We start from the raw sequence: 72,089 nt of genomic DNA, 5'->3' as shown, positions 1-72,089 counted from the left end.
GAACTTGCGCTTGCACGTGGTATTTAGTTATATAATAACTTGGTTCCTTCATTTAAAAATGATCCAAAATGTTTAAATCTGAATAATTTTGGCATGAGGAAGCAGAACAAATCTTGCTTCTGTGAACATAATAAAATTCCGTTTCAGAGATTGCAACCATGTAGAAAGGGATCGTCGATGTTATGGATTTTATTGATAGGGTTGAATATCGAACGTCAATATCATCTTGTCACTGGGTACATACTACAAAACCAGCGGAAGAAAGAAGAGGAGTTCATTTACTAGAAGAATGTTAATAAACGAGTTCTGCCTATCAACAAGAATCACGTTGTCACGGGCAACGCTACTAACGGCCTTTGTCATTTCGTTCTGTGAAAGTGCGGCAAATCTGATTTCTCCATGATTCGTTCGGTTGCTAAATATCTCAGAGATTCTTAGATTTCCTGAATGGCCGCAAAAATCTGAAAACTACATTTTTCTATATTTTGCTTCTTTGTGATGCAAAAGATTGGACATTTCAACGTGGCAATACTTCAATGTATATCTTCTAATCCACGAAACAACGGCATAGATCAAACACATTGAAATTTGGAATGAGCCCACCCTAAACCATAATATAAACCTTTTGGAAAATGTGGAGGATTCTCCATAATTTTAATTTATTACAAATAAAATAATAGGTAATTTTTTTTAGTTTTTTAAGAATTTAACCTGTAATAATTGAATGTGCTAGGATTTACCTAAATTCAGAAATAATTCAGAACATCGTATTATGAATGGAATGCTATGGACTGGAATTAATTTAACTAAAAGGGGAAACAATCAAGTATGAGTTTCTTAGCGGACTGTAAAAACTGGACTGGATTTATCTAAAATGAACGGGGATGTCTTGTGTGCTTTAACATTTAGCACACCTATATTGTATTTTTGCTGAATTTGGTAGCTGAAAATAAAACTTTAAATATAATTATATCACACATAATTTCAATGTATACATAAAATACATAAAAATAATGATTTAAAGTAGACAGATTATTTATATTTTAAAATAATTATCGAGTTAAAACATTTGGCATACACTATAGAATGTGTCGTATTAGTGAGAGGTTAATAAAAATCGTACAAAAAAATTCAAATGTCTAGACAAGCACTAGCATTTCGCCAAGAACCCTCATAATGTGCTTTCTTTTAGTTTTTTCCCCTCAAAATGCATACAAAGTTTCCTTTTGGCCTTAAAATGAAAAGAGAGCGTGCAGAAGAAAAATGGAAAGAAAAGAAAGAAAATGTAACGAGTAAATTTGTTGTAAGCAGGATTTATTGTCATTACCGGAAAGATAAAAATGTAATCCACATTTTTGCTGTTTCGTCTCCCAAATATGAGCAAAACTTTTGAAAAGCAAGGAAATTTAAACTTTTCAATAACAAGAGCAACAACAAAACAAATCTCGTGTCAAAAAAAAAAAAAGGAAGCATGTTAACGAATACGATACTTTCTTCATTGTGAGCTAAATTGTTTCCGTTCAACAAGCTCGAACGAGAAGTTCTAAAACCAATGCTAACAAAAAAAAAAAAAAAAAAAAAAAAAAAGAGGGGGGAGGAATAATCGGAAGTTATAAAGTGGAATTTGTTTCCTCTAAGCCTCGAACTGGAAATAAATTTAATACCTTTCTTCAAAATAATTTCAACTTTTTGTATGGGAAGAAACGTTGGAATCTAATAATATGAAAGCTTCGGAAACATGTTCTACTACATTTTTATACCTTTTTTTTTTTCTCCTTCAAAAATTCAGTTCCTTTAAATAAACTAGCTAGAAATTTCAGAAAAAACTAATATGTTTAAAAACGGAGGAGACTGAAAATAAGATATCTAATGTAAATATTGGAATTCTTCTGAAATTTACTATGAAAAATTTTTAATTGATATTTAAAGGCATCAATTGGTTCAAGATAAGCAATATAGAGAACAATGAAAGCAATGTGAAATCATCAGTGAATTGGAGCATGCCTGAAATGAAGGCTTGGCTGAAAATGTAATTTTTAGTTTAATTCAGATATATTAACTTCCATTTCTAAAAGAACATGAGTACGATTTTGAAATACATCTAATCATTTACTTTTGTCAGACGACACCCGAGGTAAAATTTCCACTCAACAGAAACAGAAATGGTGGTGTTTGCTGCTTTAGGAGTTTTGAAATATTGCTTCCGATTTTTTATTTATTTGCACGGGAGATTCAGAATTGTTATCGAATTTGATATTAAGGTGAAAATAAACAAAGTCATCAGTAAATTATTTTTCTTTTCTTTTTTTTCTCCTTATCTCTCTCTACCTCTTTTTTTTTTTTTTTTTGCTTTTCTTTTGGAAGCTGAAAAACTCCTGGCATTCCCAAGGAAAAAAAATCCAATATATCTATGGTTTAAGATAACATCAAATTATTAAACTTTCATGCCTTCTTTCTGTACCTCTTGACTGATGAGGGGCAAAATGCGCAGTGATCCTATACCAGGAAACGGCAAGAAATTCCTTTCAATTAAAACTCAATAAAAGGTTATAGTTATCAGATATGAAATAAATATTTATGGCTACATTCCGTGAATGTCTTAAGTGAGGAATCAAAAGTATATTTAAATTTAGCATTATATAAAAAATGTAACAAGAATGCCAAGACACTCATTCATTAAAGAGATTTGTAATATTTTTAAAGAAAAAATATTGTTCGGAAGAAATATATGGCCCTATGTTTAATTTTAATCAAAATTTAAATGCAACCCAATTTTTATATCTGACAGATTCTCAAAATATGACCAATTAAGGACTGCATAAAATGGCTTATAAAAACCACAGAATTTTTTTTATATAAAAAAATATAGAACTTCAAAGAATAGCACATTATTTGATTAGAAATCGTGAAAGGCAAGGTAAATAAATGAAATGATATAAAGTACCTATAACATTTTCATGCTAGAGGACAGAAAACATGAAAGGTTAAACATCTCTTCTATACATAGAAGTACAGTTTTCAACAGGCAAAAACTAATAACCCAGTTAATGTTTGGATTTATATAGTATACAAATTATTAATGAATTTTCACTTTCATTTATACAGATTTCGATAAAATATTCCGGATATTTACAAATAGATACCTACCACATATCATTTTAACACCCTAAGAAAGAAATTATAAACTTATTAGAGCTTCTGAGTTTGATAAACACATTGTTGGAAAATACCCGCTTGTGAGAAATAAAATTTAAACGCGCTTTGAGCTAGAAGGATGAAATTTGACGACATCTACACCAAATTGTAGATTGCTATCAAATTTTGAGTAAACTAATTTTAGAGGAAGTGGATCTGTCCGGCTGTTCGAATGTAAATTAACTCGATAACAACAAAAAGAAGAACGCTAGATGGATAAAATTTGGTACTCAAGTTTATAATGTACACACCTCTCGAGTTTTAAGTCAAATTCAACAACGGGTTGTAGGCGATGATTTCAGTTTATACAATTTGGTATGTGACTGCAATCGTAGTTCTGCGTCAAATTTTAACTTCCATCGGTTCGGAAAAAGCACTTCTAAAACACAAATTCACCTTTATTAGAAAGCAAGCTAGAAGGTTTTAGTGAAACCACTCCCGGTGGCTTTATTTTGGTATCCATAACGAAAATCACTGTTCTAGATACTCAAGCGGTATTTGTGCCACTACAATCCAAACACACTTATAATTACATAATTTATATTCGGAGTACTTGGCTTTGAAAATAACTTCAAATTGACTTTTGTACCTGCTCGGTGGGCTTTGACGTCGCAATGAAATAAACAGCATTTTAATTAAACGATCTTCGTCGGAGACAGTCACAAGTTACGATCCGCATTCGATTCCGTTCAACAGAAGAGGCCGCCCTCTCAGACTTCTGCTCTTTCTTCAATTTCTGAAATCCAGAGGGATAACTGCTCTTTTATCGGCATTCTAATGTAACGAAATTCAATTTCAACCTTACTCAAACGACATTCGATTTATACAAAAATGGAAGCCTCCGCCCAAACTTCTTTTCAAATCAAGACCCACCCACCCTCCCTCTCCGCGTGGAGCGCAGAGTCACGAAAACGGATTCCAATGATCTAGGAAGAGAACACACAATCGATTGTTTGATCAAATAATAGAATCATCAATTTCGACGGGGGTATTGATTCTGGGCTGGGAGAAGTCCACCCCGGCAGTCGGGAACATTTTAAACTTAAATGGGTCTTATTCGGGAACTTTTTTGCTATTATTCATCTTCTTTTTATTGGTTTTCTCGGAGGCAGCTCAAAGTCTGCGATGTTCCATTTCGCAGAATAATTAGTGCTGGTTCGGAGACATGGTTTGTTGTCTTAGAGGCGGTCGATCCGTTGATGGTGTCTGCAAATTTTCTTGAAGAAGAGGCCATTTATCTTTGGACTTTTAAGAATTATAAAGTGTACTTTGCTCACAAGAAAATCCTGACATATTCGCCATTAGTGCGGTCAGAATTTTTCAGCTTTAATAGTAGACTAGATAAACGTTACTTAGTAAACAGATGCACCCATTTGCTGAAAAGTTCGTTAGAATCTTTCAGAAAATCGAAATGTAAACTTAGTCTCTTTCATCGGAATAATGTGCAACACACATCCAAAATTATTTACTTCAGAATGGCGAATGATAAGCTATGCCCATCCACTGATTGGCGTGTCTGAAAGATACAAATCGCGCAATAAGTTCAACTATAAGTATAGAGAGGTGTATTTATTAAAATGAAATACATGTGCGTTTGTTGCTGAAACTACAACGTTCGCTTGAAATGTAATGGGAAAAAAAGCCTGCATGCTTCATACTTGGCATCTAACAGTTGGCTAATTAACAGCAGCTTTTTTTAATGAACAGATAACTTCCAAATGGCCTATTGATTTAAGCAAGGACACCTTTGAAATTCGGAATGCATACTGTAACCGTATATAAAAATACCGGTCATCAAATGATTTCGTGGTCTTTTCGTTTACCCCCTTCTATTTCTTTACATTAACCAAGGATGGGAAAATAGGATGACATGTTATGATCATCGAGTGAATGTAAATTCAACAGAACGAAAGACCATTCTCCAATATTAGTTATTTCTGAAAGCAATGTTAATGGCCGACATAAAAATTGACCAGAATCGTTAAATTTGCAACCGCTTTTCCAGATATTTTATGTCTCCAAAATGAACATCGGTTTGTTCTGGGTATGAAAAAATATATTTATTGCAATTCATCATATCTCTAAATTCTTTCAAAACATGTATTTTTACCTAATTTTTCAAAAGCCTTAGTGGTAGTTTTTCAGAAGCATTTTTTATAAGATTTCAAGTAACAAGTCGAATTTTCTTTATATGAGTTTGAGGTGGAATCTGCTAATATCTTTCTACCGAAAGAAATTATAGGTTTTCTTTGGAATTTAATTAAATCTAGTGTTTTAATAACTCGGGATCGGTAAGTGAAAATATTTTCATAAGACAGCTATTCCTTTGTTTTGAGTTAAAACAATCAAATGTTGAACACCACATTTCTTTTTCTGATAAAAGAGCTTGCAGTTTAAATACGTAAATAAATAAGATAGCAGGACCCAAAACTCTCTCGCATGCTTTATAATAAAAGTCTTTCCATCCTCAGCAAAAAATCTACACCTTTGGTGAAGCAAAGAACGACTTACATGGTATTAGCGTGCAACAGTTACGAAATATTAACCGTTGGCGGGAATTTATCATTTTTATTGAATCAATCGTGTGTTTCTTGGCGATTCATTATCCACATATGTAGTATGCGTAATCTCTGACATGCGTAGTAATAGTATTCAAAAATGGATGTAGTATTTTCTGCTTTAGACGCGTTTTTCCAACCAAATGGAAACCAAAATTTGACACAGAAGTACAATTGTAGCCACCAAATCACATTAGCGAATTTATATGCTTCTGAATTACAGACTGACTTTTAAGCACTTGTTGGATTTGAACCAATATTTGACACGTGTCTGCACTAAAGATCTGTGTACTAGATGTTATTTTTGGTTTTGTAGTTACTGCGTTAACTTATATTCGAACAGTTGGACAGACTTCCTCTGAACAGAATATGCTCAAAATTTGATAAAAATTAGATGTAAAGATCATATATCAAATTTGATCTGCGTAGCCTCAAAGTTTCTTTGCACAAGGGTTATGTCACAAGTGTTATTTAGTTTTCAATAAAAATCAATAAAACCGATTTTGAACAGAAAGAAATCGATCTGTATATTTGCAGATTGGCTAAATATGCCGTTTTGAAATTTAAAAAAAATATCTTTATAATAATACTAATTTACATGCAAAGTACTTTTTCTAAATGTTGACAATTTTTTTTAAATTACTTTTTTTGCATCATTTTTCAACATTAAATTTTCTTATTGCAATGACATTTAAACCATTTTCATCGTTTCATCAGATATTTAATGGTGTAAATTTCGCTGCTAATATCTGTGAGATTACGTTCTGAAAGATTAATAGAATAACATGACTCTAATGTTCATCGCAATTGGATGATTCAAATTACTTTTTTAAGGAAATCATGAACATCAAAGTTCTGCTTAACATATTTAATTTAAAGCAAACACACTTAATATTCCTTGCGAACAAATAGTCGTCAAAAGCGGTTAATTATCAATAAATAATTTCCATCTTTTGTAGAATCGATCCATTTCAGTAGCTTTTCCACAAATAATATACTTCTGTAAAAAATCTTTTTTTTTTTTTTCTTTTCAAATTGTTGTGTTGCTGTGGCATTTTAACATTGGTGAAAAAAATTCTTTCGACGTGTGACGAAAATTTATACACTGTTTAAGAAATAAAAAGTTTAAGGCCGAGATCTTAAATGACGTGGCGAACAAAGGATTGAAAAATAATACATTTGACTTTTAGAATTTTGATAAGGAAGCGACGCGAGTTCCCAGGGGACTGACTTGCATTAACTTTTCTATATTAGTCAATTTTAAAGCCCCGGGACAAGAAGACACTTTTTGTGTGTATAAATATATCTCGTGTTATCTCTACACCAATAAATCAAGATTCAGAAATACAGCCAAAGAAAAGACGTGCCCTTAGGTCTTTCGAAACCCGATATAAAAGACTGCGAAGCCCAATTTCAAATCAAAATGAAAAATGTTGTATATTTCACTACCAAGTGAATAGTTAATGTTGCTTCTGTATTTGAACTCGAGATAAAAGAAAATTTTATTAAATAAGAAATTTCGCGTTTTGTTGATTTTTCTTATGCTGATCGAGGTTTTAAGTTTATGTGGGAAGATTTAATTTGAGGTCCCCAAAACCAGTTTACTCTGGTTTGGCTGCAGGGCTGCAGTTAATGTTTGCCCCTTTATATCCTGTTTACGATAGGGGGTGAAGCCACAACCTTTTTTTTAAATGGAGCCGATTAGCTAAGGGCAACAAGGAGAAGGGGAATAAAGTAATAATAGCAATGTTCCACTGATTCTTTTTCTGATACAATTGTTATTTTCAGTTTGCATTAGATCGTCGCAATGGCTTCTGGGCAACATATTTTTAACAATGGGATACAAAGTTAAAGTGAAAAAAAGAAAAGAAAAAATAAAAACGTTGATAGAATTTTGAATGAACTTTGTTAACAGAAAAAATAGAACCAAATCTTATTTTTAACAGATTTGTGGATTTTTTAAAAAAAAAGTACATTAATGAATATCGAAAGTTGCATATCAAATAATCTGGATGAGATTTGTTTTCCCTTACGTGTACAACTCGCTAGAATTTCAATACTAGTTTCTTAAAATACGGTTTTTACTAGTTCACTAGTTTCTTAAAAGCTTTCTTTAAAAAAATCGGTTATTATAAACAAAGTTTTTGAACGACTTGTTAGAATATAGCAACATACATATATATTTTAGTGAAATCTTATTTATTTTATTTTCTTTATATTAAAAAAAACTGTATTCATAAATTATATTCTCGCTTTCTCTAATCGTTTGCTTCCACTTCCTCATACATATTTCTAATTTATGTTGGTCCGCTTTAGAAAGCCAATACTCGCAAAAAAGTAAGAATTTTGAAAATCAAAACTGATTTCGGCTGTCCCGAAAAAATTGCGAGGCATTTTAAGTTACAGCTTTAATAGCTATTGTTATTAATTGAAGTAAAATTTCTTGATAGATATAAAATAGCCAAGAAAAGTTTTGCATTTAGAAGCATACAACTTCTATTACTTCTATTACCTTATGTTTAAAACGTTTTCATCTACGATATTTGTTTGTTAGATGTCACTTAATGTTTTGTTGCTTAACCTCCGGAAGTTGAAACTTCAAGCACTTCAAAGCTCGTTGAGCAAAATTTCTTTTAAAAAATGACAGTGTTCTACTGTGTCGAAACTTTTCTGAAATGAACCGAATGAAACTTCGATGAAATTATTGTTTCTTTTCCTTCTGTTACTCATTTAAATGTCGAATTTAGAGAGAAACTATAGCTTTCTAAAATCTGTTATTTTTAAATCTTTTGACATCAGAAACGCTTAATACAAACGAACGCTGTCATTCAAATGGCGAAACACCTGGCAAAGGAGGGTGGTCTTAAAGAGTCGCATTTGTTCCAAAACATTTTACACATTTTGTGACTTCCGGAAAGTTAGATGTGGTCATTTTTTTATGATTCCATGATTCGGTAGTAACTTAATATAGGCACGGTAACTCAAAAATTCTACAAGTTTCAATATTCAGCACAGGGTTTGAATCAGAATATATCAGATACATCAAATTTTGAGCAAAATCTTTGAAAGAGTTGAATATCTGTCAGATTATTTATTTGTGGATTTTAAATGTCGCAGTAGAAAAAAAAATGCTTTCTCAGACTAATTAAACAAATGGAATCAAAATCACTGAGAGGGCGTATGATGTTCAATTCCGAAACTACATTTATTTGAAAATAGTTACTATATTTCATAGTAATGTAACAAAAATGTAAATTAAATTTTGTGTGAACATTTTGAACATTTTTGCCTAATTTTTATTGAACATTGATTCATTTTACTTTTTAAAAAATGCAGATGTAGAATCTATTTTTTTCAGTTCACTTCTTTCCATCTGAAAGACTCAATCCTGTAGTGAATGGGAGAAAACAATGAATCTAAGACTCCGTAATATTAATAGTAATAAATTATATATCAAAGACAAAATAGTAACAGGTGAATAAAATAAAACCAAATGATAGTTTAATATTTTTAGAAGTTTGTTTATTAAATAGTTTTCATTCATTCTACTTCACTAAAATATATTTATTTTACTGTTTTTTAAAAAATCATTTATTAAATCGTTGCGATTCTTGAGTGCGAGTGGATAGATGACGAAGTGCATCTATTCATTTACAATCTGATTGAACTAGTGAATCCGAAATCTTCACAATTGCATAATTATTTTTATTTGAAAAGCCATAATTTAGTATATAATTAAAACTATAGTATGACATACAATAAAGGGAATTCTACACAAATATTGTTTGACTGTCCTTTCGTCATGCACTCACAAAAATGATGCTTAGAAATGCCACTGATTTCCTTACGCTAACAGCCATAATAGAGGTTATCACAAATTATTTCTAATAGTAAATGTATCAATAGAATAATAAAAAATAGAAGTCGCTATGCTTACAAATCCCCAATAATACCTTGCATGAGAATTCCGAAAACGACACATCGCTTACATTTTGAAAATATCCAACGATGCAAGTGTTATTCATATTTGAAAACAAATGATAATCTCATCTTTAAAAGCATTACACTTGGAAAATATATATTTATTTGCCTTTCAATGCATTCTTTTCAAAAATGAGCGATTCGAAAGAAGTAATTTAAAAGGCTGCAGAATTTCTTCGGGATTAGTCTGATGGAGCTTTTATTCGGAAGTAGAAAAATGTATTTTTAAGGATAAAACGCTCGAAGCATTTTGGTCTATTTGCATATGAATTAGTGAAACGTGTTTGCCTGTCAGAACTTCGATGAAATATTAATTTATTTTAAAGAGAACACAATCCCATGTTTTAAATAAAAGAATATGCATGTTTTTACGTCTCATCTGAATAATACATAATTTTAATTGTTATTCGGATGTGTAATTCTGAGAAAAATGCATTATAATTCAATTTCTATTGTAAAAAAATAATATTTTTACAATTCAATCGGTAGATAAGAATACAAAGGAAAGGTAAAAAAGTAAGAGAATAAATGTAATAATAATTTTTAAAAACACATTTAATATGGTAATATTGTTTTCATTGTTTTCTACTTTTTAGTTCTCTTTATGTATAATGCATACTCAAAAATACCAATGGAATCTCCCGATTCACTCTTTCTGGAAGTATATTTTCTTTGGAGTGTATTATGAAAAATAGAAATTTAATTTTAATTTCTTCTAAATATTAATTTTGAAATCTATATTTCCTCGACCATTTTAGAGAGAAATACTACAGAAATGGAACAAAATTAATTTAATTAATGTATCAGTTGGTAATTTTATGTTTGAAAATGGTCAATGTATTCTCATCGAGAATACACATGTATAAAAAGTAACTGTTCATCAGGAAACCGAATGAAAATTCGATTGCAAATGTCAAGCACTTGAAGATAAATAAAAGTGAGGATTCCTGTCATATTTTATATTGTTTTTGGTTTTTTCAAATATGGTTTTAGATCTTTTTATTAAAACTCATATTTAAAAAAAAATGCTGAGTGTTAGACTGAATTGTGAAGAAAAGAACATGGATTTTTTCACAGAGAAGTGTAAATTTTCGACTGCTTAGTAAAAGGCTTTTATTTAAGAATGTTTCAACGGTTCTTTTACGAACAGAGTCTAAAAATCTTCCTTTTATGTCCATGATGTTTACTACATCTAAGTCGAGCGTTCTCCGAGGTTTGATGTTTATATTCGGTGAGAGGATATAAACAAAAGAATCGTAGTTTACGTCTGGCCATGTCTCAATATTAAAGTTTCCTTCCCAAAGCTGGACAATAGTCTTAACTACATCTAAAGTATCAGCACATTTTTGGCTTAAGTAGATTAATGTTTTTAGAAGTTATAGGAGGGTTCTTCTACTGCACATTTTAATTCAGGGTTGTGTTCGGACGACGAAAGCATCTCTTCCAGAGTTCTATCTTCCAAACTGTGATCCATCAACTGTGATATAAATAACCTATGTTATATTACTCATTTAGAATCAAGCTTTATATTGTTTTACGATTTAAATTATATATATATATATATATATATATATATATATATATATATATATATATATATTTAATTTAAATCGTAATTAATTTGCTGATTTCTCTTATTTCCTGATCCGAATACCAGTTTTTTTTATTTAATTATTAATGAAACGTGGTCTAAAAATTCCTTTTTCTTTTTTTACCACGCCACGAACAAAGGGATAAAAATTCCAGTGCCTACGCAAAGGTTTAAAAGTTACAATCATTTTCTTTCCTAAGTCAAGTGTCAAAGAAATTCTTATCGAAAATTTCCTATTAAAACCGCTAAAGGGAAAATTTCTGTCATTTTGCTCTTATATCGCGATGTAAACAGACGTTTTTTTTATCATCTCTTCTCCCTTGTACAAACTATGCCACGCATTTGATAAATTAGGTTTATATATATATATATATATAAGTAACCAAAAATATAAGTATTATGTAATGAAAACATATTAGTGAAACAATCTAAAATTAAAATTATTTCGGAAACGAAACTAAATTATTTCGGAATCGAAACTACAAAATTATTTCGTTATCAATCTAAAAATTAAAAAAGAATAGAAAAAGCATCATTATATTTAGAGAGCGCAAATGCAGCTACTACTAAAACACAGATGAATATAGACAATTAGTAATAAAACCAAGTTAATAGAAAAAAAAGTATCAAAATTAAACCAAATAAAATAAGAATCCGGCTTGAAGACTTTCTCAAGGGTCATCCTCAGGCAGGGATTCAAAATAAGGGATTATTTCTGTGAGGAATCCACACTAATTTGTCCACCAGTATTGACTCCTCGTGACTCGAAAATCCCCAGAAATTAGGCCTAAGAGATACACCATTTTTACAGAAAAGAAACAAAACAATAAAATAAAAGAATACGACCACTAATAAGCAAAAATACAATAATATAAAATAACCATATAATAACTCTCATAACCAATTATAAAAACAAAAAGAAAAGAACATACAAGCAGCAGGCAAAAATTTTTTTAAAAATAAGCTGTCCCATTTTTGTTTCCCGCGCCATAAACAGTTTTTGCTAACGCCATTCAAGGTAAAAATATTTGGAGGGTCTAAGCGTCATCTATTGAGTTAGTTAATATGCAACGGAAAGTCTATTTTTTTTAGGCAAAGTGTTAATCCTAAATCATCTCTTTTTTTTATTAAAAAATTAATATTGCAGTAGTTTCTGGGAAATTCATTATTAGTTAAATTTTTAATGAGATTATTTGGTGCTTCAATGTAGGAAATTTTGTTATTACAAACTATTTTAATCCTGTTAAATTGTGAGAAAATTAAATTTTTGAAAATTTTAGAGTTTAGATTAGAATGATAATTACAAAGTTTAGTTATTTTAAAGTTGAATTCCTCCCTTTTATCGTAGATATCAACTATTGTTTTATCTTTAGCTATTTCGATTTTTAAATCCAGAAAGATCTCTGGATTTCTCTCCAGTCTCTTCTGGATTCTCCAGTCTCAAGTTGATTTTTATTTGTTTCTGTCAGAATTAAATTTTTTGGATAGTAATTAGTCACAATATTGGTATTATCTACGTTTATCAAAAGTAAGTCATCAATATACCTCCATCCGTTTATTAAATTATATTTAATTATTTTTTTTCTCATAGTAATGTAGGAAAATATTAGCTAAAACACTTGAGAAAGCTGTTCTCATTGGAATGTTCTTTACTTGTTTATAAAAATTAATTCCATTAAAAACGTAATTTTCGGAAATATTAAAATTACAGAATTCTTGCCAGTTATTTTTAGGAATGATATTTTCATTTAAATATTCGTCATATATAAAAGTACAAACATTTATTAATTTTTCAAGAGGTAGATTGGCGTATAAATTTTCGAAATCAAAAGTATTAAGTTTATTAATGTTGTTATCTTTAAGAAAATTCAATACTTCTTTGTTGCTATTAATTATAAAGTTATCTTTATCTTTGATTTTGTCCAGGATAATTTTTAAGTATTTAAAGAAATGTTTTCCCGTATAGTAATTATAACTGTCAGTGCTACAAGTCACAAAACTGAATTTTAATGGATTTTTTTTTATAAAATTTAACTGTTGGGAAAGCTTTTAACTTTTTTTTCCTATTAACTTGGTTTTTATTACTAATTTTATATATATATATATATATATATATATATATATATATATATATATATATATATATATATATATATATATATATATAACTTGAATTTTGGAGGATGGTTACTTTTATTTAATATACTAATTTAAAAATTATTTAAAACTCTATAAATTGCACTAAAATCCGTTTTACTGCTTTGGATAAAGGGATAAACTGCAGAAAAACCCACGAAGCATTATAACACAGCTTTATAAATATCTGTAAAAATATTTTTGAAGCACATTAAAAAGACTTTTGTTTGTAGTAAACAGATATATCAAACAACTGAATGAAAGTATGGCATATTCAGTCTGTTAATCTAAAGAAGGATTAAATCTGAAGTAAATAAAATTCGAAACAATTATTATTCATCTTTCAAATCAGATGAATCAACACACTGTCAAAAACAAAATGGAACTGTCTTGAATGGTTCTAAGATTTACGATACGCTTAATAGATAGGGTAAAACGATTTCATTAATTCCCTAAGAGGGAAAAAATATTCCCCCATTTACCTCCTCGTTCACGGCTGCAAGAACAGAAACAAACGGCAGCAGCAAGAACAGTAATCATTGGACTGCCGGCAATATCCCGAACATAAGTTTCTGTCAACCCGAAACGAGGGTGATGTGATGAAATGCAGACAATTCCACTCCCTCCTCGAGCTGTCGTTGCCACCGAAAGAAAAGCAACACTCGTGTTTCATCAAGGGGCTGGAAATAAATAGAAGGAAAGGAGGACAAAAATTGCTGAGATAGAAGGGCCTGGACCAAAAAAGAAAAACGACCCGGAAGATTTATTGTTCGATTGTGGGCCTGAAACTAGCTCTATGGTTAATTCCTCTTTGATTGACGACGGCTATTTGCTGTTTTATTGCATAGACATATCAGCCGATGGGGGGATTGATCGTCGCAGAAAGAATGCTGACCTTTACTTGAGAGAGGAGGACTGTGGATAAATCGAAATGGAAAGGAATGCAGTTGAAATGCGAGAGGGGGAGAAATTCGGATCAAATGAGTTACACTAGCGTAAACAAACCAAATGTTGCTTAAAACTCTCAGTACATGTTTTAAGTTTTTCTATAAATTGGGATTCTTTTTTTTATTTTTTCTATTGTTGAGGATAATATATATATTATCGTTTTGTTATGTCAAAATGGCGTCAAAAATTATATACAATAGAAGCGTAATTTTTCTTTTGGAACGCTTACTCGGACCATGATCAAAAAATGACATTTTGTGGCAACATACGACAATCTATAATTGTGTTAACAGATATGTTTCGAACACTTAAAATAATTTATTTTATGTCAAATAATAATAACTATGCTTGGTTTGATTTGGATTTTTAAATTAACAATTTAATATATAAATATTCCAAATTCCATATAAATATTCCATTGTATTTGTTACAAAATATAATTGAACCAAGTATAATAATTATTATTATTTGACAAAAAATAATTTTTTTAATGTTGGAAACATAGTTGACAACACAATACACCATTCCTCTTTGGGAATTTTTTATATGAATAATTTTTTTTTATGTAAAAGAAAATTCGAATAAAAAAATTATGCTAATTCTAGCGTAAAAATAAAAAAAAATGGCATACATTTTTTTTTTCACTTAGAAGAACGATACGTTATGTTGACAACAACATTTCCAACATTTGAAAGTTTTTTTTATTGTTTGTCATATCATTACTATGCTTAGCTTAATTTGGATTTGTAAATTAATATTTTAATCTAAAGTGAAGCGAAATTGTATTTTGTTCTAAAATATATAAATTTAAACAGAAAAACAAGCCTTAATTACAAGTAAAAGAATGTAAAAACTGACAAAGACGCCTTTTCCCTCTCATCTAGTTTAGTTTAATTGAATTATAGTAATTTCCCGTTTTGGAGCAACACGAGAGCTATTTTGAGTCGGGAGCCGTAATTCTGAACCATGGCTACAATCCAACTAGATAATAATGAGTGGTCGAACAGATAAGTAATCTGTGAGCAGTAATTCTAGATATAAACCAGAGTGAGTATTTAGAGATTACAACCTGCCATATGGAAATCTAAATGGCCTTAGATGCAGCGTTTAGGAAATCAAGTGATTCACAATGTATTTGCAAATAGGGAACATTATTAGATACCCTGAATGCAAATACATTTCAATACACCACCGGGGGAGACCTCCATCTCCGAGCCGTGGATTCCAGTCTCCGTCCGGCTACGACAGAGATAAGGCCGGACTCAAATCACATCTCTACAGACCCGGACACTCAAATTATTACAAATCCGGCTTTGGCCGTCTTATCTCCCCCTCTCCGTGATTGTGTCTGAAGATCGCGTGGCGGGGGTAATTCATTCCAGTAACAATGGCGAACTAACCACCCTGGATCCAGGAAAACAGGAAATCCGGACGTTGTTATCGGTCAGGAAAACACCGGGCTTTGTGACGGACTTTTCAAGCAGACTTAAATATTCCTTCTCGGTGAAAGGATGATGTTGATAATAAAGTTGTGTATGTGTGTTCGGTGTATACACCGAACATGCAGCGAGATTGCCAGTAACAGTGGTGTATCTGCATTTTTGTAAAATTTATTATAGTACTTTTCACTTTCATCCAGTATTGTAACCATTACATGGCTAGAGTGGCGAAATGCCCGGAGCTCATGGTCTGAGAGGGACCGACAAAGGTAGGACAGTTAAACAGGTGTTTAGATACCTTCTACGTTACAGAAGGGGAAAAAATTAATGTATAATTAAAATCAGTGATCGCCCCAAACTGCGTGCATTCAAATGATAACTCTCCGCCACCCCGGACACTATTAGTTTTAGGTTAAAATGCGTAGAAATAAAAAAAAAGGTACATGAACTTGAGCAATTTAGAAGAATTTTAGTTTAAACATTCGATTTTGAATAGAAAAGTTTACTCTGCTAAATGCTTGAAATAAGCAATTCAAAATGAATTGTGAAATTTTGATACAAAAATAGAAAAAAAAGTTGTGCCAAAAGAAATGTCGATAACTGAAGATTTATTTCTTTATTTCTTCTTAATAATAAGATTGCTTAAAATCAACTAACAATATCGATAACGATGATCGAGAATCTCAAAATATGAAGTACTTTTGTAATTATTGATGGCAATAAGTTTGAACTTCTGAAGGGCAGATTCTTAATAGTTTCTTGAGGGGGGGGGGCGGTAGAGACCCATACTGTTAAATTACACCACTGAATGAAAACTAAAACTTTTCTGCTCTAAATCGTTAAATGCAAATGAATTGCTAATAGAAGGCATTAAACAATTCTTGCTAGTCTCTCTTCCACGCAAATATATATATATATATATATATATATATATATTCGTCTTTATTGTAAGCATTTTTTTTATGTATAATTTTCATGCTCCGTTGAGTTTTGACATAAATGAAGCAAAATAGGATAGAAAAATAAAAGATTATTTCTGTCCTTAACATTCGATTTAGCTTCTCAGACTCATCTGTCTCGCATCTTCTATCCATTCAACTCCACCAAAGAATGATATACACGGGTGCCATGCAGCAAATTTTTCACCTATTTTTCTTATTTCCTCCTATTTCATTTTGAGAAACTCTTCCAAAAAGCCATTTTTTTTTTCACTCGAAGAAAAGTGCAAAACTTTTCGCGCAAACAAATCAATACATCTCCAGCGGTGATGAATTGGGGGAATATGGCGCAGAAACGTCACATTTAAAGATGCCAGCTTTCAAATGAAAACAGTAATAAATCATGATTTATTGCACTGGAGATGAAAAATCTCCCACATTTTTATATTTGTCATATTATGATGCTACCTTTTGGTGCGCGTTTAGAAAGTGTCCAAAGCGGCTGGGTTTGAAATGCATGCGCTGATATTAAAAATTTTGGAATTAAAATAATAATGCGAGCATATATCACCCCATAAAAGTACGTAAGAAGACAATATTTCATCCATTTTTGTGTGTGTGTGTTTTCGATCAGCTTTTATAGTTGAATGGGAGAAAATGTGTGATCATTGGCAGATATCCAAGTGATTTTGACTAAGCGAAAAATGCCTTGTTGACCTATTCTACAGATTTGAAAAGTGCTGTGCAACGTTGAAAACGAAATTCTTTTTAAAAAATCATTCAGTAGAAAGCAACTGTTCCAGAAGTCATCATTCTTGCAAAAGTGGTGTAATGATATTGTTTTGTATCTGAAATGTTGCTTGAAGGAAATAGGTTTAGAAGTCCTTTGAATTTATCATATCATAAAAATGGATGTTTTGGATTCGAAAATTTTGTTAAATGACTAATTGCTATTTTTTTTTTTTTACAATCTTATCGCTATCCGATATGCTATGTTTCTAAATAATCAAATTTTATCGACCACAATGCATAAAAATTGTTCAAGCACTTTTAATAAGACGGCGATTTCGTGGTTTTTTGGGAACAATTATCATTTGATTATAAAAACTAATCTTGGAGACAATGATAGTATTTTCACAGCTACCCATAGTCACTACAAATTAGGTTTCTCGTACATAAAGTATGGAGGATATATTATAAGACTTCCCAGAGTTCGAAAAACATTTTTTTTTTCTCTTTGAACACGATAATTCAATAACACTTTGAGCTGGATGGTTGACGTCCACATTTGTAAATGTCTATGAAATTTTGAATTAAATCCATTCGCAGAAAGTCTGTTTGCCTGGTTGTTCGAGTACAAGTGAATTCGATAACTATAAAAGGCAAAGAGCTGGACAGAAAAAATTCGGCATTCAGGTTCAGCAACTAAAAAATCGATAATCATCAAATATGAATGAAATACATCAAACAATACACCATCTGTTGGTCTGTACATTTTCATACATGTAAAAGGAATAACTCATAAATGCAATGACTTAAATAAATATTATTCTGTGTTTCTATGTAACTGCAGTTTATTGTCAAGTTTTGGTGTCAATCAGGCAGTAAAAAGGTATCCAAAATAAGTACTCTCGCAATAGATTCAGTAAAAATGCTAGATTTACACACACAAAAATCAATATCAATAAGGTCCTTCATTTCTTTCTATTCACGATCTTATCTAAAGTCCACAATTTTTTGCGGGGGATGAAAGGTTTTTGTGGGAGTATGTGAGAAAGTTTCGGGGGGGGGGGCATTCGCTCTAGTTCTTTTCGTTTCGAGGGAAGAACTTTATTTCACATCCAATACCTATTTTTGTCCTATGTTTGATTTATTTAATATCTAATACCTATTTTCGAACGAGTATTATAATTTTGAACTACAGCATGAATATGAGGATTGCGTTCATTTATGTTTCGAATGGAATATTTATTTTTGTTCAGTGGATTAAATCTCATTGTTTTCAGCTTGCATTTAATCTTGCATTGTTTTTTTTTTTTCTATTTTTGTGAGTTTTCAAATCTTCCACGTATGAAGTCCGCATTCAGCGACATTTCACAAACATATTTGAACTTGTATATTTATAACGCATATGTATTTGGACGTATTCTAGTATGTGAAGGTTTTCTCTCGCGCACAAAGGTTCCATCGAGCTGTATTTATCATAATAATTTATGAAGTTTCACGGATAGATGCGAATCGTTCATTCCCATCAACAGGAAAATAGGTGATGCCATTTACGGGAGGCATTATTAAATCTCCACAGTGAGCCGCACAGATTTTCCGGACGATTTTCGTCCAGCAAAAAAATCTTCATTCTTTTCTCAGGCATTGAGTCCTGATGAATTGTTCGGGACCCTCAAAGGAGAGATGGATGATTCGCAAATCAATCTTCTTCCAAGAGTCTTTTTTTTTTTTTTTTTGCTCAATTTTTTCTCAGGGCCGCAGAGAGAGAGAGAGGAGACGAGTTCGGTAGTTAACTTCTTTCGCCTAGGTGACAAGGAAATGATATTCTTGAATGATTTGTTGAATCTTTCATTTTCCATTCAGGTTGAGTATTGTTTTTGTACCCACGTGAGAACCATATGAGGCTACCCTGCATGTAATAATGTTGTCTAAAATTCTGTAATGAAGTTTCTAATAAAAATATCTAAATGTTCGATAAATGATTCATTTATCAATCTATATTTTAAGGATTTTATTGCTTCCATCTTTTGTTCTTTTTTCAACAATGCTAATGATTTCATAAAGAAATTCTAATAAAAGATACTTTACTTTTGAATAAGAGTGGAAGAGATTAGAGAAAGATTTATTCATTTTACAAAAAAAAAAAAACGTTATTGTTTGTGAAAGAAAGAATGTAACGAAAAAATGTTAATGTTTGCGAAAGACTACACAGCTAAAATAGCTACGTATTTTTTTCGCAAAAAAAAAAAAAAAAAAAAAAAATTGCTGCAATTTAATACAAGCACATATTTTATTGATACATTTTTTTATAAATCAAGGTTATAACTAAAAATATATATTGTTTAAATTTAAGTTGTCACTAAGGTTCGATTCATTTCCATCTCTTCCTAACAAAATTTTAATATAATTTGACTTGTTTCCATGTTTTATAAAGAAGAAATTTTGTAATGAATTTGCACTATTGTGCTAAATTTTTCAGATTTTATATAATTGTCCGTTTTTAATATCAATACACTATTTTAATATTTCGGAATTCAATTTCTTATTAAAAGATTAGTTTAGTTATAAAATGATTCAGAAAAATCCGAAGACTATAAAGTATTTATAACAACTTGTAGCTGTCAGTAACCAGCTGTTTTTCCGCGATATCAAAAGCATTCATTTACTCATGATTTAAATAAACTATATCTTTTTGTTTGAAACAAAAGTTCTATTTTAAATTTGACTTGGACAATAAAATAGAGTAAAATAGACAAATAAATTAAACTCGAAAAGTGGCGAAATTCATTGCCAAGGGAAGTTTCCAAATTCAGTGCATTTGCCGAGACTGCGATCTGCGTCAATATTTTATTTTGTAACACCTCCAGAAAATGGACCACGGAGATGGGCAAGCGAACATTTTACTAGAATTGCAAATATTTTAGGTATTAAGGACTAGAAATATTTTTATACTATGGACAAATATTAAAATTATTTTCTTCTTATATTGTTCTATTTCCTTAGTAATTTTTATAACAAATATATAAATGTCGAAATAAAATAATAAAAAAAAGGAGATTTTCATAGAAATATCCGAAGTAAATTGGAATTTTTATAATCGACATAATATACGTGTCATCTCATGCGCCCTGCTGTTTCGTGGTATATACTCGGTATACATTTCATTTCAGATAAATCGTTGAGATAGGATTTTAGATATCCGGCAAATAGTCGCCATTTCTCAAATAGTTTAGATATCTACCAAATTGCTTTACATTAGGGCCATGTTGTTTTTTAATAGGCTTCTTAAGTTTTATTTATTGTCTGTATGAACCTTTCTAATGGAGAGGGTCTCACGATTTTATATCTCAATTAAAATATCCTGCTCATCTATTTTCTAAATGTAGCGATATTGTGACTTCACTTTTTTATTCATTTCTCAAATACGAAATATGGAGAAAGTTTTGTAACTGTCACGACGAATCTCTGCATTTTATACCAACCCGAGTTTGAAAAACACACATTTGACATTATGTTTCACTTTGGTAAAGATAACTTAAAAACACTTTGAGCTAGACGGATGAAATTCAGTATGTGGTTTTTACTCTAAATTTGTAGAATTCTATAAATTTTTTAGCGAAATCCATTCAGAGGAATTCTGTTCGAATATAAGTTAACACGATAACTGCAAAAGAAGACAGCTATATGAATAAAATTTGGTACATAGGTTTAATATCTATGTTGTAGACACCTATCAAATTTGCATTCAAACACCCGAAAGGGTTTACTTTCTGTCTGTCTGTATGTTCACAAACATCTAAACGCGATACCTCAAAAATGTAACGACGTAATTATTTAAAAATTTTATGCGGTTTTATGAATCCAATGATAGTTCTGGGTCAGGTTTTAATTTGAATCAGTTAGAAGCAATGTGTCTAAAACAGAAATTCCATTTTTAGGTGCCTATTGTTACATGCCAGGGATTAATCGTAAAAAAAAAGATTGCCAAGGACCACACGATAGATTCAATAAAAATGCTAAATTCACAACAAAGATCAACATTTCGTATTGATCGCCAATTATTGCTCGCTAAGACGATGCAAGGCATTCCGGGCCTTAGCGAAGGTTCATGATTTTATGCGGAGGGAGGGGAAAGTACCTCTCTTAAAGAAAATGCGAGGACACTTTCGAGAGACCACTCCCGCTCATAAACAACACATATATTGGACAGAATCTTTCTTCTTCAGCTTTAAACAATGAGAAAAAATCATACGATTAAATGTTTGATGAAATTATGAAAACGGTTTGAATTTCAGAACAAAATTGTATTTTATAAAGGGAAATGAAGGAAAAAAATATTTTTAAAAGATTACGAAAATTCAGAAAAAATTTGCTCGGCTAATAAATTGGCATTATCATAAAAAAAAATTCAATTGTGTAAGATTTAGCTTCGTATATTAATACTTTCAGAAGTTATCTCGTAAAAAAGCCAAATTCCGCTTAATTTTTAATCATTTCCAATTCTATTATAAACTTCCAAAAAATAAAACCTTCAAGCTGCACCTTCCAAAGTGTATTTGTGCCCAGTTTGACAGCTCTATGTCAAAGGATCAAGCGTCTTTAGTTCCAGCTCACAAAGACACACACACACGCATTTTTTTCTCTACAATAAGTAGAAATAAATATAGAGATTTTGCTGAATGTCCAAAAATTTCTTGGGTCTTAATTTCTTTATAAAATTGTTAGATAACTGATGAAAAAAATATTATTTCTTTCTTTTACTATATTAAAAAAAAAGCATATTTCTTCTTTTTTATTACCTAATACATTTTATAATTCATGATTATAGATGTCATGGAATATAAGAATATGAAATATCAATATTTAGCTAAATAGATATATTAACTTAATCTTAAAAATTTCCAAAATCAATCTAATATCGTGATGTCACCTAGAAAATTTCGGAGCACTAGAAAATTTTGAATTTAATTGAAAATTTGGTGTACCAAATCATGAAGAAGCGCATAAAAATCGATTACATAATACAATCTTTACAAATTTGAAACAAATTATATTAAGTGAAACACAGTTTTTCATTAAGTAAAGTGATTTCTTTTGCGTTTTATTTAGATATGAGCATTGATTGCTGCTTCGCATGAAAAGTTGCTTGAATGATGTCTTTAGATCAGTGTCAGATTTTAGTGCGGACGGTAGCTGGGCTAAGAGGGGACCGTATGCAGGTCGATTAAATTTTTTTTTTTCTTATTGCTAAATTTTAAAGACTGCAAAAACTAGAAGTTCTATGCATCGTAAAGTATTTAAATAATACTTTCATCGAGTATAATTAGCCATGTATGTTCCATTATTTTTGAAAGTTATCAAAATATTTAACTCCAAAAGTCTGTTTCTATAACATTGATTACAAACAAGAATTCCAAGCATTGTGGAATTAAAATAGATGGACTAAAATAAGTACTTTTTCATGAAGTTAATAAAACAAAAAAATATTACCTAAAATAAATTATTAACGTTAAACTTGTGTTGAAATGTGTTATTATTGCCTCAGTTTGATATGGGGTATAGTTTCGTTATGTACACTACCTAGGATTGCAAAATACATAAATCCGCTATTGCTTTGAACACTGATTGCAGATTCAACAAGAAGGGATTGCGCATTTAACTCACTCTGCCTCTGAATTAAATATTAATAATGGAGAACATAAAAAGAAGAGCTGATTTCAGCCATTGTTTTTTGTGTTATTCCCCTCAAATAGAGAATACTTTACTTTCACAGGAAATGAAAAAGCAATTTTTAAGATTAGAAAGTTTGCGGAGAATATGAACAAAAGATTCGATAACGCACTAAAATTTTTTATTTCAGTGCAGTGTGAAACCATTTATAAAATCCTCCTGTTTTGCAATTTCTCTTGCTTTTTTTTTTAATCAAAAAGCAAGAGAAAATTAAATGTTCTACTGAGCTTTGTTAGCAAGTCAAAAAGAATTTAAACAAATAATTAACAGCAAGATAGGAATTTGTAACTAAACAAGTTGTTTAAATATTTTCATTCATTTTACAAAACACTGAATGCAAGTCATTTCAAAACTTTTTAATCAAACAAAAAATGAGTTGAAGTCAGAACTTCGAAGTGTGCCTTCCTTCTTCCCATTCGTCAAGAGATAATTCCACAAATACTGTACAAAATTTGTTGAAGATTATTTACAATATTAATATTCAATATCACAAAATTTCAGCATCTACGAAATTTAATAAAAGAATGAACTAGTGGGGCATGCAAATGAATGAAGCATTTCTTAGAGAAATATTTTTTGCATGCTTTTCGCAATCGATCGATACGAAAATTCGACGCAAAACAACAATTGTAGCCACAAAAATCACATCCCGCATTAGATACATTTAAATCGTTTTTTTTAAGGTATTGCGTTTGCAAGTACAGCCCTGCAGACGGTTTCTGAAAGTACAGCCCTTCAAACGGTCGACCCATAGTTAATTTGGCTGGAAATCTGATAAGTGAGTACAATATAGATGGTAAATCTGTGCACAGAATTTTATCCATTTAGCTTTCTTCGTTTTGTAGTCATCGCATTAACTTATTTTCGAACAGCGGAGAAAACAGACATTCTCTGAAATGCGATATGGTGTAAAGACCGTATATCTAATTTCATCCGTCTAGCTCAAAGCGGTTTTGAGTTATCTTTGTCACAGACAGACATATTCCAAAAGTGCGTTTTTCGAACTCCTCGAGATCTAAAACATGAAGATTCATCAAAATAACGAAATGTTTTGACGATTACAATACTCTTTTTATATTTCGCATAAGAGAAAGTAAAAATGACTTACACAAATGTCTAGAATTATTGTCACTTGTATAAATCTTATAGTACCTGTGTAGATACAAAATGAATCGAACCAGTCCTTCTCATTGTCATATTTACATACAAACATTGTCGTATTTCAGTAAAATTGTACAGTGTCAGAAAAGTAAGCGAATCATTTTTTCGAATGAATTCGAATTGGTTAGTGCAAACTATTTAATAATTTTTTTTATGCCGTATTGAGTTACACCGCACTCAGTGATCAATTCTTTTCTACTATTTTTACATTCCACTCCTTTAAAAAATTTATGAAAAGTTAGTTTACGTGGAAAAGATCGCTACATCAAATAAAGCTAGAGAATATAAACATCATCATTTCAATTTTAGAAGCTAAATAAAACAGAAAATTTTAAATGAAAATGAGATTTTATTCAGCAGCAGCTCCTTGTCGAAGTGTCATTTAGAAGAAAGACTATGTTAGATCAATTATCCTCGTCATCTTAAGGCTGCCTTAACTTATAAAAGTCGTCTCAAAAATGCCGTAGTAATGTCAATCCGAAACGAATTTTTAATTTGGATATAAATGAACGAATTGAGGATCGGATTTAAAAAAACAAAAACTTCTGTTTCAATTGTAAATTCATGGCATTACATTGGCGGATGGAGAAATTTCAAATGTAGATATTGTCACGTAGATACTATGATATTGAACTCAATGACACACACAAGGAGTAGAGCTAAACCAATTTATTAACTGAACTCAGAACACAGTGACTGACAAATCTTCAACTTTTATACACGCAGGGAAAGTTCCAGAATACTCGTCTGGAGACAGTAAGAAAAGTCCATCCAGAACACTTGCCTGGTGTTGTTGTTTCTTATGGCATTTGCCATGGACAAGCCCGCTGATCGAAGACAGCCGATTTAAACCTGAGGGGGAGCGCCTCTTGTTTCTATAGTAGCGCCATCTAGGGCCAAGAGAACGACTTAGCTACACACATGTCACAACCCTTTTTACGGGGGGACTTCATTCATGCATTTCATTCACTTAACCACAGATCGTAATTTAGACCTGAATCAGAGAACGATCACCCCTGATCCAGCACTCCCAGTGGTTTTACTCTCGACATGGAGGACTTTGAGACCACGACAGATTAAACGCGCGTCAGCCACCAAGCACGCGGGCACGGCGGGGTTCGAACTCGCAACCTACGAGACGCGAATCCGACGCTCTACCAACCAGGCTATCCCGGCCTCACTTGTCTGGTAAACTAAAGAAATGTCCAGTATCTTCTGGAACATGAAATAAAGGAAAACATAAAAGAAAGGAACTAAATATTTACATATACTATGAATCGCATTGTCTCTATTCTGGAATAGAACCCACGGTCTCTTGATTATGAGACCAGTGCCATGACCATTCGGCCATGGAGATTCGACTGTCTTTCTTCAATGCTGCAATATGTGTAACTTCATTATAGACGTTTTATTACGAACCACACATTTTTATAGATCTCATCGATCCTTTACCTAAAGTAACATTACATTGATGCTCATTCTAGTAAACATGCAACTTATGAATAACGTTGCATAATTTTGGCAGAAGATATTTAACATACATCGTGACATTTTAATTAGATCAAACATGTGAATGAATCATATCAAATGGAGAAAAAAAGGTAAAATCCTGTTGTATTAACAATAAGGAAAAGGCCTTATTCCGAAATTCAATTAATTTTTAATTATAATGTAAGCGCAGGCGATGCTTACAGTTTTCAGATGAATGAAACAGTTATATATCATTAAAATATTTTTAATCATCAGAATACCAATATAATTGTAGAATAAGATCATAAGTATTTATCAAATACTGAGATTTCACTAAGATGTCTAGAATCCAAGGACATTCCATCGAAAATTAAATTTCGTGGACAATAATAAAATATTCTTTTGTAAAATGCAAATAAATTTCTGAACTCGGCTATCTGATTTCCATTAAAAAGACAAGTTATATGAATGAAGATTCGAAGATATTGGACTTGCATGAATCACGCTTTAGTGAATAACACCACCACTTGATGCTGCATCTTTGGTTGGAATTAATAAACGTATTCTCATAGTTGCCACTAGCGTTTATTTAAAGAGTAGATTAAGGCGAATTTTGACAATGATTTTGACTACTGTTGTGCATTATTTTATAACAGCTTTATGTTCGATGCACAGGTCTCTAGAGTTTACACTAATCTCTAAACTCTCTATGATACATCAGTATCTAAATTAAAAGAAATACTCAAATAATACTGACTGAAATTTTTATTCATTTATTCACCTAACTGCGCAGTCTAACTCCCCTAAATCTTATGTTTTTACATACTCTTCTCTCTTGATATCCTATATACTGCTATGACTGTCACAGCAGTGTCTTTTTAATACGGGTATTCCATTTAACAACAGCTATCAAACTTCCGAATTATATTTGTTTCAAATTTGAATTTTATTTGATCGAATATATCTTTTATATGAACAACCAATATGAAAAAAATCTGAATAAAGCCCATTTAAAAAATATTAATTAAATAAATTATTTTTTAAAAAAATAAAAAAAAGGTGGTATTTTCCCCGATTTCATCTTAGTATGGCAGGCAAAAAAAAATGCTTTTTCTTAAATTTGCATGCTGGATTTGCAAGTAGGGCAGAGTGATGAGCAGGATGCCTTGATTATGGAGCTGTTCTCTAGTGGTCAGATTCTTAATTATAATCTACTAGTCAAGAAGAAAACCAGGAATAATGTCTTCATTGTTGTTGAATTCACAGTGTCTGGGTAAGTGAATTTGTTCTTTTGTCCCTAAGCTATCTCTGTTTAGTGCAACTTATTATGCGCTTACCAAGGATTCAGTTCAATAGCAGAGCGGTTCTGTTTCAGTTTTAAAACATCCGCACTCGGAGTAAAATCAGTTCTAACTTCTATTGTTCCACGATTAAAGGTTAAATTGTAATATCCAATAGGCCAAACATTTTCTGGGGAATGACAAATCGTCAATTTTGGGGCTAAATTTGATCTCATACTTAAAAGTTTAAAAATCTGCAGAGTTCCACAGAATACTTTAGGAAATAGATTAAGGAGGACTAGAGAAAACAATCTGACTTCTAAGCGAGAAACTATTAAAGGCGGATTGGGGCCACGCACCTTTCTATATTTTTTAACTACAAAAAAATATTGGTGAATCATATATTACTGCTCGGGAGTAAACACTTCAGTTCAGTTTTGACAGATATCCAAATATAAACACATGTTCTTGTAACCAAAAAAAAAACAACAAAAAAACATTCAGTACGAGTTCTATGATGAAATTTAGATGATCTAGTTTTATGGTTTAGTGGTTATATGGAGCAAACTAGTTATATGGTTTTCTTAAAAGACATAAGAACAAGGTTTTCTTGCAACTTTCAGAGAATCCTTCAATGTTAAGAACCGCATCAAGTATTCTCTTGAGAAATGTTTTGATTTGCTTGAAGGTTTGTATGAGAAATCTTCTAGACGGTTGTTGCAAAAAAAAATTGTGTATTATTTTTAGAAGTTCATAAAATTCAGTAAATCATCAGTTGGAAAACTAGCTCTTTTGATTTTGAGCAGCCATGGCACTTGTACGAAGATCTTTGATCTTATAAATACGGCTTGAATAAGAAATGTCATTTTGTTAAACTTGTCACCCAATTATTTCCACGCGAGGCAGCAGCTTCTGTGAGATTTCTTTGAACATCAGTTACCAACAAGAGCCATGACAATGGATCATAATATTTTCTATTACTATTTTAATAAAGTATAAAACCGTGTGGCATTACTTTCCTTAAAACCTCACGAATGCATGTTGCAATTAATGGGTGCAAGTAAATAGGAGTATATTCACTAAACAGAAACAATTTTTCTGTTCATTTTTTTTCTCCTTCAATAACCACAGGTGAACCTCCTTCTCCAGACTTACTCACATTGCATAAGAGAACCTATTTCCAGAAGAAAATCCACTTAAGGGAAAATCCACTTTCCAGGATTTGAACTGCAGGTGGTAACCCAGATCTAGAAGTACAGAAGAATCTTGAAGTTCCAGCTAAGCCTAAACCTCTTTTGGAAACTAAGAACGGTAAACTGTTTTCAAATAAATTGTGTTGTAAAAGATTAGTCCGAAGTTTTGAGGAGACAAACTAATGCAAAGTTTTCAGCATTTGCTATATCGTCCAATGAAATTAAGTCAGCTCAAGTTGTAAACATGAGAATCGAAGCAAATCATAGCAGAAAGGGGGAAAACATCTTCACCATATAAAAAAGAATTAGTATATAAATAAAATAAAAAGAAGAAGAAAATATTGAAGTTATTATTAGTTGAAAGAAGATGTATTGCACTAAATTAAAAAAAACTCATCAAAAAATAATCAAATGTAGAAACATATAAAAAATCACCAAAGCAAAAGAATTTTTTAAAAAAATTGATTCATCTGCATCAGTTGTTTTTATTATCATATTGTATTTTCTAACTCAAAAAAAAAAAAGAAGGATAAATTAAATTTGTGAAGTGGGTGCTTTCCACTGGGGAACTGTAGACCCAGTTCACGAAAGCTACAGAAGAGAATAGGAAGAAAACAAATACTTTACATGCCAATTTTGTAAATGACGTTCTTGAATTGTCATATGAAATAAAAAGTTTTATTTCTTTTCTCTAAGATTAGAGTTTTTCTTACTTCCCCTACAGTGAACACGCATACCAACTAGTAGGATCGTAACGGATGATTTAACTTTTAATATAAAAGATTATTGATAAAAAAAAGTTAAAATAGGATTTGTCATGAATTATGTATTGAATTTAAGCAAATGATGGATATTTTAATAAAATCTGACAATCTCTAGGTCAAATACTTCAGCTCCAAGACGATTTCGAGTCTTAACTGCGGTCTTACTTTTCTTACAATTAAAGTTTATGAGTCTTTGTTCAAAAGTGGATATAAAACAATTTTATTCAATTATTTACATAAAAATTTAATATAAATATTTTATACATGGTAGTACCCAGAATCTTTACAATTAACAACTGAGAATGTGGGTTCGACATGAAAGTTTATTACTTACAATGATTTAGTAGTTATAATTGAAATATTTGAAATTTGGTATCTTTTGTTTCTAAAAATCAGAATTTTCGCTACAGTTATAAAGATTAGTATGTCATTATGATTGTACTCTTCAATACGAAACTCGTTGCTTGTAAAAAAAGAAAGTGAACCTAAAATTAAAACAAAAGAAACGAATCTCTATTGCGAAATGAATCTCTTTATCTTCAAAGCTTTTATCTGTCCTTCGGTGCTTCTGCAAATCGGAAAATATTTATCAGTAAAACTGCTCAGCGGGATGCTCTCTTTCTATCAGACGAACGAAACTCAAGGAGCGATAGTTACCTTTGGACAGAAAACCGTTTCATAACAAACAGGAATAACTTCAGAAAGAGATAATCACTAGTTTAAGTATGTAAATAACCATTGGAATCAATTATTGTGTCTAATTTCACTCATAGAAAAATCGAAAGGAACAATACTTTAAAGATGCAAGTAAGTATGATTTTTTAAAATTATTATTTAGATATTGTAAATTACTTGTAACTAGACCTGCGGGAGAAGAAGTCCTTTAAGACAAAAATCTTAATCTCTACCGAGAACGAATATACGTTTGTAAATTTTCTAGCGCTCTACAAAAAAGAAAATTAGGCCCTGATGTCATATATTTATTTGCTTTTGAAGGCGAAAATCTATATCTCGGAACGGTTTTATTGAATTTGAAGGAATCAAAAAATTGAGCAACATTTTTTCAGTTGTCCTCAACTGAAAAATTTTTAACTTTTCGAAAGTTAAAAAAGTTCATCTTCCGGAAATATTACCCGATAATAATTTTTCACCATTTTAAAATTTATTAAATTATATTTCCAAAACATATTAATGGATGTTGCTCATCAATTTTTTCTAATTAAAAAAAATTTAAGATATTTTTAAATATGATCTGTAACACAAATTTCTGTGCTCTTTTGCTAGTTAAATTGGTTTTAATACTTTAAAGTGTATATTTTTCCTCTGTTAAACTTTTTATAAACATCTTCTATAATGTTCTCAAGAAAATATTATTTTTTGTTTGCTAAACATTATAGTTATAGTTATGCATGACCAAAATATGAAATAATCTTCATGAAATCTAATGTGCAAAAAGGCTATTCATTGCCACTTTTTTTACAAGAACGTATTACACCAAATCATAAACTTCATTAGATAAAAAAATAATCAGTGTATTTCAATTCTATATATGCTTTGAAATTTAGTTGAAGTACTAACTCATTTTATGTGCAAAGGTTTTGCATTTTCCATTTCATTTAGCTGTCTTTTTTACCAGTAGATGCATTTATTTTTCAGAAACAAAGTAGCAGATTTTATTATATTAAATCATGTTATTTGTAGCATGAATAGATAAGCGAACCAGTGGTGGCTTATAGAATTGTATAGTTAACGAGTATAAATAACGTTGCTGGTTTATAAAAATAATTTTTACTAGTATTATATCTAATTGGTTTAATTTCAAAAACTACAGTGGAAATCGAAAAATCATTATCGCAATCCATTTTCCCTGTCCAGTTTCCTGAATAAAAAAAACTATAAAAACTAAATATGCATTTATTCTCTTGTCTTTTTGCTAGCCAATTTGAGAAGATAATGATACATGGTCAATATATGAATTAGAATTTTTATTCGCTTAAATCAAGAAGGATTTAATTTGTAAATCACGAAAAAAAAAACGTGCAATGTGTTTCATGTATTGGTGTGCTCCTCTGATTTATAAAATTTTTATCCATTGACTAGATACTTATGTAATATATATTTTCTTCTGTCTAAGTATTCAGTATTTGAATTAAACCGCTTCTTCTTTTTAATGAATATCTGAAAGCATTCTATCTGAATTGAGAACACTTTTAAAATGCCCGACTTGCATCATCAGACGCAATATTTCCTTAGATAGGTGATTCCCCATTTTCATTGCAGCTCTCTTGATATGAGAGCTCGAGCCACTTTGGGGCTTATCTTCCTCTGGATAAATTCAAGATTATTTTTTAGCACTATAATTTAGCATAATTTTAAGCATGATCATTTTTAACAGATTTTTTATAGATATATTATATATTACTTGTAAACTGAGTGATATGACATAAAAAAGGCAAAAAAAAAAAAAAAAAAAAAAAAAAATCTGCTTCAGAACGTCTTACAGTGCGCATCGTTGGACCTAGATCCCCATATTTTCACGTGGTATTAATAACTAAACAAACTTTTTAATTTTTAATAAAGGTTTAATAGAAAATTTTAAGTTGTACTCCCCTTACTTCTTAATTTTCACACAAAAACATTTTTTCGTTACTTTAAGGTATCCGAACATGTTCGGAACACTTTTTTAGAAAAATATGGTGTAGACATACTTTAACCATATTTATGGGTTTAAGATTATTAAAGATTAGTAATAGAATGTCAATATTTGAAATAAACATTAATAAATTGGCATTTATAGCATAAATTTAAGCAAATTCTTAAAAACTTCAAATTGGCTACACCAAAAACCATTATTCTCATCCGAACAAAACTTATACCAAAATATACTGCATAGTTTTCTCTAGGGAATGAACTACAAGCATATGGTTATAATAATAAGTGAAAAATTTTAGAATCAGTAGAAAATTCATCACGAAATTTTTAATAAATTTATGACTTTATTATTCAAACAATAGGCTATAAATTAAAAAAAAATATTCACTCAATCTAAATTCGTTTATTTCATTCCCTATAAAATAGTATAAAGACAAAGTTCACCAAATTTAATAGAAATATGATAATTATATTTTGAGTTATTTGATTTGAAGTGAGCAAAAAATAAGTAAAAATCAACTTTAAGAAAAATGCATTTAAAGTATACAGTAACCTGTTTTAATAATAAATTATATGCGTACATACTTAAAATTCACCAAATTTATAGATTATACCTTCTTTCTTTTCGGGGTTTAATAATTTTCATTTTTTTCATTTTTTTTTTTTTTTTTTTTTGGCAATTTTTGCATTTGTCAGTGAATGCCGCCTAGATTCTTTTATTCTGTCTTTGTCAATCTCAGCAAATGCTCTAACTGCATTTGCACTAGGATACACTTCAATAACCTTATGAATAATCAGTAATCTTATAAAACCTTCGTTAAAGTGTATTACAGTCATAAATGCCCTAATCTGAGGGTTCGGAGTTCCACAAAGATATCTTTAGGTACAAATTTCCATAAAACACCGTTAAAACTCTCACTGGCATTTTGCAATTTTCCGTCAAAAAATTTTCCGTATTTAAACTAAATTTGTGTTTATACAAATTTTTAACATGTTTTTCGGCCCTTTAAATCGGTGCTTCCGTTTATTTAAATGTCCACTTCCGGTTTATCGATAATTATGAAAAATTAATATCTTGAATTCTAATTAACGTAGAGGCAAAATTAAACCTGTTTTGGACAGCTCAAAGACTGGTCTATCCAATAAACGAATTTTTTTAAATGTTATTTTTATCGAAAATGGAACTTTTTAACATGTTCAGATACATTCAATTTAAAACATAAGCTCTTTAGATATTCCCAGTTTTACTTTTTAAATTTGATAAATTTTGAAAAATATTAGTAAACATATTTTACAGCAACACTTTTGATTATTTTAGTTACCGTGTCCTTGCACGTTCATTACGACAATGTTAAATGCATTTTTTGAGAAGCGCGGTATCGTTCCTACAATTAAAGTTAAATTAAAAATGAATATAAAGTTTTTGTGCAGATTTTCCTAGTTTTAATAATTTTAAAAAACAGTTTTAAATCTCAGTTTAATATATAATTTGTTGTTGTTGTTATGAAATTCAAATCCATTTCGTTGCTTCATTGAATAATTTACTCCCCTTTATTTTTTCAATTGTTAAAATGACGAAAATGTTGCTTTTTTTTATTATTTCCAAGGAAATTTTTTCCTTCCTCCTTCAGTTCATAATATAAAAGAAATTTCAGGTTTGCAACAATTAAGTTAAGTGGAGGTAAAACATAATCGATATTCCTGGAGAGCAAATAGGTCACCAAAAACGGCCAGTATTCTACAAAATTATATTTAAAAAAATGATTTCTTTATTTCTCCGAATGTTGTTTATGTTGCAGTGAGTATGAAATAAGCTTAAAAATAATATAACGTCACATAATCGTAGTATCGTTTATCTCTTTTCTAAAAACCTCGTGAAAGAAGGATTCTAAACAGGATCCCATGTGCGTGGGATTTACTTTGAAAAGTCTGTTACTCTAAGAAAGTGAATAAAACTGTCAAGATAATAACAGCTGTTTCTGCGTTCCCAAAATATATGGATACGTGCGTATGACCTTATCACATGACAGCGCATAAGAATAATACATCTGCTTGTTTCTGAAGAAACGCATATCTTTTCCTTCATTTTAAATTTCTAACATCAGCTGGTTTGGCGTGAATAATGTTTATATTTATTTTCAGATATATCTTCATATCCTTTGATTCCGTCGAATTCTTTGACATTAAAGTCGTGCTGCTTTAATTGTCTTACTTTAGTTCTATTCACTGTACACATGAAACCCTTCTAATGGATACAGTCCCATAGCATCATAGGGAAAAATAAAATTTAAATATCCAATTCGTCTAGCTTCTAAATGCCGCGATGTTGTAACTTCACATTTTTGTCTGTCTTCCAGATGACACAGTTATTAAACAGAATCCTTCTCCTTTCATTTTCAATCATTATATATTTGATGAAATAATGAAAACGGTTTGAATTTTGCAAAAATCCATGTGATTATTAAAACGATATGATTAAAAAGACTCTTTTTATACTTTAAAACGGTGTAAAACTCCTTTTTGTACAGTTATATTTTCGGAAATAATCGCGGAAAATAATATAATACCTCAATTTAGGAGGTGGATTAGGATCATTGTCTAAACGTACTCCTCCTCGAAAAATAACTCAATCAACTTGGTTATGGGTGAATGTAGATGTGGTGAAGCAAAATTCACTGATAGAGAAAAATGAAATAGAAAAGTTTGTTAAAAAATTTTTATAAAATTATGTGAAAGCAAATTGTAATTACATAGAAATAAAGAATATGAATCCTAATAAATTTTGTTTTGGAAGATATATACTGAAAGTGGACAGTTAAAAAAAAGTGACACTTTTCTCTCTGAATGGTTCATTTGGTGAACCAAATTTATAAGGAAAATATTACACTACATAAATAGTATATTACGTCACTTAGGAGACGATGTATTTGGTATTAAATTCTTTCTCTGATACCGTCTCTAAAACAATGCAAAATAAAAACTTATTCGAATTTTTCCAGGAATTTTAGTTTCAAAGGCAAGTTTATGGCCGGTATTTCCTTGCTCCTATTTCATTATCAGACGGTTCTTATCTCAATAGTCCTTATTGCTCTTTATAACTTATCATTTAAACCCAAACGTTTGAGAAACAATGAAAAGTAACGAAACTGCACCTGGACCTTGATATTTTCTAAAACTGATACTTCAGATACGTTACTGAAATGGGAAACTATTATCTTCTTCTAAATATTTCTAAAATGAGAAAGTTAACAATTATTGACAGAAAAAAACCTTTGAGTGCGCCTTCCATTTTATCAATGTTTTATTTTTAGACATAATAATATAATTGAATAATAAAAAACCATGGAAATACTTCATAAATAATAAAAAGAAGAGCAATTCTTAAATTGCACATCATTTGCGCAATTGAAAATTCCTTTATGTCATTAACCATCAAAATATTATGTATTTTAATAAAGAAACAACTTTTACCTAAAACAAATAATAATTTTGAAACAAATGCATTTTTTGCGGCTTATAAAAGTTTTGAAATTATTAGAACTTGTATTTCATAATCTGTTTAATATCATCTCTTTGATTTCTCGAAAAAAATTCAGTCACAAATATGCAAGAAACTAATAATGGAATCCATAAATCATCTTGGAGAGTGATAGAAGGCATTTGGTTTTTTGTACCATAATGTACTATTAAATGCTGAAGGACATATGCATTTCTGCGTGTTTTAAAGTAATCGACCTCGTTAAATATGTGTTGCAATTAAAATTACCAAAACTTTCTTCTTCCTTTAAAAGATTAAAAAAATAAAATATTATAATTTATAATTTTTTCAAACACAAAATACACTAGCCCAAAATAAAAATTAAAAAAAAACTAAAGCAAGAGAAAACATCATTTGAAAATTTTATAAATAATACTTTTCCTGTAACCTAATTGCAATTTTATTTCAGATTTCAAGGATATAATCATTTTTATAAACAGATTGTGCCGAAGAGAATCGGCCTAACAGGAGTTTTACTCATGCTCATTCGTCGTACAAAAGCAGAACATCTTCAAAATTAGTATTATTGACTCAAGGTATACTGAAGCTTCTATGAAGACTGAGATCACGTTCATTTAAAAGAGCTCGAATAACGTAAGGGTTTTGAATGCCGGAGGAGAAAAATGGTCGAGTTGCTAAAAAGAAGAAAAAAAAATGCAGGTAGAAAGAATTGAAATGCCACAATTTGGTAAAATTATTGACAATATTGGAAGTCTTTTGTGCGTAAATATGGGAATTCTGCTGAACCTCGATGACTAGAAAGCAAAGAACATTTCGTATTCAGACGACAGCTATAACTGGAATGCAAATGAGAAGTATAAATTATAGCTGTCACTATATCAGGTATAATATTCCACAATGTTCGTTCGAACTACTACTCTGGTTCATTTGCATGCTCCCCACCTACTTCTAGGTTCATTGGTCTTCAATGGCACCGGATAAAAACTAACTGAAAGTTCGGACTTAATGTGGTTGTGTCTATTGATGAGGCCAGTTATCTTTTGTGCACGTGGTGATCTTGGGCTGGTTAGAAAGAGATTTCAGGGGAGCTTTTCGTGACCTTCTGCTTTTTTTTCCAACCAAGATGTTATCGACCTTCTCCGAGATTAGTGTTTTCAAAAGACAACAGTATTTCCTTTGTTTTGATATCGATGATCTTGAGTACAAGGTTACATCAAAAAGTAGATATGACTTACTGTGATACCTCTCACTGACGAATAGCTGGAGTCGTGTTGAAAATCCATTTAATAATTGCCAGCCGAAGTGCATATAGAAATGTCTATTATCTACCATACTTATTCACAACTGAACTCTGAGTGGGGTATAATTGGGAAACAGCTCCATTTTCATATTTTTCCAGGAGCTTTTCAATAGTATAGTGTTGTCGATACTATTGACATAATGTTGTATGTAATAGTCAATAGTATCAACAACACTGTGATTGTGGCATAGGTGGGAGGCAGCTTCATTCTCACCTCCTTTTAGCAATGCGGATCTAGCTGAACAAAAGGAGCAATGATCATGGATAAGCATCTCTCGTAAAATCATCAGGGACATATATATGCACACGCTCATGCCTGCATTCAGTAGGGTGGCGTTTAGTAATAGCAACATCATTATGTCAGTGGTATCGACAACACTAAATTTGCTTGTTTCTAAGCAATTCATTTTCTTGAAATATAAATCCATAATATTTCAAGGAAATCCCTATCGTCTATCTCCAGAACGAAATGATAAAATAGTCCAATCAAAGTGAGATTACAAATAGCATTAAAATCCATCAAAGTAACATTTTAAATTGTAAATGTAAAATTTGCAATCCTTCCCATCTTTTTTATTGTTACAATATTTATTTTAATATTAAGTGTTGTTCCTGCTATCGAGAAAGCTGTTTATAATATTAGATGTAGTAAAAGTATATGTTTTAAATGCTGCTTATCTTTCAGGTGATAATATTACCTGCTTTGATTTTGCTGTCCACATCATCGTTATTTTCAACAGTATGCTGTGCTCCTAATCACCACCATAACAATCACAATGGTAAGAAAACAATATTAGACAGTTTTGTAAGCTTTAAAAGTAAATAATTCTTGTCCTTTATGATCTTTTATAATATTTTCGAATCTTATTTTTGGTTTTTAGGAGTGATTGGAAAAAGATTTCTTTAAAAAGGCATGCCTACTTTCAAGAAAAAATAAAATAATGATACACGTTACTATTTTAAAAATAAGACGGGCGTTATCATGACGTAATGGATTATAGTTTTATGAAGTAGGATTTTATCTCAAACAAAGGAAACGAAACGAATTTTAAGTATTCGCTAAGCGATAATGAAAAATGCTAAATCTGCACTGAATATAAAGCCATTGTCTTCTTTTAGGTATCACAGCACCAAACTGATTAGCTATGGAACTTTTTGCTTTATCAACAATGTGCTTCATTGCGTTTTTATACGCAAACATTGTATCAGCAGTTCGTTATTTAACAAACAATGATGAAGAGATTAAGCCAATGTTTACAGGCTTTGTTTTATATGTAAATTGCCGCATGCATGAATAAACTGGATTGAATGGTCTCCCCAAAACTTTCTCGAATACGACGCTTTCTTTCCGAATCGATTGAATCCCAAAATCACATAACAAATGTTATATATTCCGGCCGTGGCGTTTATGAGTTGTCGAGTTTACACGCTTCTGAAAGCTCAGATCGGCAGACTCCTTTTTGAATTTGTCTCAAATTTTGATAGGCGTCCACACTACAAGTATTAAATTTGTATACTAAATTTTATTCTTCCAGCTCACTTCATTTTGTAGTTATTCTGTTAACTTGTATTCGAAGAGCCGGACGAACAGATCTCATCTGAATGGATTTTGTTCAAAATTTGACATAAATCTACAAATCTGCTGTAAAAAAACCATACACCAAATTTTATCCTTCTAGGTGAAAGTTTTTTATTAATAATCTTCATCACAGACATACAAACGGACATAATGACAAAAATGGGTTTTTCCAAGCTCAGATTGGTATAAAAAATGGAAATTCATCAAAATATCGAGTCCATTTTTTTCACGGTTTTTTTATATAGTTTATTCTATACATAGTTCTATACAAACATTAAAAAATAAATTCTTCATTGACTATTTTCACACCACTTCAAAATTCAAAAATTAAGTTTCCAGTTCTAACAATTTCATTTCATTTCAATTTTTGCTATAGTTTAATATATCTTTAAAAAGGGTTTCAAGCATATTTTACAAAGGAACTTTTCATTGTGTCAGCTTTATACACTAATGTGTTGCGATCCTAATAGAAACTTTTATGTATGCATGTTATAGTTGGTATGATAAAGAGTAAAGATTTAAAAATAATTTATCAAGCCTGCAACTTTATCCTTCTGCGATGCTTCATTATCATTCTAGAAATTCGAATTTTCTTCAATATATATTATTAACGATTCCTACTCACGCGTCTTGAACTCAAGAAGAAAATATATTCTTGTGACGATGTCTTTTCCAATGGATTGTGTGGTCACGTGAATTTATTCCATTAAGTTTGATGTAAAGCTGCCATATATGTAAGAAAAAAATAGCGGTATTGAAATTAAAATTATAAAATTTGTTCACGATCAGTATGAGCTGCTTTGTAAGCCTTCACAATAAAATATCTTTCCCAAACATTTTATTTAACTTGGCAAATTTAGATAAGTTTCTAAAGATGGTATCTTATAATCGCTGCTTCAGTCACTTTTTCATATATTGAAATTTCATATACTTGCGGTAGTGTACCATTTCGGAACGTTAAAAACCTAATAACCTGTAAACTGATTATTTAAATTTTATTTCATAAGAGTGGCGGCACTGGTAATGAAATTGAGAAAAAATGATTTTAAAATTTCATAATATTTATATCAATGAATTATGAATAAGAGATATATATCAAATAAAAATGTGTATTAATAAAAGCAACATTTTAAAAACTTCTTTCGTTAATATTTGTAAAAAAATAATAAAAGCAGACTATTCCTGATTTGTATTGTTATATGCTTGCTCATTCTCTAATCAGTCATCCTCTTCGGACGAGCGCAATAGGAAGACAAGGCCGTCTAGGCAGCGAAATTTGTTCGTATGCTCTATTTAATCGCATCTTTTTTCAGACTAAAAAAAAAAATCTGAATTTCTGGTCAATGAAATATTTCGCGGTAAGCTTCGAAATGAGCGAAACTGACTACGACTTGTATGCAACTAAAGATTCGTCAGCCGTTAGAGTTAGGCGCCGCAAATGGTTTTCTTATCTTCTGCTAAAGATAGAGAACATTGAACGAACTCAGAATATGGACACTCTCCATCGAGACTGTTAAAAATCAAGCCCTCGCAGTGCATGGGAGTAAAAACGCACTGTGGCAAATCCCTGTCCTCAGGTCGAGTTACATTACCCGACCCATCTGTTTGCCCCCTATCTTGCCCAGCCCAGAGTGGCCGCGTCTGACGGTTGATTGTACCGTGAACGAAACAGCAATTAAATCAGGGTAGACACAGTTAATGACGCATTTAACTGGTTGTTAACAGATGATGACTATCGTTTACTATGTTTAATGCTTCACACTGAAAATGTATCAAACTCGATAAATGAATTAACGTGTTAAAATAAAGGAAAAATATGTTAAAATTGGATAAGTTGGAAAAAAAACGACACTTGTTGCTTTAGAGAATTGTCGGAGCTGCCGAGCTTTTTTTTTAATTCTTATTTCTCATCAGAAAAATTAATAAGGCAAAGACTGCCCTTTTAGTAAGTAAATGTAAACGAAAATAATTGGTATGACACCATATTTAAATTTTTTGACAACATTTAATTGACGTAGGACGAAACATAACATATATGAACACTATTACAAAATTTAGTACGTGAACCTCATAGAGCTCTTAACATCCATCTCTCTCCTCTCTCGGCACCGTCTCTCTCGCCGTCCTTCTTCTCCACACTCTTCCTTTCAGTTCGTTTTCTGGTTCTAATCATCCGCAGCGCCCTCACACGCCGCCCCTAAGAGAAAAACTGGTCTTCAAACGGCAAAAGTTTTTCTCTGATTCCTTTGGCCAAAGTTAATAACATATAAGGAAAAATAACTAAACTAAATAAGAACATCTCATCCACATATTGAAATAACAATGAAAGCTCCGAATATATATATATGAAAAATAATTAAACAAAATATGAACATAGCATACATATATTAAATAAAAATGAATACATATATTGAAAATAATTAAACACAATAAGAATATAGCGTACATATGTTGAAATAAAAACTGAACAAAACATACATTAACACAATGGATATTGAGAACTAATTTTAACAAGAAAAAGAACTAATGTTTGTAGACGAGATAAAGCATCAGCGTCTTTGTTTAAGATTCCAGGACGATGAGTAATTTTGTAACTCCATCGTTGCAAAGCCAATGCCCACCTAGTTAATTTAGGGCTTTTTGGAGTTTTTTCAATTAAGTATTTTAATGGATTATGATCAGTTACGATTTCTACCGTAGTTCCATGCAACCATTTATCAAATTTTTTAAATCCAAACAAAATAGCATAAGCTTCCTTTTTAATGGTTGACCAATTTTTTTGAGTTTTGTTAAATTTTTGGCTTACAAATGCGATGGGTTTATAATTTCCCTTTCCATCTTTTTGGGTTAGACAACAACCAACTGCATAGTCAGAAGCGTCTGAGTGAATTTCGAAAGGTTTACCAAAATCAAGGGCATTTAACGCTGTCGCCTCACATAAAGCTTTCTTCAATCTAAAAAACGATTCTTCTTCGCGTTTTCCCCAATTTACATCTCCTGATTTTTTCCCTTTGGTTAGTTCAGTTAGAGGGGTTGCAATTTCCGCATAATTAGGAATATATGATCGATAAAACCCCATTAGTCCTAACACAGATCTTACTACCCTTTTCGTCTTTGGCCTTTCTAGTCGTTTTATTGCCGCAATTTTTTCCTCGTCTGGTGCATGCTTACCTCCTCCTATCTTATGGCCTAAAAATTGTAGTTCTCGTGCCACGAAAGTGCATTTTTTAAATTTTACAGAAAACCCTGTCTTTTCTAATTCCTGCAATACCTTTCTCAGATGAATTAAATGTTCGCTCCATGTTTTGGAGTACACTATTATATCGTCAATGTAAGCTTGAGCATAACTAGAATGGTTTCGAAGAACACTATTCATTTTTTTTGGAATGTACCCGATGCTCCCGACAGACCAAAAGGCATAACCTTCCACTGATATACTCCGTTATGCGTGGAAAAAGCTGTTAAAATTTTGTTCTCATCATTCATTTTAATTTGGTAATATCCCTTTAGCAAATCTAGACAAGATAACCATTGAGCCATCCCCGCAGTAAAAACTAATTCTTGTGTATCTTTCATGGGGTAATTAGGAACTTTTGTTACAGCATTAAGGGCTCTATAGTCAATACACATTCGAATGGATGCGTCCTTCTTTGCCACACATACTATAGGATATGTAATGTCTGCATTCGAAGGTTCAATCAAGTGTAAGTCCAACAGTTCTTTCACTTGTCTGTCCACCTCTGCTCTATAAGACATTGGAACGCTGTAGGAATGCGGTTTCCGTCTAGTAATATTGGGCAAAAGTTCAATCACGTGCTCCCCGATTGCAACTGGTTGCACTGGTCTTTTGAATAAAGGTTCAAATTCTTTTAATAATGTCTCCAATTCTGTTTGCTGCGTAGTTGATAAGTCAGGTGAGGCTACGGATTTTACTTCCTGCCAAAAGGAGTCTTCTTTCAATGGAGTATTTTCGATGTCACCAAATTCTTCTTCTCCTTCGAATAAGACGTTCACACTTCCGGAGCTAGCAATAAATTCTCTCATTTTATTTTGATGCACATGCCTCAGACTACCATCAGGCATCTTCACTAAAAATGAATGTTCATTCTTTCGTGATTCGATGGTACATGGACCTTGCCATCTAGCTAAAAGCTTGTTTCTAGAATCAGGGAATAGAACAATTACCTTGTCTCCTGGATTAAAGACTTTCTTCGTAGATCTCAAATTGTAATAACGAGCCATTCTTTCTTGCTGTACTGTTGAAATCAATTTTGCTTTCTCAGCTGCGTCTTCTAGCTGCTTCTTAAGCTTTTCCATGTAAAGAGGTACTGGAGTAGTATCTAACTGCAAACCCTCTTCATCTGCCACCCAAGTGTTCCTCAGAATAGATAAGGGTCCTTCTGGTTTTCGTCCATATAACAACTGAAAAGGTGCTACGCCGGTCGTGCTGTTGGGGACTTCTCGATAGGCCCACAAAATGAATGGTATTTTTGTATGCCATGTACGTGGCTCTTCCAAAATGACATGATGTAGCATGTGCTTTAACGTCTGATTAAATCTTTCTGCCAGCCCATTCGACTCTGGATGCAATGGTGTCGAAAATCTTGGGCTGGATCCCATTCTTTTTTCAAACTCTTGTGTCAAACTAGCATTGAAATTAGTCCCATTGTCTGATGCTATTATATTAGGCACACCTGTCCGCATGAAGATGGTTAACAGTGCTTCAGCCCATCTCGTGTTCTGATCAACTAGACATAATATATATCTGTGACCTTTTGCACTCGGCGGATCTATAGGTCCAATGATGTCGATGTTTACCACTTGGAACGGCAATTCTGGTCTTGCCACAGGAGTAATTGGTACTCTGTCCTTTTGATTTATTCGCCTTGTCAACTGACAATCTTTGCATTGTTGACAAAAAGCTCTGACATCTTTGGATATTCCATGCCAGTAAAAAGAATACCTTATTCTTTCAGCAGTTTTTCTTGCGCCCATGTGACCTCCAAATACCGAACAGTGAGCTAAATTTAGAGCTTCAAGTCTACGCTTCTTAGGCAAAACTAGCTGAGCAACGGACTCCCCTAAAACTTTTTCTTTGTGAAACAAAAATTTATTATGGAAATAATATCCTCCGGACTTTTCATTTGCACATTTTCTAGCATATTCCAAATCTGGACAATCCACTTGATCTTTAAGAAATTCGTCCGACCTTGATAGTTCTTTAGCATTCTTTTCTGAATTTTCCACAGATAATGCCCTTATTTCTTCACTTCCCAAGACTGGGTTGTCATCACTTGTTTCATCGACGATTTCTCTATCTTGAATTGTCTTCAGTTCTGTGTCCTTTTCGGAAATATCAACGAAATAATTTTCTTGAACACCCTGCAACTTGTCCCTTATTTCTGGGGGCAACAGTACATCATCCACCAGAGTAGGAGCAACTGTACACAGCACTTCTTGGTGAATCATGTTCCCGTCTTTGCCAACGATGACACCCATTGGAATACTGACAAGAGAACATTTCTCTGCTGGACCAAAAATGCCTTTTATATAAATTGAAGCCTTATCTTCAACAGGAAAATCAGTCAATATATCTCTTCTGACTACAGTTATTTCAGTGCCAGAATCAATTAAAGCTGTTGCAGGCTTTCCATTCACACTTATACGTATCTTTTCTAGATTACAAAGACCCTTATCAAGAGAAGGTCGTCTGTGAGACATCACTTTAGCCACTACTGCCGTTTCCTTAGTCACCGGTTCTGGATCCACGACAGTTCTGTGAACATTTGCCTTTCTTCTACTATCTTGATCTGAGTTCGTCTTTAAAAGTTTGGGACAGAACTTCTTTACGTGACCACCCACTCCACAGAAATAGCAGGTAAACTTTGGACGGTTTTTCGGTTCGTATCTATTCCGTGTGAAACCTTTATCTTGCTTCATCTGTTTAGGACTATTATTATAGTCTCTGTTATCACGGCTAAAGGCGTTATTTCTAACATTTACTTGTTGATGTCCCTTGGGATTTGGATTGGATGGTCTCCGATAAGTTTTTCGAATACACTCGTACTCGTCTAGCTTGTCTGCTAAATCTTGGGGTTTGACTAATGTCCCCCACACATCAATAAAATGGTCACGAACCTCTTGTGGAACTCTCTTCTTTACTTGATCCGTAATGATCAAATCTTTCAGTCCCTCCAAATCTGTGACATTCAAAGCACTTATCCAGCCTTGAAAGTAATTTGTAACTTCATAAATGAAATCTTTCCAACTCTTCTCTGGATTTCTTTGGTGCTGAACAAATTTCTGCCGAAAACCTTCAGCATTCAATTTAAACTTCTTCATCAAGATTTCCTTCACATATTCAAAATTAAAAAATTCTTCTTCTGGAATTCTTGCGATCAGTTCCACTATCTCTGCAGGCATGAGAGGTATTAAACATGACACCCAGTTTTCCTCATCAATTTTCAACCTCTTGACTTGTCTCTCAAACAATGACATATATAAGACACAATCACATTCTTTTTCGTCGAATTTTGGCATGGACTTGGAAATTTCAATCTGCGGATTGATATGAAATTGTCCACCACTAGCTGAACTAGCATTAGCTGCAGCCATTCCTGCTTCTATTTTTTTCTTTTCCAATTCAAATTCCATCTCCATCTGTAACTTCGACTTACTCTCTTGTTCCTTTCTTGTAGAGATTATTGTTTCTAGTAAAGTTTTGACAAATTCTTCTTCATATACCTGACTGGCAGTGATTAATGTTTTTAGCCCATATACTGTCATATCAGATTTCGGTTCCTCCCCAATTTCAGTTGCCAACACTATAAGATCACACTTGATACCCTTTGCCAAAAACGCCATTATTAAATAATAATTCTGACCCGAAAATAGAAATTTACCCTGTTTCTTTTGAATTATACAAATATTTTTTGTTGTTTTAAAAACGCGCAACAAGAATTCTGTTACTGCTGAGATACTCTTTACAATATTGAAAAAAAAATACTCAAATGAAAATAAAGTAAAATAATAATAATCGCTAACAATATTATCTTGATAATTTTTAAATTCATAAAACTTATTTTAACAATCTAAAATGCAAGTACATGTTCCAAACAATTTCTGTTTTATTTGAAAACATTTCTTAAAATATTAAACATAAAGTGGTTTATGCACTTGCGACAAACTTTTTATAATGTAACACAAATTAACTTTTAACAACTTTAGTTGTTGTTCTATTTCACAACAATAAAATATAATCTCTAATACAACACTCCCTTTATACTTATATCAATAAAAAAAGAAAATGAAAAAGTAATAAATCTTCCATTAATAAAGATCATTCATATTAAAATATTAAACCAGAATTATTTATTTGAGCTATAGTCAAATGTTACGAAACAATAACTGAAAGAATTTAGTACATAAATAATCATAAAATGAAGAGAGTATTAGAATGCTTTCCCGAATAACAGCAAATAGTATTAATTCTAAGAAATATCCTTTTAATAAAAAAACACAAATGGCATAAATTAGATGATAAAAAAAAACCCATATATCTACTCTTTCCTTTTACTTATTTCTTGTTTTCTTTTTTTTTTTTAACTGCCGTCAACAGGATTAATAAAACAAGAATGATTTATCCGGAACACCGGAAATATGTATATCAATCAGAAAAGTATTATTTTTAAAATATCTTTCGTTCGGAATCGAAACGAAAGTGTTACTGGTAATTATTTTTCAACTAAAATACAGAATTATCAAGCACAAAATTCAATTAAACATATCACTTATCTAAGACAACAATCAAAATAAATTCTTTAATGTCCAGAATATCTGAAAAAAGGACATAAATATCAAAACAAGTGAAACAAAAACTCGTAGAGCTTATTATTGTATTTTCCAAGAATTAATTCGTTGCAATGTTTATGGAACAATTACTTTATTATATATTTAAAAAAATATATCAAAAGAACAACAGTTTTATTCTTATAAAAATAAAGAATTTATTATAAAATGATATACAATTATTTATGACAGCATTCACCCTTTCAAAACGAAACGATAGTGTCAACAATTGTTCAGCTCATTTCTTGATAGAAATAAATTTTTAACACAGCATGTTTTAGTTTTATTTCTCTAAAAGGTACAATAATCACCTTTTTTTTTTCTTTTACTCTCTTTATTTTACTGACGTAAACTATATTTAATCATCGTAACCACTGACGCGGTATTATCACTGACGTAACAAATAAAATGGCAAGTTCCTGGCGGAACAAAGTATAAACTATAATAAATTAATACTTATTTGTGCTATAAAGATATATTAAAAGCATGTTAGAAGGTGACACAACATGTAGAAGTTAGAAATCTGGATATCACTGGCGTGATACAACAACTTATATTCCTGACGGAACAAAATCACTGGCGTGATACAACAAATTATATTCCTGACGGAACAAAACTATATCTTTACATGCGCACCAAATCAGTAAACATTTAGCTTGCCTGAGTTCCTTTAGCTACTGCCGTAACTTCCCTCATCACATACCTGGATTCGTTGGGTTACCTCGATTTCCTTCTGGATTAAAAGAAAGGATAATAGACACCTTCATTAATCCAGATCCCGTTCGCTGCCGAGCTTTTTTTTTAATTCTTATTTCTCATCAGAAAAATTAATAAGGCAAAGACTGCCCTTTTAGTAAGTAAATGTAAACGAAAATAATTGGTATGACACCATATTTAAATTTTTTGACAACATTTAATTGACGTAGGACGAAACATAACATATATGAACACTATTACAAAATTTAGTAAGTGAACCTCATAGAGCTCTTAACATCCACCTCTCTCCTCTCTCGGCACCGTCCTTCTTCTCCACACTCTTCCCTTCAGTTCGTTTTCTGGTTCTAATCATCCGCAGCGCCCTCACAAGAATAAATGTACTTTATTTTTAAGACGGTATTCAAATCGCTGCGAGACACTTGATGAGGTATTTCATTTAACCCTTTAAAGGGCCATTTTTTTCTAGTCATATTATGTTAAAATATTTTTAGGCTTGAAATTAGAATAAGAAAAGGGATTCGTTTAGCTTATTAGATAAATTTAATTTGATTAATTAATTAATTTGGTTAATTAATAATTCAATAACAAATCAAGACACATCATTTTGTGTGAGATAAAGAACTGAAGCATCTAAGTTTCTGTCTTTCTAAAAAAGTTTGTCAGAACTTATGCCAACCTACATCATTTCATACAAAGATTGATAAATTGGGTGGGAAGCATACTTCCCACGGCCCTAGAAAGGGTTAATACATCGTTCTACTCTTCTAGTAGTATTTAAAAAAATACATTTATCAGAACTTTTTGTGAAAAAAGACATAACATGCTTGAATAAAATCTGATCGTTTGAAATATAAGGAACTTGAAAGTAATACAGACACTATTAGAACAACTAAATATTGTGATAATTAAGGAAATGTAGAAAAAACGGAAAATAATTGGTTATAAGGGATATCTACCTCTTTTAAAACTTTTGTGGTGATGTTCATGTAGAGTGTAGTGTAAAGCATTTCATCGCTATTAGAAAAATAAACTCTTTATTACACTAACTACTATCTAACATCGCTGCTTAGCGCACGTATACACAGAACGGGGATTCCCCGGGAGAAGTAATAACATAGATTGTATTAGGGAAAGTAGATAGGTAGCGCTTTAGAATGACATGATTAAAGATGGCGCTACGATCACTACATGAGTATCCCCCTAGTGAACAAGGAGAACGACAAATGTAATAATACAAGATAATTATGCGCGCATCAAAATAAAACATCACATAATACAATAAGTATAATATAGGATAATGATTTCAAATGGTAAATAGATGCAATAATATATGAAATACATAAAATTACAGTTACAATATATATATATATGCGTAACAATTTATATCTCAGTAATTAATCTCGTTGGAAAATGGACATGACGTCCACTACGAGTGGTAGTTGGTTTTGTCGGTAATTGTTCATTTTTAGAAGAAAGTTCACCTTGAGTTTTATGAATAGTTGCAGGTATAGAAGGTAACGAGTCATTAGATCCTGTCAACACATATGCAGGTTTGACACGGTCTATGGAAACTGTTACATTTTTATTATTAACTTTTAATACAAAAGTTTTATCTTTCCTGCTGATTACAAGGTGTGGACCAGTGTAAGGAGGTGAAAGAGGAGGTTTAACACTGTCCACTCTCAAAAATACATGAGAGCAAGTACTTAAGGATGGATGAATATAAATAGGTTTAACCGAGTGTCTAGACGTAGAGATAGGATTTATAGATTGCATTAGTGCTTTGAATTTTGATACATAAGTATCTGTTGGTACTGATAGATCTACTTTTGAGGTTAAAATGTCAGAAGGCAATCTGAGGGTTGTACCAAAGACTAATTCAGCACATGTGGCATTTATGTCAGGTTTAATTGCAGATCGAATTCCGAGTAAAACTATGGGAATAGTTTCAGTCCAGTTTGGTTGACAATGGGCTATAATAGAACTCTTAAGATCCCTGTGGAAACGTTCTACAAGTCCATTGGATTGGGGATGGTAGGACGTTGTGCGGATTCGATTTGTGCCCAAAATATTATTCAAATGTCTAAATAGATGTGAATCAAAATTTTTACCTTGATCTGTAGTTATAGTTACTGGACAACCGAAACGAGATATCCAATTATGAATTAGGGCTTTACATGTTGTTTCAGCAGTTATATCTGAAGTAGGAATAGCTTCCGGCCATCTGGTAAATCGGTCAACTATTGTCATACAATATTTATAACCATCAGATAGTGGGAGTGGTCCTATGAAATCAATATTTATATGGGCAAATCGAGCATCTGGCAAAGCGAAAGTGCCTATAGGAGATTTTGTATGTTTTTGAATTTTAGAACGTTGGCAATTATGACAAGATTGAACAGAATTTTTAATAAATGAATTCATGTTTGGCCAAAAATAACGTTTAGTAATCAGCTTTCTTGTTGCTCGAATGCCAGGATGAGAAAGATTGTGAATATTTTCAAAAACTATTGAACGAAAAGAATTTGGAATGTACGGACGAGGTGAATTAGTAGATAAGTCACAATACAAGGTTACATCCTCTAAGGGAAAATATTGCTTTTCTATTTTACAATTTGAAGACTTCAGATATTCTTTAAGTTCAGAATCATTTAACTGTGCAAGTGAGATGTCATTAAAATTTAAATTTTTCTTTGAAATTGAATTGATTTCAATGCGAGACAATGCATCTGCAACAATGTTTTCTGTACCCTTGACATAACGAATGTCGGTAGAAAATTGGGATATGAAGTCTAAATGTCTCAGTTGACGAGGTGAGCATTTATCAGGCTTTTGCTTAAAGGCTTCAGTAAGGGGTCTTTGATCAGTATAGATTGAAAATTCCCTACCTTCAAGCATGTGTCGAAATTTTTTTATGGAAGCATAAATAGCAAGAAGTTCTCTGTCGTATGTTGACCAATTAGTTTGACTTTTAGAAAGTTTCATTGAGAAGAATGCAATAGGTTCCCAAATTCCATTTGAAAGTTGATTTAAAGAGCTTCCGATAGCAAATAAGGATGCATCAGTCCACAGACTTAAAGGAGCTCCAGGAATCGGATGTTTGAGTAGGGTAGCTTCGGCAAGAGCTTTCTTAGCATTAGAAAATGCCTTATCAGCTTCCTCAGACCATTGCAGAGTAGTTTCAGATTTTTTTGCTGGCCGTGGTGATTTCTTTTTGTTAGTATGGCCTTCAAGAAACTTAATCAAAGGTGATAATATGTGAGCTGCCTTGGGAAGAAATCTGCGGTAAAAATTAAACATACCCAAAAATCTACGAAGTTGAGTAAGGGTAGTGGGTCGTGGGAATTCTTGAATTGCACTAACTCGATCAGGAATTGGAGAAATACCTTCTTTGGAAACTTTAAATCCTAAAAAATCTAGGGTAGGAACACCAAATGTACACTTAGAAGATTTAATTGTAAGTCCATAATGGTCTAATTTTGAAAAGAGAGCTCTGAGATGTTGTCTATGCTCTTCGATTGATTTTGAAGCAATTAATAAATCGTCAATAAAAGCATACACACCATCTAAATTTCTAGTAACTTCATCAATAAATCTCTGAAAGGTACTTGATGCATTGCACAAACCAAATTGCATCCGAGTGCTCTCGAAGAGTCCGAACGGAGTACAAATAGCTGTTTTATGAACGTCCTCGGGAGCAATCGGAATTTGATGAAAAGCTTTTACTAAATCAATATGAGAAAAAATTGTGGTTCCATGTAGTTCGCTAGTAAAATCCAAAACACTGGGAATCGGATATTTGTCCTTTTTGGTCTGAGCATTAAGAGCTCTAAAATCACCAACAGGACGCCAATCATCACTTCCCTTTTTCGGAACCATATGTAGAGGAGAGGCATAATTGCTGTTAGATGGCCGCATATGGCCTAAATCCAACATATGCTGAAATTCCATTTTAGCGATTTTTAAGCGATCGGGTGCTAGCCTACGAGGTTTTGCATAAACAGGAGAACCAAAAGTTTCAATATGATGCATAACAGAATGTTTTACAGTTTGGTTTGCACATGGAGCTTTAACAATATTAGGAAAATCATTCAATAACTTTGAAAAATCATCATTACAAAATACAGATTTTACAGAATGAACATCAGTATTATAAAGAATAGCATGGGCATTTATATGTGTATACATATCATTTAAACGACGATTTCTTAAATTAGGTTGCAAATTAAAATGATGTAAAAAATCTGCACCAATAATTGCAGTTTTAATATCACAAACATAAAAAGGATAAACAAATTGTTTTCTTAAACCTAAATCTAAAGATAATAACTTCTGTTTATAAACATTTATAATGGAACCATTTGCTGCAAAGAATTTTTGAATCGGAGTACACAGTTTATCATTTCTAGTCGCAGGAATCAAACTACAATCACTGCCAGTGTCAACAAGAAAATTTACATTTGGTTTTCTATCGCGAACAAAAAGGCGACGAGAACTACTGGGCGAGGCGTATGTCGCCGCTACTCCTTGCCGTTGTGATTTGGCTGATAATTGCAAGGCGTAATGCATTTTTGCGCTTTGGAGTCGTACTTCCGATGATACCAACAAATATCATCATTACTGGCAGGACTTTTCCGTCGAAAACGAGGTTGGCGATTCCGTGAATGACTTCTGGAATGGCGACGCATCTGTGCAATTTCTTTACGCAACATTTTAATTTCTGATAACAGTTCAGAATCAGCTGTAGCAGTTTCATTTGAAACAGCACTTACCTGGTTTGGTGTTATATCCAGTATTTTGTCGGCTATTTCAGAGGCTTTTTGAGGTGTCAAAGGTTGTATTGAGGCAAGAATCGATTGCACATTAGATGGTAGTTGCTGAAGAAATAATTCCAGTAAAAGAGAATCGGCAATATTGTGACTTTCGGCACGTCTTTGCATAATTCTTAACAGCTCGGACGGCTTTCTATCATGCAACTGCTCTCCAGCCAATAACTTACGAATTTCCTGAGATTTTGATTCTCCGCATCGGGAAATTATCTCAGATTTAAGTTGGCTGTAAGGGTCAGTTGCATCTGGCGAAAGAATGATATCGCGCACAGTTATCGCGATTTCAGGTGGCAAAGTGCTCACGCAGTAGTTGAATTTAGTGCGAGAAGCTGTAATTGGCTTTGGAATAGCCAATTCAAATGTTGACTCTACCATCGTAAACCAAAGTGAAGGGTCGGACGGAATGAAGTTAGGCATCCTCACAGCTGAGATTTCCTCCATCATGAAGTGCGCTTTCGTTTCAAAACGAAACTTAGTAAGATAATATTAATCAAATTAAATCAAAAGAGATGCGTGATTTATTATCCGGGTCACCATTTGTGGTGATGTTCATGTAGAGTGTAGTGTAAAGCATTTCATCGCTATTAGAAAAATAAACTCTTTATTACACTAACTACTATCGAACATCGCTGCTTAGCGCACGTATACACAGAACGGGGATTCCCCGGGAGAAGTAATAACATAGATTGTATTAGGGAAAGTAGATAGGTAGCGCTTTAGAATGACATGATTAAAGATGGCGCTACGATCACTACACTTTTTTTTATCATTTTCAAGCTTGAAATTTCACAGAACCTCTTTTTTTTTTAACACTAATATTATCTTTTTGAAAGTACCATTTTGATTTTTGCTGTAAATGATTAAGGTAATCTCTATGTCATCTGAACCACATATATTGGTTTATTTTAGTTACCCTTTGCCAACATTTCAAAGCATTATCAGAAAATTCTGTTAAATTTGGTTCAATAATTGCGGAAATAGGTCTACAAACTAAAAACTGTGCGAGGGTTAAAGCTTGCAAGTCATTTCGAACTGAGGAAAGCGATGTTAATGGTCGATAATTTAAAATTCCTTCTATTTGATTTGCTACAGTTAGGAATTCTTCATAAGTCAATTTTAGGTTGCCTAAAGCTCTGAAAAAATGAAATTTACAGGACTTAACTCCTTCCTCCCGAATTTCATCGAAGTGAGCCGATAAGGAGGGAATGAAATTCCAATTAATTTTTTCTGAGCTTAGATAATCTGTCAACACATTATCTGGATTACCAACTATCTTGTATAGTCTTTTCAACTCCTTATGAGCACCTATAAAATTACAACCATTGTCTGTAAATATAGTAGAAATTCTGTCTCTTCGTGATATAAATCTTTTTAGGGCAGCTATGAAAGAATTTGATTTTAAGTCTGAAACAATTTCAAAATGTGCTGCTCTCGTTACGAAACATACAAAAATTGAGACATAAATTTTTTGAAGAGGTCCTTTTCTTTGAAACTTATTTTTAATAAAAACCGGACCACAGAAATCTACTCCAGTAATATTGAATGGTGACGAAGGATTACAACGTTCTGCGGGTAAATCCACGACCTTCGTAAAACAAGGCCTCACAACTTATTTGTGACGTCACACGGGTAGGATGAATGGCTGCCATGAGCAGAATTCTGCTTTCTTCCTTGATGTTTAGGTATATTTTAAATTCACTTAAAAATAACTTATTATTAATATTAAGACATTTACCTTGCATAAAATTCAAAATTATTTTTTTTCCCTGTGTGAATGAAAGAAACGGCATAGTAGAAAATCTTAAGGTCCTCTATAGCTTATTGACCATTTAATGACATTCAAACTTCATTTAATAACATTTAAATCACAATGTAAATTTATTAGATATATACATTGGGGTAGTATTGTTAGTTTTTCTTGTTTTAATGGAGATTTTCATTTTTATTTTATTAAAAATCGCTTTGTTTTTTCCCTGAAAATATTTTTTAAAGCTTAAAATTAAATTAATCTAATACTTTTTTAATCTTTTGATTATTTTTTTTATTGTATTGACAGGTAATACAAGTATTTTATAAGTTAACATAAAATTGTTTACTTCTCAAATTACTTATGAACTTTCAAATAAAATATTAATGTATTTAATATAAAATTTAAATTTTACACCAACTAATTCTGTTGATAAAAAAGAATTACTTTCACAGCTTGTTTTTTCACATTAAGAATTGTTTTCATTTAATATATTAGTAATTCATACAATTTAATAAACTAGTTTTTATTATACCTGATTTTACATTTCAATGCATTTATGATTAATTTCAATTCAATCTGTAGAAACAGTAAAAGAAAACACAAATAAAAAAAATCACACACTATTTGAATCATAACATTTTATTTACAGAGAGACAATAACAAAATACATTTTGTTTTCCAATTTTATTATAAATTTCACACAGACAAATGAAAATAATTATAATATTAAATAAAGTTAAAATACAAACTTACAAATTACTTCTAATTTGGAAGAAATTAATAAAGAATGACTTACCTTAGGAGCTTGAGAAGTGCCTAGACAAATAAAAATTATTTTGTTTGCTTTTTGAATTATACTCCATGTATTTGATTTAAAGTTTTTAAATTTTAAAATTAAAGCAGTAAAAGTGTTGATTTTTTTCTATCTCCTCTCTTTTTGCTATATCCTGGAGACTGCTATTTAAAGCTGCTTTTAAGTTTTCCCATTTTTTTTATGTGTTTCCATTGGAGTTTCACTTCTTGCTTTTGATTCTGAGGAAAAGTATGAGGGTAAATTAGGGAAAATTGAAGGTACAGCATCAGGTACAAGCCTAGAAAAAAAGAAAAAAACGTGGAATTCTTTAGATAAAAAAAATTAGTAAACTTAAAATCAAAAACAAAATAGATATTTTCTTAATACATAAACTAAAAGCTAACGTATGTTAGACAGTATTAAATAAAATCATATTGAGTATTAAATAATAAAATTTAAAATCAACAGAAACATTCATTCATCCAAAATAAATACCTAGTTTAATATTATGTTGGAATATCTATATGTTGGAATTATTTATACTACCATTCAAGTAATACAATATTCTACATGAATTAATCAATTAATTTTACACAGTATGAAAAATTGATTTAAAAACAGTAACTTTTCATTACTTTTTTAAAAAAAAGTTTCAGATATTTTGTAAAAGTTGCATTCATTTATAATTAAAGATTATACATAACTAATGATATTTAAAAATAATAATAAATATTAATTGTCGTATATATTATCTGATGATTTATAGATAAACATATAAAAACTACATTTTCTAAACCTATATGAGCATGTAATTCATATTGTTTTTACAACTATATCTAACTTTTTTACATAATATTTTAGAATAAAATATAAATTTAATCTGCTACAATCTATAGTCATGATATATATAATTAAAAATTAAGTTTTATTATTCATTAGATGATTTTAAACTTTTTTTATAAAAGCATAATAACAATAAATCACTTAAGTACTTTGTAAGATTTTGGTGATAATTATTAAAAGTTTCTAAAATAATTGCCTTTTACATTCTAGTGGTACTTGAATAAGTTCTCCTGCACTGGTATTAAACGCTTCTCTAACGGTTAAAAACTGATTTTCTTGAAAATGTTTAGCACAGACCTAAATGTTAGCAGTAAATATTAGGCCTAAATCAGATTTTAAAAAATATGTATGAAGTATAATTAAAAAGATACAGAAACAAAACATTTTAAATACTAAGAACAAACAAACAAAAGACTATGAGAAGTAACAATAAAAGAAAGAAGTTTTTTATTTAGCTCAAGCAAACAATACCAAAGTAATTGGAAGCATAAGCAACTAATGTAGAACAAACAAAAATGACAGAAGATAAATGGAAGTTATACATAATTGTAAATGTTTCGCATTTCAAAAGAATTAATTAACTAAAAATTGTACAAAAAATCAAACTTACCTTACTATATTTAGTTGGTACGAAATCGTCCCGCTTTATTGCAGAGATCCATGCTCTTCTAGTGTTTTCATCGCTTGGAAACGAAAATACAGAAGCATTGGAGCTATTTTTTGTGTAATTACTTTTACAATTGGGAATACAGCACGCACTAGGCATCTTCATTATGATAAATTAAAATTAATATGCAAAAAGATAAGAAAACTTTCAAACAAAGCCAACAACACATTTCTCGTTCTTCACTACAATAACGACTAGCGTGACTACCGTTTTCTACAGATTTCATCCAACCTCATGACTTCATGGGCTGAAAGCGTTGGTAGTTGTGAGGCCTTGTATTACAAAAGTCGTGGTAAATCACCTATGTTTTGAATATACAGGTGAGGATTATATCGGGAACAAGTAATATAGTTATGAACAATACTGCGAGCTATATCTCTGCTCCCAATGGACCAATACATCTGTCTAGTTAAATGAAGTAACGTTTGGGCTCCAATATGACAATTTTTAAGATGAATACTTTGCATAATTAATTTAGTAAGGATATGAGTTTTAGATAAAATAATAGGAAATTTAACCTGAAATGGTGAGTCGGCATTTCTAAGTCTGCCTCCTACTCTAATTACATTAGAACCTTCTTCTAAAAAAGGGGATAAACTTTTTAATTTGCTAGAAGGGTTTATTGTTTACCACTTGCTAAGTTTTTGAAGTCTTCAGCAAGAACATTTTGTTATACAAGGAAAATTAATTTAAATTCTGCTTCTTCGATTTCTTTTGAAGAGAGTGAACCCTTCATTTCTTTTTTCTGCAGTTTCCTAGAAATCTGAGGAGAAAACTGAAAACACGTATTAATTTGTCATACTTATTACTAATTTTGAAAAAGTTAATAAGAAAATCGGAATTTAAAGTCACTAAGGTGTGAGTAGTATTGTCCTTGAGTTCCAATAAAAATTGGGAATCTTGTGATCATCAAAACAATTCAGACTCTAACTCAAAAGAATTAGTCCAAACAGAAATATTTTGCTTTAACTTATTTATCTACACTATATATACTCCTTTTGCGGTGAGTAGTTCATATAATACATGGCTGATTGCGGTATTGCATTGCAGTTGGCTTTCTTAAGCCTTACAAACTGAAGTTGTTTACAGATTCTGCGGGAGCTGGGGAGGCGATGCGGGTCAACCTTCTAAGGAACCCCTGAAAGACTCGACCGGAAGGACGGGTAACGGGGTTGCCGTAATTTTAAGATTGCCAAGTTTGGCGTTAAGCGACATTCCCGTTACCACAAGAGAACGCGTGTCTTCGAGAACAATTTTTTAATGATCACATCTCACACAAAACAAACACGAAAGACGAGACAAGACATTAATGCGCTCGCCTCTCACGGAACAGCCTCTCATCTCATTATAATAACAATCGCAATGCACAGTGGGCTGCATACGTAATCAAGCATCGCCGTCTATTATCCAAAAGAGAAGATAGAGTATAGCAACTGCTACAAGCTTTGAAAACATCGCAAAAAAATCACAAATAGATAGGACAGAGTAAAAATTAAAATAGAATTTTGAAAGAATAAAAAACTTGTAAGAACTGCTGCCATCAGTCGTCTTATCAATAGTTAAGTATGGAATTTCTTGCAATTCGTGTGAGAAACATAAATATTTTGAGGAAGTTCATGATATATTATTAAAGAGAAATGAAAGCCCTATCATGTTCAACATTACACAACATTTTCTAAAATATAATAAATACATGAAAAAGATAAATAAATGATATTAAAATAAGAATGACAGCTTCAAAAGGCAAGAAAGCACAGATTTCTTTATTAACAGAAGGGATTATTGAACTTTCCATTATTACTCTGAGATATTTTATTTCTTTACATAATTGAAATAAGTATATACCAGAATATCACTTAAAATTTCTAAAGACTTTCAAGAAATATTTAAAAAATCACTTATTTCGAATTGTTTGGTTTTCTAGATTTTCCATGGCAAAATATCTTATCTTCACTTGGAATTGTCATCGAAAATCAAACTAGCCTCATTTCTACCACTGAAACTAATGGAGGCGCAACCGAGGGCAGCAAAGGTATTTGTCCAACATGTATTAAAATAACTATTATAAATATATTTCGAACTAAAGGCGAATCTTGAAGTAAACGTTCTTGGGGGGGGGGCAAGAGTTTTCTAATTGGACTATCGTAATCATTAATCTGAATAAAAGAACAAATTTCATGGTCTAACAAAAATCAATAAATTCTTTATTTAGCGCTTTTAAGATGATTTTAGACCAGGAAAAGAAGGTAATTTTAATTCTATTCTTTGTCGCTGTAGAATTTAAAAAATATAAAATAACACTTTTTAGCTCTCAGAAGCAATGGTATTGAATCAATATGAAGATTAAAATTGCGATCAATACAAATATAGAAAGAATTAGAAATTATTAAAATTTAAAAAGTCATATTCAAACTTTCCAAATATTATTTATTGTTATTTTTATATGGATCTTATATCATGCTACTTTGAAAACCGCATGTGCCATAAATATGTGAGAGCTTTCTGCATCATAAAAATATCGATTTAATGATTAAAAGCTAATTTTTTTATGACTAAACTGCAAGCAATTCTTTTTCATGCAGTGCGTTATACATTAAATCTGCATATATATTTTCTTATTTCAGAGCATTTTACTTCAGAATCTACAGTGGAAATATTGAAATCTGAGAAGACAGACGGAAATGAAATACCAGTTGTTGCACAAAACGGTACTTGGGTTTTTCTTACTTTATTTAAATGGAACATAATTGTAACATATAACATTAATAATAACATAACAACTTAATTGTAACATAATGCATTAAGGGGACATTGGGCTCTGAATAAAAAAAAATGGACTAAAATATGAAATTTTCTTTGTACAGCAAATGTTTATATTTAACTAAAAGAACATTACAAAATTTATTGTTCAATAAAATAAATATTTGAAGAATCTACAGGGAAAAAGTGAGGAACATTTCTAAACGATGATCTAATTAGATTTGAATATCAGACATTAAAATTGTTAAAGAAGATTTTTATCACACATTAAAAGAAAATTGGGTATACATTTTATGTTTGGAGTTCTTTAAGATAGTTAAAGGGTGATTTTAGTTTCAGAAAAATATAAAAAGCTTATGAAAATTCAGTCCGTCTGCATAAATTATTTCTAAAACAATTAACTTTTAGAATTACAAAATCATATTTAGTTTTGTTTCAAACGAATTTATATAGGATGATAAGGAAAAAATAATATAAAATATTAAAAAATTAAAACGCCTGGAATATTTTGAAATTTTTAAGAATTGTCTAGATTTTAAATTTTTTAAATATATTTTGTTTCAAAGAGGGTATTTTTTTTAAGTACAGGATGGTTATAATTAAAGTTTCACTTTGAAATGATCATAAAAGGAAAACTATTGGACCAAATATTATCAAACTTGGTACTAGGTTAAAGGGGCTTATGGAAATTGCTTTTCCACCAAAAAAAGTTTGGAAACTCATCACCAGGGGGAAACTGAATATGATGACATTGGTTTTAAATGTGTTTAATCGTTTCTGAAACGTGTTACAAAGCACGTTCAATGTGGGGTCCACCATTTTCTGAAAGCAAGTTAAAACGCATTACTGCATTCTCAACACTAGCTCTTAGCTTATCAGGAGGAGCTTATTAGGCACATGTCGGTGTATCGCATCTTTCAATTCCACCAAATTGTTTGGATTATAACCATAAATAGTGCTTTTGAAATAATCCCATACCCAGAAATCACAGTGGTTGACGTCTGGTGACCGGGGATGCCAAGAAGTTCTAAGTTTCAGCCTATAATCCGTTCATTCGTGAAATATTGCTTAAGTAACTGGATGAAACATACACCAATGTCAGGTGGGACCGTAAGCCAATTAATTACAAGCAATTGCAGTTTTGCTTAACTCCACAAACAGTTTCCTTTCAGAAAAGATTAAACACATTTTAAACCGCTGTCTTCATGTCTTATTTTGTTTAACAATATTACATACAGTGCCATTCCTCCTAGTGGTTTGAACTTTTTGGGGTCGGAAAAGAAATTCCCATGACCTTTAAAAGATTACCAAGTTTGATAACATTGAGTCCTATAGTTTTCCTTTTATGACCATTTCAAAGAGGAATTTTAATTATAACCACCCTGTATATTGGACGTATTTATATTTTAATACATGTGCATTCAAAATTTCATAAACCTAATCAAATAATTCGCAAAAGCGCCTGATAGAGTTCCCCCTTCCCTAAAGAGTCTGATGTTATTTATGCCCTTTTGAAAAATATAATAGTAAAAAAATGGTAAAATAAAAATAAAAACATTTTTGAAATTCCAACTTTTGATATTCATTTCATTTTGTTTATTATCCATCCTTAGAAAATTACTTCATAAATTTTTACAGAATATTTATTCTTCAAATTCTTTCCAAATAATAGTTCATTTTGAAAAATTTTGGAATTTTAGGTCAAAAAGCATTCTATATATTAATCACCAAAAAAAAAAAAAAATTCAAAAACTCACCACCTCAATTTTCATATTGTTTTCGTTAATTTTAATTGAAAACAAATTTTAAAAATTGTCTAGAATAAAAAAATATTTCTAAATTTTCGAGAATTAAAGAATATCAAACTGATATTTTGGTTATCTTCCTCACAGATTTTGTCAAAAATTCGTTATCGATGTATAATTATGACAGCAAGATCACATATCAATTTATTTTATCGCGTGTTTGAACTATAATCTGTCGTCTGTATATCTTGTACAGACAGATGATAGACGGTCTACCCTTAGACAGCTTTGGTACAGAATTTGATGCATAATATCGAGGGTCAAAATTATGTGGAATTTTTGAATTATCGTGTTCACAAAATTTTTGTAGAAGAATTATCAGCAAAAAAATAACTGAAGTGCTTAACTGGCCTCTTTGTACTAAAGTAACATTTATTGAGAGTCTTAGTTTCGCAATTCATCATATTCTTTTTTTAGGTACAACAATTGAAGTTACTTCGGGTGGTAATAGAGGTCTCGGCACTGGTTATATAGTTGGTATTCCAATTGTCAGCATTCTATTTTTCATTTGTTTCTGGTACTGCATATGTAAATGTTGCTGTGAATGCTGTCAAAAAGAAAGACCAGGAGTCGTCGTCATGCAGTCGAATACTATGCAAGCCCAGCAACCTGCTCCTGCGCCTCAAATAATTCTTCAGCAGCCGATTATTCACCAGCAAGCACCACCTGTTTACGATGCATCGCAAAGATGGGCGCAACCTCCTCCACAATGGAATCAACCTCCACAAGGACCTCAGTGGGCGCCTCATCCCATGGGCCAACAGCAACAGTACTCGCCGAACAGCGGTTATGACAACGCTGGTTTTAACCCCGCCACAGCCCCACCTCCCTATAACACAGGAAAATATTAGCACCATTCTGATGCAACTGAACTTATGGTAAAAGACTTTAATTGCTGGTGAGATTATGAGACGCAACGAAGTGACATAAGCAACGGAAAACAGGAGACAACTGTCACTGTTGTTGTGTAACTAATACTTTTATGTAATAAAATTCTTTTGAAAACATTTTTATTGATTGAATTTTTGAAGACTAAATGTGGTAAACATTGTAAGTATTAAAATCGAAAATACTACGAAATCACAGAAAATTGATATTTTCATTAGCAGCCTCTTTGCACTATTTGGAGTACTACCATGCATTTTTCACATTTAGCCTCATTACAATGCATTTCTCGTTTACTAAATTGGTGGGAAATTTATGAGTGATGGTAAAAGTTTTATCGCTAATATCGTGAAAAGCGACGGACAATGGATGGTTTTATGGATGTTGCCGTTTTCCACCTTATCTTGAATTCTTAGATGAAAAAGTTCAGAATATTCCACAAATGAAGGCATTTGTTGATACTTCCTCCATTCAACTTGAGCTCTAAAATCTGTCCTTTCTCTTCAAATAAAGAAAGGGACGAAATCAATTCGATACATTTCTATTGAAATAACAGACCATGCACCTTTTAACCATCCGAGCGGTTAAATATTCTCAGCATCGCTTCTCCAAAAATTATATAAAATTTTACAACTGGTTATTTCAAGAAGTATCACGTCGTGAAGAGAAGTGTCCGAAAAAGGAACAAGCGAATTTCCTCTTCTCTCATTCGCATCCTCTTGAAGTTCAGTTAATCTTTGTAGTGATAGAATTTCCTTGCTTCTAATGGTTGACTGGTCGCTTCCCCCCCCCCTCCCTTCATGTAAACAAATTGTAGTTTAAACCGAGACTTCTAATCCCAAATTCGCATTTCGAAGATGCAATACTTCTTCGAAATAACATACATATGAAATAACATACATATGAAATAACATACATATGAAATAACATACATATTCAATACATACATAATATATATACACACATACATACACATATTCGATAAAATAACATACATATTCAACAATGGCTTTAATTTTTCGAAAAAAAGCTAATATCTGTCACAAATGATTACAACACCCCGAATATTGCAATCTTTCTTTTCTTAAATAAAAAATAAAATAACAAAAAATAGTTTTCAAAGATATAAATGCTTCTATTTCATGTTATAAATTAACGTTCTAGAATAATTATTAATGAATAATTGAATGAATTTAACATTGAATTAATTTAATTAGTAATGAATAATTTTTAACGGATTTAAATTTTTAACTTAATTTTAATGAATAAATTTAAAAGTAGTAAAATAAACAAATGAACAATTTTTTCAAGTATTTTTTTAATAGCTGAGTCTTACTTGCTATATTTTCTTCCCTAAAAATCTAAGTGATGATATCTGTTGTGTTAAAATGGGTAAAATCTATACTTTAACGATGAAAATTGTCTATCTTTTATTGACGATTTGCAGGAGTGTGTGTGTGCATCTGGAATACGAATAGCTTATCGATATATAGGTATGATGGCTTAAAAACGCATATGCTTGCAAATATCCTTTAGTAGTTTGATACCCTGCAATGAATGATAGCAATTTCTCTGTTTTCAGTTTAAAGTTATCCCACTGATTTTGACTAGATTGTGTGAAAAGTCCAAACTGATTGAGCAAATGTTTATAAAGATATGAAGTGATATAGCATTCATTAGGACAGCGTCTCTTTCAGTTTTTTACTTTATATTTAAACGCCTAGGCTTTTTTTTTTGTCATGAAATAAAGTAAGGCACTTTAAAGAACAAATATCATTCCCTATTATCTTGATTGACTCGTTAAATTTATTGATTTATCAAAAATTATCCAAGGTAGATAGATGTCAAGAAATTATTTCAAGATTTTAACATGATCCGTTACACTGATTGATGAAATCGTAAATAACATGAATTACGAGATAGGCGAATTTCGTTTACTATAAATGGCAAGAAGTACAAGACGACTTAATCCTTTTCGTTGTTTGTTTCAATGTTCCATGTTTCTTTCCTTGAGAAAATCCCACCTGATTGACAGCAGAAAGGCAGCGGGTCAGCATTCATAATGTTTTGGAGTAAAAATTTGATTGTCGATTTTGCAACTTTGTCTGCTAATTCATTCGCCGTAGTGCCAATGTGAGTACGGAAATCTTGTGAGTGTAAATATTGACAGAAGTTAAGTAGATGAACTGTTTAAAGATGCAAAGTTTTATATATGTTCCTGAAATCCATATATAAAACTGATTACAGACGCAAGTCGGTACATTCGAGAACAAATTAAACATCCATGATTTCAGAGGAGTTGAGTTTATTTGTGTTTTATGACACAAAGGCATCTATGATTTCAGAGGAGAACACAGAATATGGCTCACAATTTGACTTTAGCTAACCAAAACACGGCTAACGGGGCTCAAGGATTTTGATCCATTCAGGAAGATTCGTTCAACTTACCGATGTTAATTAAAAAGGGAGCTATCCGACTCTGACATCGTAAAACTCCCGAAACTGGTAAGATAACGGATTTCTAACTTTCATCCATTGAGGACGATCGAGAATATAATTTGTGAATCTTTATGTCGCATGTTGCGCAAGCGCATTCCGAAATCTGGAATACTTGATGGACAAGCATTAAATAGGCGATTGTTAAATGGTAGTAACAAGCTCACATATAAAGGATTTCATGAAATACGGAAGAAATTAGGAGGAGAGTTTCGCTTCGGTGTTTTCAAAGGGGTCCTGCATATAACTAACATATAGGAGACATCGGAATGCTCTGCAAATGCAATGCAATTCAAAATTCGTTTTGCACCGAGTCTGAGTAAACACTGAAGTAACATTTCGTCTACAAATTCGTTTATAAGGGGTATTAAACAGCCTCTTGTGGAAAGTAATAAATTTGCATAACATACAAATACTGAGTAAGACAAATGAAGTATACCCGGTAAATCAGTATACCTGGTTAATAATAGCCTGGAAATTTAAGAAGAGAATTTTGTTGTAGTAAAGAATTTTAAAAATTGTACCTCTAAGAAGAATCTAAAACATTAGGAAGTAATTTGATTGAGATGAATCTGCAAGCGAAATTGATTATGGGCATCATTTTTATTGACATCTTTTGGGAAAAACAGATTGGAAATAGCACAGAAAGTTAGAATATAAGCGGTTCATCAGTAACTGGGTTTTAATATTCGTCAAATATCCGTCAAAAGACAGGATATTGATGATTTGTATCGATCGTTTGAATCTTCAAACAACGATATCCAATTATTGTTATAGTTCAGTTTCAACTATTTTTTTTGTAATCAGTTTAAAAATTCACGAGAAATGAGATTTAAATGCTTGCATTTCACACTTAACATTTCAGTTAAATACCGGAATTTCTGCCGGAAATTTGAAAGTATTAAATTTCTGCTGCAATATGTAGCAATGCATCCTCTCGTTAATAAAATCGAAAACAGACAGCCCAAATGTACATTAGAACAAAAAAGAACTCCAAAGTAGGAATAATTTGGTTTATTAATGAACACATACTACATTACAAGATAGTTATTCAAAGCTGATTCTCTCAGCATTAAATACATTGCTATGAATAAAACATTTGATTAAGTTAGACCAGTTACATAGAAATTTAACCTTAAGGTTTGCAGTCTGCAGCCATTGATTGTAAGAAACCCAATGGAAGCAAAATATCAAAACTCGGTAAAGATAAACCGTACAGAATATTAAAATTACAAAGATAAAGAAACAGCTACAGTTAAAAAGCAAAATATGAGTAACATCTTTTCGTCGTAAGATCAAAACTCCGTTTTAAAGGATCATTACACAAGTCATAATTCATTCACATGTTTTAATACAGGTGTACATAAAATGCTCAATTCGAATAAATTTAAGATATTCCGTTTTAAATATACAATGCTCGAATTTGTCAATTTCCCTTGCAACCCAAAACACGTTTACTATATATTTAGGGCACATGTCAAAGATAATGGTAAGACAATAAATATCCCACTCAAATACGAATGAAAATATTCCATTCTTATGAAAAAATTAAACACAACCGTAGTTAATGGTACTAGCATAAAATACACAAGCACATAGAAGAACGAAACATTTATACACAAAATAACAGATAATATATAATATGCACAAAATATATAGTAATTGCACTGAATCAAATAGCAAAAATATTTTATGCATGTACAAAATTTTGGTTTAAATTTCTAATACACAAGATTTGCTATGACGACTTGATTAAGGGACTATTCGATTATATGAAAATCGAATTTCTAATTTTTGACAAGGAGAAAAGCAGCAATGTAATATTAAGTTGGGTGGCAAGAAAATTTTAATTAAATTCAAATCATTGTAGCCTAACACATTAGGAAACAATCTTTGCAAAATTCAAGTTATGTTACATAATAACGCTGAAGAAATCATAACTTTTTATTTTCGTGCGCTGAGATTCCTAATGAATAATCAGGTTTGTGATTAAATTATAAACTGCATGAAAATAACTATCTGAGCAATTATGCAATGAATGAGGGTTTCTCTACAGCACCGTTCGTCATTGAATTAAATATAGAATACATCAAACGATTAAATAGCTTCATATCGATGTGATAATACATAAAATTATCACACCGATTATTTTATTTACGGAATTTGTGTTTACGCTTTTTATGTCATAAATTCTTTGGGGTTTTTTTTATATGTATGTGTTGATATGAACAGATTTGTGTTAAAATTTTAAAAAAGAATTATCAAATCCTAATAGAATATGATTCTTAAGGCGTTTAAATAGAAATAAGATATACAGTATACATTTTAATGAATAAATATATGTAAAATTTCATAGTAAATTACAGTTATCAATTTTGATTCTTCATCTAAATACAATATTAAAGGAATATTGTCACGGAAAATTTGAAGGAAAACACGAATCTCAAAATGGCCCCCAAGACAATCTGTGCTCTTTTTGCACCCATTTCCACTGAATAAAGGAAAAGAAAATATTAGAAGTTCATTTCTTTCAACACTTCCATTCGGCAGGAAACAGACTTCAGGAGGCCAATGTACTTTGAAAATATGAAATGAGTAACAGTAAGTAAATGACGTAAATAAAATGTTGACATGGTAGCTACATTTTGAAAATAGAGAATGGAAGTACATTGTATGAATTCTTTAAAAATATTTTAGAATTAATTTAATATTTCTTTCATGCGAAAGGGAGCGGCATTGATGCGATTATGCAGTTAAATGAATGCGATCTTATCATTAATATTTTTTTTCAGATGTTTATTCGATCCCTACAGTTCTGATAACAACTTTCAGCTATCTGCATGCATAATTTATTTCACTACAAGATCATCTCTTCAAACCTGAAATATTCATTTGATATATAACACTTTAATATATTTTCATTTTATGGGTTTTCACAGTCTACTGCTATCTAGAATTAATAATCAAAGTATGCTTGTCTAATCCTAAACTGTTATGTCTCATTATTTCTAACGTCTACTTGAGAGCATTTGATCCAGCAATTCGCTCATTATAGAACAGAAATGTGGAGGTCTTTGTTTCAGTTCGAGTAGACATAACAAAGAGAAAGTGATTCGGTATATGACTTCAAAATTGCGCTTGCAGATAGAGGCGTCATTCTAAGATCAGCAGTTCGGTTGTCTGCTTATTGTTCGTTGTTGATGACAGTGACGGAAATTTCTTGGGATCTTTGGGAAAGTAAGTGGTGGTACATTCATTTTAAACTTTTCATGAAGTTGAAATTCATGTCAAATTAAGTCAGAGTGTTTTGTGGGAATGTTCATTTTACGGACAAAACAGTTCAATTCTAGAGATATAGAATCAATTAATGGTGTTAAGAAATTTATTTGGTTTGTACTTACTATAAAGAGATTTACGATTTTCGATTTTCCGATTCGATTACGACTGAAAGTAATTTAATACTTTACAGTATTAATTACTTAAATGCTTAATGAGATAAAAACTTTTTTTCTTATCTTCTTCATTTTTATATGACTGCTTTATTTTTAAATAAGTTGAGATAAATTTATGTATATTGAAAACAAGTAATTTAATAAATAAAGTTAATAATATTATTTCAAACAATTTTTCGACTAAAATAAAATAAAATAATTGCAATAGAATGATTCAGCTTTAACTGATGATAATTAAGCAATAATATGTTTATAAAATGCTTATTTAATAAAATCTAAAAAGCTTTTATTGTTTGTTGTAAATTAGAGCTTAAAGTGGAGAGAAGCGGAAGCTTTGTTTGCAAACTTTAGTTCATTGCAAGAAAACTGTTATGTTGTCAAAAATAACGGGATACATTACCTATGCCACACACATATGAATTGTTTAGTGGAAAACGGATTAATTTTATTGACAGATGCAAATGAATGAATCTCAATAATGAATTAAATTTTTTAATGAAAAATCTATATTTTTCATTTTTTTAATTATGTGTGATGTGAAACGAAATCGTTTGCCTCTCAATTTCTGAGATTAGAATTTTCTTATGCATGAAATAGTTAATATATCAATGATATTGCAATGGATATTATATAATTTTTAAACGTTTCATCAATTCTTTTGCTAAATAATTTTAAGGCGTTGTAAACAATATAAAAGATTGATGAGCATTCTGCCATGTTTTAAAATTATAACCGTGTAAACATTTACTTAGGTTGCCTTTAACCCTTTCAGTGGCTGTGGTCGCAAAAGAAGAACACCAATTTTAAAAATTTCTGTAAGAAACACTATTGGTTTTAAAACTTAAAAAATAGTTGGTAAGGTGCAATTGGTTTCTTTTCTAATAATTAGATGGCAACCCGAGCAATTTTACATTTTTTTTGGTATTAATTTTATGTTAAAAAAGTTCCTCGATTTTTTTGCCCAAAATTTGGGAATTTTTTGAGTTCTTAAGAATTGAAATTTTATCAAAATCAGTTACCCGCTTTCTTACAATATCCATGAAATTTTAAATCATAATTCTTTTGAAGCTTCTAATTAGTTTAAGAACGAACCAAAATAGTTGATTTCGGGCTGGTCTCATTTGAGGACACCACCCCTCCGGGACATCTCTTTCTTCGTTCGCTTATCTACTGTTTTGTTGCCTCATGTATCCGTGGGAAAGCTATAACTTGATATTTTTCAGGGAAGGGTGCGATGCAGGTTTAGTGTTTGAGGGGGGGGGGGGGGAGGGTATTGTCTTCGGAGACCATCCATATTTGAAGACAGAAAACATTTCTCATTTACCTTTCGTTCCTGGTTTCTAATATTTAACGCTAACTTTTAACTCTTAACTTTTTGCGATTTTTTTCCAGCAAATTTCCAAAAAAATGTGCTTAAAACACGAACAATGTGCAAAACATGTAATGTACCATTGTATATTAGACAAAAAGGCACTTTTACAAGTTTCAAATTATTTCATGCCACATAATGAGCTATTCTTGTTTTTTTTTAATTTTATTTGATATTTATCAATTTAAATTTAATTGTGAATATATATTTTGTATTAAATTGTAATGGTTCCTATATTTTATTATTTATATATGTAAGATATAATTTAGAAATTTCGAAATAAATATGTCATAAATTATATATTTAATATTTCAAATGTTTCAAATTACCTAAAACATAAATAAAAATATTTATTAACCTAAAACTATCATAATTACTGCTATTATCATAAGAAATTTGAGCAATTATTTCGAAATATTTTCTTCCATTTAGCCCTGTGGAAGGAGAAATATTGAAAAACTCACCTTGATATTGAAAAACTTTTTGATTGCAAAATCTATGTCTACACAACTTGTTAATCACATTGATTCTGTTTTTTCATCATATTTCAATGATCCACCCCTGAAACGGTTAAAGAGTTCCATAATGGAATGTCTAAATGCCCTTTAATTTAGAATTGAATAAATACAAATATTATATTTCATTGAAAAATGTTATGAAAGAGAGATTATTTTCAAAATCAAAAAAATATTGCTAATTTTTGCTTTAAAATATGTATTTCTTGATAATATGTAAGCGTAATTTTTAAAAAGTATTAATTTACTGTTGAATACATGACCTATAATTAAAGTTCCTTTTGCAAAATACTTTTCTAAAGTTCCTTCAGGGCCAAAGTAATTTTGTAAATATTCGTAAAATAAAACATTATTTCAGGAATTAAAATAGTAAGCAATGATATGAAAAATTACAAACCCATTCTTTCTTGAAAATAAGTCGACTGAATGGAAACCAGTGAAGAATGTAAGCCAAGATAGAAGAAAATACGGAAGCGACTGCAAATGCACGGCCCAATATATACATATATCTAAGAAAAACATTTCATTCCAAGGAATCTTCATTTAAGGTGATCTGATTGAATAGTAGTGGTATTCAAGAAAAATAGGGTTGTATTTTAATAGCCGAAAATAAGCAAATAAAATACCTTGTAATTTTCAAAAAACCCAAAATGACCCTCTTTGCATAGGGACAAACCTTTTTTCATAGAATCGTTCGCAGAATTATATTACATTGTAATTTCATAGGTTGCTATAAGTATTATTTTATTAATAACTAGCCGTCACAGATGATCGGTTAGTTAAATGTAAATATCCAGTACATTTCTCTTCTAAATTTAGCAGTATTGTAACTTTATTTTTATTCATTTTGTGTAAGTAACACATATCTTAAACAAAATCCTTCTTCTACTGCTTTCAACAGTGGAAGAAAGTTACGCTGTAAAATATTTTACGAAACAATGAAAATGGTTTGAATTTTTGAGCAACATTGTTGTCTATAGTTGGAAATTAAGGAAAAAATATTTTTAAAAATTGCCAAAATTCAGCAAAAATTTGTATGACTATTTAAGTGGATAATAAAAAAACAAAATTTTTTAAATTTTAAAACAGTGTAAAATTTAGTTTCGTGCTATAATATTTTCGTAGTAAAACGCTAAAAAAACAATTTTAATTAATTAAAATTTGTAAGACATCGTCCGAGATGCTCATCCTCCGAAGTATACATGTGCCGAATTTGGTCTCTAAATCGCACGGTCTGACTTGTGGAGCGTCAAAACACACACATACGTTCATTTTTATTATTAGTATAGATTATAATTATATTTTTAATTATTATTAAATATTAATGCAATATATTAAATATAAAAATATTATTACAAATTATCATTAAATATTATTTTAGAATTATTTTTGCTTTTCAAACAGTAGCAACCGATTCTATATCTTCGTTCCGAGTTTTCCTCTAGTTAGCAATATCTCTTTCTCTGTTCAGTCAGAACATATCTAGAAATAATTATTATCTTCACAAAGTTTCACACTGTGCTAAACATGATAGAGAAATCCTGACGCTGAATTTAAACATGCAATCTGTTGCCTAATTAAAAAAAAAATATTCCGACATTTAATAAACCAATCCTTTTTAAAATTTAACAATTTTTTCGAAGGCTACGAATCTTACAGTAGATATATTATTATTTCATTTTATCCAATATGAAAGTATTCTAAATTGTTTTTATGTTGCATTTGATTGATTTTCTCATTTTACTCTCTAATGGCTTGAAAAGATTCCAAATAAAATTTAAAAATGCTTCTGCATATGTCATTTTTTTTTTATTTAACACACACACAAAAAATATTTTTTTGACATAATAAACACACAGAAAATCCATCTTCTTTCATCTTCAACTTCTAAAACCTCGATGCTCTTATTTCTCATATGACTTTCTCTGATACGAAATATAGAGAAAGTATTGCAATCACCAAAAAAAATTGTGAATCTCGAGATTTTGAGGAATTTCCGCATTTAAAACCTCCTTCAGTTCGGAAAACCAGATTTTTGCCATTATGTCCGTCTCTCCGCGACAAAGAGAGCTCAAAACTGCATTGAGCTGGACGGATTGAAGATTAAATTTTCTGTATGATAATTACACGAAATTTGTATTTTATAGGTCAATGGAATTTTTCAGAAATCAAAAATTTTTCTATCAAAAGGATATATTAAATCTGCAGATGGATCGAATATCGAGCAAAATCAATTCAAAAGTCTCTCCGACCAACTGTGCAAATATGAGTTAATAGGTTATAGACAAAATAAAAAGAGATATAGGGGGATAAAATTTGGTACACAGATTTAATATCTATATTGAATACACCTATCAAATAATGAGTCAAATGCAATAAAAGGTGGATCGTCTGTTGGTCTGTACTTTCAGAAGCATGCGAACGCGATATCTCCAAAACGCAATGATTTAATTACACCAAAATTTGATATGTAAATTTTTTGACTGCAACTGTCATTCTGTGTCGAATTTTGGTTTCAATCGGTTAGGGGAAAAAATGCCTCTAAAACAAAAATTCGCTTGTATTAGAAAGTACACGAGGAAGTTTGGGGGACACGACTCCAGCTGGTTTCCAGATTTATTAAACACTCTAATATTCCATGAAACCAAATCAGAAGGCTAAAGCGAGTCCATCGTATAAGAGTTTATTTCGCACAGTGTGTTTTGACGGAACAACACACAAACTTGATGATGCAGCTTTTTCATTCGGTTTTCATTCTGAAGAAGCATGTATATTTTATGTTATAAAAAAGAATTTAAGTCTAAATAATAGTAAGGTATACTAACAATTGTCATGAAATGTTGTTGTTTGTATACTTGAAAAACTGTTACACATTTTTTTTTTTCGGTTTTTAATGAAACATTTTTTTTTACTGATATCAATTAAAACACTAAAATTTAATGTAAATATGCTTGAGTTCAGAAATTAGATCCAGTAATTGTATCTTTATCAACCTTTACTATACTATAACATGTTTCTCGTGATTTCTTGGAACAGATCCACTTAATTATTCCACATTACGCTACCTTTGTCCCTGAATATAGAGCCAGTAATTTCCCATTCGGATCCAAGTAATGAAAGATTATTATCGCTATAATAATATGAAAAAAATTAATCACATAAAATTGAAGTCATGAATGGCATTGCTCATAAACATTCTGACATATGTTGGAAATTTTGA

At 31.1% G+C, this 72,089-nt stretch overlaps 1 protein-coding gene across 2 annotated transcripts; it reads left to right on the top strand.

Moving 5' to 3' along the window:
- The first annotated feature begins 29,714 nt into the window (after window positions 1–29,714).
- On the top strand, window positions 29,715–61,161 carry LOC129971560 (uncharacterized). Of its 2 annotated transcripts, XM_056085440.1 has the most exons (5): window positions 29,715–29,917; window positions 37,247–37,340; window positions 57,512–57,619; window positions 58,212–58,295; window positions 60,570–61,161. In XM_056085440.1, the coding sequence occupies exons 1-5, from the start codon at window positions 29,912–29,914 to the stop codon at window positions 61,001–61,003; spliced, it is 726 nt and encodes a 241-aa protein (XP_055941415.1). In that variant the 5' UTR covers window positions 29,715–29,911; the 3' UTR covers window positions 61,004–61,161. The 2 variants fall into 2 exon arrangements, with proteins under 2 accessions (XP_055941415.1, XP_055941416.1); XM_056085441.1 differs by lacking the exon at window positions 57,512–57,619.
- The last annotated feature ends 10,928 nt before the right edge of the window (window positions 61,162–72,089 follow it).

Source organism: Argiope bruennichi, chromosome 6 (genome assembly GCF_947563725.1).
Source record: "Argiope bruennichi chromosome 6, qqArgBrue1.1, whole genome shotgun sequence".
Classification (NCBI taxonomy): domain Eukaryota; kingdom Metazoa; phylum Arthropoda; class Arachnida; order Araneae; family Araneidae; genus Argiope; species Argiope bruennichi.
This window is presented reverse-complemented; position numbering and strand designations above follow the sequence as displayed.

Coding starts and splice junctions, on each gene's coding strand:
- LOC129971560 (XM_056085440.1), top strand. Junction 37,341..57,511: donor CCACCATAACAATCACAATG/GTAAGAAAACAA, acceptor TTGGTTTTCTAG/ATTTTCCATGGCAAAATATC. Junction 57,620..58,211: donor CGCAACCGAGGGCAGCAAAG/GTATTTGTCCAA, acceptor TTCTTATTTCAG/AGCATTTTACTTCAGAATCT.